The sequence below is a fragment of the Diorhabda sublineata genome, chromosome X (genome assembly GCF_026230105.1).
Source record: "Diorhabda sublineata isolate icDioSubl1.1 chromosome X, icDioSubl1.1, whole genome shotgun sequence".
Lineage (NCBI taxonomy): Eukaryota > Metazoa > Arthropoda > Insecta > Coleoptera > Chrysomelidae > Diorhabda > Diorhabda sublineata.
In genome coordinates, this window is record NC_079485.1 from 11,414,292 (window position 1) to 11,486,380 (window position 72,089).

Here is a 72,089-nt window from a genome sequence, read left to right on the forward strand (position 1 = left end):
GACTTCCCAATCAATTCATTAGACAAGAAATTTAATAGTTTGTACCCCAGTACGTATAGGTAAAGTTAAAAAATGGCTTTTCGGCAATCTCTACTCATCCGATGGTAATCGTTATGATAACGCCTTTAAGGTTTTACAGGAAAATCGAAAGCTCATAATTTCTGAAGTAAATTTGCAAACTAGTTTGTTCTAACCTAACCTAACCAAACAGTTGTAGTGCTTTGGAATAATCATGAGGCATGAGAAATAACTTAGAGAAGTTTCAAGCTAGTGTAGAAAATCAGATTGACTTCTTGGAGAGGTACATAACCTTTCAAGGATACTAGAGATGAGATCACATTTGTACGATATTTATAATGAAAATCAGATTCCACAATTCTTGGAACACAAGTAACTCTTTCAGGCTCCAAATTAATCTTTGACATAGATTTTCCCATTCTAAAACCAAAATCATTAGAATTCTATCATATATATCCCATTATCCAGAATAACAAAATAATAACTTCTTCCTCCCTTACTGATTGGATGAAGTCTAAATAATGTTTTGATCATTCTAGCTTCCCCTTGAATATTATACCACTCTTGATGCTACTTCGGATTGTTATACTTTAAATTTTTTGCTAGTTTGCTACATTTAGAGGATACTTTCAATTATCTGTATTCAAATTTGAATAAGATTCCATGGCAGACCATTTTCATGGAAAAAATAAAATCCAACTTATTACACATCACTTAATAAGATCCGGGCTTAAAAGCCATCATATTTTCCTTAAACAGTGATACTGGTGTGCCTTCATTTCGTTTCTCATTTGTCTGAGGAAATATTTTTTTCAACATTTCATAATCATTTTTAAATATGAATCTTTGTCTTAAGCATTCTTTTAATCAACGTTGAAATTCTTTACTAGCTAAAGAGGCATAGCTATTTCAAAAGAGATCTTCAAAACTAAAAAGCTGACTGGTGAAAAAAATTATTATGATTTGAAATTGATTATTTTCCAAGAAAATTGAAAGCAGTGGAGTAGGTGGAATATAATTTTTCTTATTGAATGTTTTTTTTACATTTTACATAGAATTGATTGAAGCAGCCTATAAAAATAATTGAACCACCTTCTTTGGAATTCCCATCTTATGTGCATAATTTGGAACCATCAATTTTTAGCACAAATCATTCTTATGTTTGTATTACATTTTATTCAAATTGAGTGCATGAAAAATTTATTAGGTTGGTGCCTTCAAAGATTATTCAAGCTTATAAGAATAAATTACGATAGCTATTTGAATATTGGGAGTGAAGTACAATGATTTCTTGATTTTTTATGCGCAGTAGAAATCAAGGCAGATTATATCTAACCTATAATTTTAAAAACATTAAGAAACAAAAAGGTACAAAACTGAAATGTTCGAGATACCAAGTAAACTCAAGTCGTGGCATTTGATGGTCAAATTCATTAGGGAAAGAGGGTAAAGTTTCACGTACATGTAGACCAACAATTTGCGGTGAAAAAGGCAACACCCAGTTTTTCTATAGGTATATTTAACAAGCCCTTAAACCCCTATAATTATGCAAGTCGCGGTTCAACATCACCTCACACCTGTTATATCAAGCACACAGATTCTTTGTTAACGGAGACTCGCTTTCATTATGTAACACCCAACAAAAACTTCCCCTCCCTGCTATGCATCTCATTAATACCGAATATGAGAGGAAAAAAGAGTTCTGTTAGGCGTTTTAGGCCAGGTAAGTAAATAGAGGTACTTTATTCCAACCCAATACATTAATGTACAAAATACGATTTTTCTTTTTATTAATGACACCAAGCACACCAAATTTTATTAAATGAACGTATGAAACGATAAAATTTCTTTCCAAAGAATTTTCTTACCTTCACCAATACCTCCGGTATGAGTAATAAACGTTTTGTAACAATAGGTAATCTTTTTGAAAACAAACACTACTATTACTACACCAACACACGAAATTTCACTATCTACTATTTTGATAAATGAAATTAAAAATTTAACATTTTTATTTTCTTAATTATATACAACAAATAAATTAGTTGAATCTGAAATATCTTCAATTATTCCATAAATTAGAAGTTGCATTGTCGTGCTGAGAATAAAATACCATCAAAGGTCATTCGACCACACTTAGTGTTTTCGAAAATTAGGTTTTGAGAGGGAGGTTCCTTTTTGGAGTATGGATTTTGAATGTGTAATATTCACTTCGCTGGAAAACTTGTTTTGTTAGATTTGATAAAAATTTAGTACTTTGTAAAACTATATTGAAAAAAGGCTTCGATACAGTAAATAGAGAAGATCTATGGAATAAATTAGAGAGGAATAAACCGAAACTTGTTTATTAAGTCGATTGCTAGCACTGGAAAATGGACAAAGTGTATAAATAGGCTACACTGATGACATGGTCATATTTGCAAATGACGAATAAATACTTAACCAAAATCTCGAATTGTACAACCAAACAATAAAAAAATACAATATAAACACATAAATAAAACCATGACAATGATCATTAGTACAGAAATAGACACACGACATAGGAATATACAAATAGGAAATATACAAATAGAGTATTTCGGCTCAATGATGGAAGAAGATGGAAAATTAGAGAGAGGAATAACAGATAGAGCAGCAAACGCAGGAAAATTATTTAACGATAAAAACATATTTTCTAGGGAACAATGAAATATCCAAGGAAATAAGAGTGGAAATTCATTAAAGAGTATCTATACCCATACTAATATATGGTTCCGAAATATGAACAACGACCGAAACACACAGGAAAATTATACAAACAATGGAAATGAGATTCCGTCGGAAGATTAAGTCCAAGACTAAATTAGACCTTATCAAAAACGTAACACACAGACAAATATTGAATACAAGACCTGCAAAACGATACATAGAACAAAATCAACTCAGATGGTTCGGACATAAGAAAAGGATGAGTGAGGAAATAATTACAAAAAGAATACTAGAAGCCAGAATAGTAAGAGCGAGAAACAGAGAAAGACCAAGAAAGACCTGGATGGACTAAATCAACAATCAACAACAGTGATTGAGAACAGAGAGAAGAAGCTACATGAGGTAGTACCACAAATAAAAGACCGAAAGAAAAAGAAAGAATTTTGGAAGAAAGACCCCATGAAAAAAAAATTCAACCCCACGAGTAGATAGACGTAAGCATTAAGTAAATTACAGAGGAACAGCTGACGGTGTAAAATAAAAATGAAAACATTGGGGATAATAAAAACCTGCAATTCTTCTTATATTCATTCTTGATTCTACTTGAAATAAGTATATTTATAATTGTAAATTTGTTTAATAATATTCCAAACTGATTAGTCATTTCATCAATATCGCTCATGAGAATCAATTAAAATTAATATCTGTTCACACCGAACAGAATTTAATTTTTTTAAAAATAAATTAAAATTAGAAATATTATTATCTTCCGTTTTTTTACGGAGTCATCATTTTTTGATATTATTCATGGTCAATTTCTCTAAAATTTCAATGTGATTTTTTTTATTTGTTGTTTCCAGATATCTATTATGTAGATACTAAATATAGACCCACTTAGCTTGAGAGTGTAAATTAGATGCTAGGCTAGACCAAAGAGTCAAATATATGTTTAAGTAGATAATATATTTTCCAAGTATCATGTTTGTAGATAAAAAAAGGAGTCCAAACGCATCTTTACGCTAATTTAGTTGGAGACTAATTTATTAAAATTTTATTGAGATAACTACACATTATAAATAAAGGGAATTTGTCTTCATTGCAAATGTATAAACACTCTTGAAAATATTAGCATTCGTTGTTTTTTTTTGTTGTTCCAATCTCAAGAAACGTGTGAAGATTTGTCGAATGATGTAGCCGATTTTGTTATGAGATTTATTTAAAATATTTAGTATGACTTAATTCATATTTCGTAGCGATCAATATCATTTCATTTATTATTATTTTCAGCAAAACGGATATTCGAAATTATTGTTTTCAATAACGATAGATTTTAAAAAAGAAATTGAGCTTGGTATGTATGGAATAATGAGATAACTGAATAATAACATTGAGATTATTAAAAATTCATAAGATAAAAATAATGAACACAAAAAGGGCCAGAGAAAATATTGCACAAAATGTAATTCTGATTACCACGCCTTCTGTGTATTATAGAAAATCCTCGAATTGACAGTTCACTCCACTCATAATTACCATTCATTTTACGGGTTGCATAATGCCGAGGTCCAGTCATGTGTTGTGGTTGACGTTACTGAAACGCCCACGTCAAAGTGTCTTGTGTTTTGTGACAGCATTTACCCACAGAAAAACCGTTTCAAATTATTACTTTCAATCAAAAGGGATGTGAATTTATACGGTTCTTACTTTTCAAATCAATAGCGTACTGTTTACTCAATTCTTTGTAATATATAATTAGAGGAAGCGTATCCTGTTGCTACTTATTTAAAAAAAATAGCTTGAATTAAGATAAGGCTTCACTAAATCTCTGATAGTCATGGAATAACTGTGATGAATTGCTTTGACAATAATTAAATATTTATTGTAAAGTAAATAAACATAGAGCATATGGGTTGGTAGAGACCATTCAAGAGAAGGTGAAAGCTCGATCCTGAACTATACAAAATGAGAGGGAAGCTTATTGAATACCTTGTCAACTATAAAATTGGAGTTACCGTAATTTGAAGTTATATATTTATAATTTGCACCTAATCAATAAATAAGATAGTCTAAATCATTATTAAATCATTTGTGACAAAGTTAAATAGATATACAGTTCTTCATTAGTACTACAACCCAAAATAAACGAATAGATGATTTTTTAATTTGACACATTTGAAATAAAATTAGTCTCTCAGCTACAGTGACGAGATAATTTACTCTGATTGACAGATTTAGGGTACTATTTGATATTGTACCATGATTTTTTTATGCCTTCAATCAACTTTCAATTTTTGTACATACATAAAAATGAACACCGGACATGAAGTTTCATTAATTTACATATTACTATTTCCTATGATGTTTTGAGTCAATGAGCAATATGTTCGATAATAATCTTTCAATACGATCCTCCAGCTTATGTAAAATGTGAATAAGTTTCATATCCATTTAATTTCCTTGTTTTCCTCTATTTCTATCTAGGTATAATCCTACTCCTCTCCTCTAGTCTCCAACTCATGCCTCCCTTTATTGTTCTTTTCTTTTGACTTCTATATTTTTACCTGTTGCTTCATTTGTTGTTTTTGTTTCTTTCCATTTCATATTTAAATTTGTCGTCCAGGGCCGGATTAAGCTAGGGGCTTGGAGGGGCTATAGCCCCGGGCCCCAGGTCCAAGAGGGCCCCATCATTTGGAAATCATTCTGTATTTTTTGATGTGTTGATACCACAAATCTAACGTATTGATATTATTTTGTGAATTTTTCAGGGTTTTCGAATTCCTTAAGGGGGCCCCGTCATTATTTTAGCCCCGGGCCTTATAAATCTTAATCCGGCCCTGTTGTCGTCTTATCATCCATTTATACATTTTCACTTTTTTAATTGAGATTTTTGCATCGTTCTAGAACTGACCAAATTTTAATATTCCGCCATTTCGTCAATGTTTATTGCCTATCGAAAATTTCATTTCCTCGGATGATATCAGATGGCAACAAAGTTCAAGCATTTATTATAAAATCATCTTTTTTTCCGATATCCTTCAAATCCATGAAAAGAACAATATCTGAGGCGTAACAAAAACCTCGGTAAGCCGTGGTTTCTGTTATATGCAAGCGCGGATTTGTACGGTATTAAGGGATCAACGGAAGAGGGTCTTGATTCAACGTGTTACGCGTACGATAGACACTTTGAAGTTGCGGATTCTCAAAAGATCCTTTTGTTAACTCTTATTTATTATTACGTTCATTTTAAGACTTTACGTCTATTTGGGTGACAATGAATTATCATTTGCCGCTTTTTAATTACAGAGAAACCTTTGAGCTTGGAAGTTAAGGCTTTAATCTAACCCTATACCACATTTTTCCCTTCGTGTCGAACAAAATACAATGGACATCCTTTTTATTTCTTCTCTTGTAACATACCAATTAATTTTTTTAAAATGGTTTTATTAAAATTTATGTTTAATCATCTCACGAGCCCTTGTTCTTTTACTTTGATCTTTGCCTTTTGCATGTCTTTCCGCCGATATTTTTTGTTTTTCCGTACAATATTGCATCCGAGTTACAAAAAGCTGAAAGCAAACTCCAATACTTTTATGTTTACTTGTAATATTCAAACATTTTTTTAGTTACGGAAACAAGGATTAAACAAGCTAGCTCATATTTTTATTGAATTTTTCTGTCTAAGTGCAAAAAAAAGGAATGGATTATTACTAGCGTAAAAGTACGGAATTAAAAAAGGATGGCAACCGCCTCGTGCCTGGGAAATAATTACTATAACTTTAGAGAAAAGATGATTACTTCAAAATGTTCTAGTTCTTCACTGGGTTAGAAAATAAAAAATTCATTTTTACTTTTAATCTAGTGCTAAATACTTTCACTTTAGTTGAGTATTGACTCTGTTTATGTAGTTATTAGAGAAATTATACTGACTTAATTGTTCAAACTACGAAATTACATTTTGATACTATTGAACATGATTTACAAAATGCAAATAATCACCGAAAATCCGAACAATTGAAATATTCGAATTGCTAACCTTTTTATAGAAATCTGGTTGTTTTTAGGAATTAAGTTTCTCTAGCTATCTGGCTATTTTTATATATTGTGTAAAATTTTACATAACTTTCTAATATCAAATTTTGATTCTTCATTAACGTGAGTCTGAATCAAATTGGAAAATGTCATATCTTAAAATAGAAAGACAATTTAGGTATACACGTAACGAAACAAATAGTAATCGACAAATTCCCCTTAGAGATAAATGTACTACTATTTGTTGGATTTGAATTTCCGAGTTTTTAAGATGAAACCAGTGAATAACAAATCTATTTAGACTAATTTATAAGAATTATAGACAAGGATATATTCAGTAACTTGAAAATGTAGGAGTTTGGGCAGGGATTGTTAAATATACAATATTTTTGACGGAACTTACATTTGAGTAAACCATTTGGAATTCTTGCAAGAAAAGATAGGACAGCTATTGGTTACTCTGTTATTAATTTTCTAAATAGAGATACCATCAATAAAAGCAAAGTTCACGGTAACTACTAAATAACATCTAGCCAATAATTTTACGAATGCTAACGTATTATTTGAAACTCAACCTTATAGAAGTTATTTGGGTACTTATGAAGGGTTCGCGGCGCGCTATAATGTAACATTCATAGTTATAGATGTGGACCGCTTCCTACGTACTGCAATAGATGAAATTACTCTTTCAGCATTGTGTTGATTGAAGCTGAGGGGCCTCAGATCAATGAGAACTTGATAAAACCATATCTTCAAAATCACTGGTATATTTTTAACTTACACATTCAATAGCAACTAACATTATATAAAATTGTCGGTACTGACCTCGGTGGCCGCAGTAAGTATACAACAGTATACAACTGTCTACCCGTTTATTATGATGAATATGGTATTTATACAAAATATCAGGTACCTTGGCCTTAGTTAATAGAATACTTAAAATTACAAGGTTTGTTATATTTATCGTTTCGTTCCTAATGGTACGTGTTTGTTGATCAAATCGAATTGCACTTTTTTGAATTATCGTATCCTACTATTAACGTTACTATTTTTTAACTACCTTCTGGTCCATCAACTGTCACAGCAATGAAATCGCTATAAAAAGGAGAGGTAAAATTTAATTTTATAGTGAATATGGCTATGGAAGTCGTTATTTATGCCAGGACAAAGTATAGTGGCATCAATAATAATGACCAATATTTTAAATTATAATATATATTATAAATATCTCAATTTCTTTGCTATTGGCTCGTCATTCAGAATGTATCGACTATGTAGATAAGTGATATAATTTTTGTTTGTTAAATTCTAGAATTAGTTATCAGACTATGATATTGTTAGCAAGATAGGATTATTATGGCCTCTAATCTGCTTATTGATTATTTGTTTACCATACTTGAATAATTTTGTTATAGTTAATGAAATAATTTATTATAGAGATATTATTTATAGTATCTTTCAAAAAAAAATTAGATGAAATAGTTTATGTATGTGAATATTTGATATAGCAACTAACAGAATGCCTTGTACAAATATAAACTTACGTCACAGTAGATTCAAGGTTACAAACAAAACAATCTCATTAAACAACCCCGTAATCTTGAATATCAAGCTGAAGGTGTATTGTGGATAAAAATTGTTCCTGACCTACATTACTCCCCTATCTACTTTCAATGGTGCACAAAGAATGCATACGAGAGAGAAAATTTATAGCGGAACTTAGGGTTACATACGTAGTACGAAGGGAAATGGGATCAGATTCTTTGTTAGACGTTTATACTATTTTTTCTACATAAATTTATTAGTATTTCTATTTACAAATTAATTAGACAAGATGCAAGTAGAGTTTACGAATGTCTTGCGTATCAATGAGGTTTTGAGATTTCAACAATAGCTATTGTTTGTATAGAATTATAAATAACGTTCAGTTACAATGTAGAAATTTATGATTTCAATTAACACTATAACAATGTTTTGGACTAAGCATGGACACTGAGTTCATTTAAAACTGATTTTAATTTCTAGTTCTGCTTGTGTGGAATTACGTGTTTCTTTTTCCTTGTAGAAGTTCTGTTGTTATCTGCCCCCATAAACCTACTTTTTTCTAAATTAAGACAACGGTTTTCCTTTTTACATACATCTACATACAGTTATAATTTGATGATTGCTTCTCGTTAAAAGAATTGGATACTATCCAATGTTAATTGATTTCATTCGGAGATATTTTAATGCAAGCTTTTGAGTAAACTACAAATTCAAGGGGAGATCGGTATAGGTCAGCAGTAAAATCGTTGCAATGGTTTTTATCAGAGTCGAGCACTTAATCACATCGATAACAAAAGGAATTCAAGTGTTTTGTTCATAATTAACGGAAGTGTCCTTGTTATTGCACGTCATATCTCAAAAATGTTTTGAATGAGTTTTTGATCTTAAATACACCTCTACAACTCCAGAATTCTATTCCATACCTCAAATTGTAAAGAGAATGGATCTACGTAGTTTCAATTCATTTTGCAAGGAAAATTTTGATAATCATCTAATTAACTAATACAGCTTCTCAGTGTTTAGTTGAGATTGTTATCATTCCATTTAAAATCGTGCAGTTTGTTTTTGGCCTAAATGTAGCTCTAGATATTGATTTTCGGGTTTACTATATAGGGTCAGGGATTAGTGCTGTACCTCCTTTGTCCTTTGAGGTATCAATTTTAAAATTAGACAGCCATCATTAGTTTTCACATTTAAAAATTATTTAAAACCACAGAGTGTTCCAGAATGTTGTGCCATATCAAAGTTGTATTTTGTTAGAAGGAACATCCCATTTTTAATTGCATATTTGGAATCAGCTTGACTTCCCCATTACAATAAGGTAGGGTAATGATGTGTTTTATGTTTTTAATTTAGGCTCTGTATGAAGTATTACTCTAACACCGAGTAACCCATCTATTTTGAGTATTCGCCACGATTTTTTTATTTTCTAATGAATGAAAAAAGGTATATTGAAAAAGTAATTTGAGAAATGGGCAGAAGAAGAATTAACAGGAGCAATTTGATAAAAATATGGTGGTTTTCTAAAAATTTAGTTATTGAGCTATTTACATTCATCTTTTCTACTTTCACTGCTGTGTCTCCTCACGATTTGTGATATTTGTAGGTATCCTATATTTATTATAGGTGTTCATTATTGTTGATTCTTTACTATCTATTCAAAAGTTGAAAATATTCTGAAACAATTCTGAATCGTTAAGTTTGATGTTGGTTTTGGTTGTTCTACTTACGGTAGTTGTTTTTCTGAATACGTAACTTTATTTTGCGAATTGAAAGCGGTTTTCAAGATTCGTGGGTTCAAGAATATAGCAAATCCTTACGCCTACTATACTTTCATCGACAGTTAAATTTTATTTGCAGGCATAGTTCTTATCATTTGCTTCATAGCATTAATAAAGTAAAGTTTACCAGCCATGATTTCCAGAAAGTGTATGATGATGATTCTAGTTTTTATGAGATGTTTTGAAGAAATTCCAACTATTAGTACAGGTGTGAACGCAAATGGTACATCTACAGAGAAACTTGAAGAAAGGTGAGTGTTGTATAAATACGAAATATAGTTGAAGGTTCTAGGTTCAGAGAAGTGAGGAGTATTTCCAGTTTTCCGAAGCATTGTAATTTTATAAATTTTATTCAAAATCAGTTGTTATAGATACAATTATAATCCTCAATTCCTCATTACTTATTGATATTTCTTAGGTTAGATTGGTTCTTATCATCTGATTATGTATTTTTATAAATTTAGTTATACTCAGTTGAAACTTATAACAATAATAAAGATACAGCTATCATTGATCATTTTAAAAATTTTAATTATTTTAGTATCAATTACCATCATCTAAATATTTTCTCAACTATAATTGAACATAAATCAATACTAATTTGTAAGAATAAATATGGTTTAAAAAACTGAAAAACATGCTTTTGAAGCACATCAAAGTATAAAAGTTAAAAATGATTTTTATAATAAGCTTGAAACAATAATGAATGAAAAATACTAGTATTATTGTTTTAAGCTTATTTAAACAAAATCTTTTAAACTTTTTAGTTTGATGTGCCTTAAAGGCGTGTTTTTTATACTATATTTATTTAATTGATACCACCCTTGTATGATAATTTTGCTGCATATATACCTACATCTCGTCGAAAATTGTATCGAGCCGTAAAGTTGTAGTCGGTAAGATTGTCAAGTGCTCAATTTCCAACTGGTATCGGAGGTTCGAATCGTCTGCCGAACGAAATTTCTAATAAATGTGCTCTTAGTCTTAGTAACAGTGAACACTAAATTTTTATATACAGTATGTCGTCATATTTAAAAAGAAGACACTTCAGCAAATCAGATATTGAATTCAGTCATACAATTGAAATTTAAAGTTTATACGCAGCATACTTGACAAATAGGGCACAACAAAAATATTAGGCGCCGTTATTTATGATTAAACTCGAAATATTATAATAAAATATTATATACACATAAAACTGAAAACATGATTATTGTCTAATAGTTTCTAATTGCTCTTGTTCTTTCGTCTCTTTCCTTTTGTGTTATAATGTTCGACGCCATAGTAGATATCACGTTCCACATTGTAGGAGACTGTAGCATGGTTTGGACTATGTTTTCTGGGATTATGATGGTATTTGCTTCTGTTTCAGCTCGTCTTCTTTCATTTTGCCACCTAGGGCACGCAAAAAAGGTATGATAAACATCGTCCTGTTCATTGCCACAATACTGGCAAAGTGGCGAGTCTTTTATTTTGAATCTGCAGAAGTATGCTGTAAAGCATCCATGTCCACATAATAGCTGGGACAAGGCGTACGTTATCTCCCCATGTCCTCTCTTGTGCCAAGGTTTAAGTTCCGGTTTGAGTCTTTTGGCCCAAGCGCCCAAGTGGTGTGTTGCTTCCCATTTTCTTTGCCATTTAGTTAGCGTGTTTTCTTTTTCTGTTGTTTTAACTGCTTGCTCTTTTCCATGTGTGGCGGTTCTCTCGTTCACCAATAGGTCTATGGGTATTATACCCGCCAATACTAATATTGCCTCGGTGGATACAGTACGGAACGCACTGCATATTCGGATAGCTAGTTTTCTCTGTATCTTGAGGAACATAGATCTATACTTCAGATGTTTCAGAGATTCTTGCCATACTGGTGCAGCGTATAGCATAATCGAGTGGGCTACCGCCGACAGCAGTTTGCGCTTACTTGACGATGGTCCCTCTCTTTTCGGCATCAGGCGGCTAAGAGCCATTATCGTCGCTTCAGCCTTACGGCTTGTGTTTACAATATGAGCCTTCACCTTAGCGCCCTGATCGAAAAATACCCCTAGGTATTTAGTTTGTGGTTGAGTGAAGACCGGTGTGTCTATTATATCGATAGTCACCTGTTTAACAATCTTTCTATCCACCAGCAGCGTTGCCTCTGTTTTTTCTGACGCCAATTCTAGTCCTCTGGATTTCATCCATTCCACAACCCTTTGCACTGCTAAGTTGGTCACAGCTACGATTTCGTTCTCCGATATATATATATATATATATATATATATATATATATATATATATATATATATATATATATATATATATATATACTAAAGGTAAAATCATTTAGAGCTAAGATGGCACTATTGAGATGGTTTGGACACATATGCCGGATACCCCAAAAGAATACCAAAGAAAAAACGTTTAAATTCAAAAAAGCTGGTCAAAATTAGGAGATGTAAATAATGTGGCGTTATTTATGATGAAACTCACATATCTTTTTTTTTATTATTTTGATCTTTTCACGAAATTATTCCTAGTTATTCTTTTTTGACATGATATTTCGGGTACTTTGACACATTGAGAATTTGATATTGAATATTATCTGTGATATAATATCGTGACGATTCATTCATTCATATTATCTGCTTTTCTGCTTTTTCTGCTTTCTGCGTTTCTGCTTTATCCCTGCCAATAATAGGTTGAGAAGGTAAATTGGGAAGATTCATGCATGAATTTACTTGAATAGCCGCCAACATATCATTAACCAGATGCGGATGTAATCGATAAGGATAATATTTATGATTGTTTCCAATAGCATTATTAGTTTCATTTAAAAGTGCATTTATTGCAGCTATTGCAGGTACATCGACTTTACTGCTACTGAGAGTATGGATATCCGAATATATTCATTTCACTTGTTTCTAAATATAAACCAATTACTTTACTAAAATGCATAAAACTCGGAAAATCTTAACACTTCTGTTGAAATAGCAAGAATATTAAATATGAAATTAGAGAGAAAAACTTTGTGTATAGATCAAAATAATGAACAAAATTGGAAATTCGCATTTTGTCATGAAGATCCGCATAAAAACCTTTGATAATTGTTTTCGATATTTCTAACTTTAAGTAAATATCTAGAATTCACCATGATGCAAATTTCAGTTTATCTATTTGAAAATGAGGCCAATCACCATGTATGAAAATTTAAATCTGAAGGCGTCAATATAATGAAAATATGAAGGTGTCTTAATTTCAAATGCAACCCACTGTATTTCATAGTTTGATTCCACAATGCTTGATTTGATTATGAATTTAAATTTTAAGTTTTTATGACTATAAATATATTGATGTTGTTTCCCCATTAAAAATGTGAGGTTCACTAGTTATCTTAACAATAAAAAACCTGGAAAATTCAGAATTTCAAGTTATCGTGCAATAAATAAAACGCTAAAACTACCGTAAGAACAGTGAATCCTTTACAATATCTCTAAATCAAGGATAAAGATGAATTGGTTAACCTATTTTTTAAACTGTAGTTTTGAATACTTCGTTATATATTTCATTTCTTTTAGGAATATCATTGATTCCCACAATCACAATGAAAAATATAAGGACAATGTTTATTCACAATACAATATCTTACATGGAAATTATCGATATCCAAATATGTACAACAAGTATACCTCACCTCATTCTTATCGACCAATTGGGGAGAATATGTATTTTCGTCCACCAGAAAACTCAATTTTTGACCAAAATCAAAATGTAAATATAAAGACAACTGTTTTAGATATTTTATATTCTATTGCAAGAAATGATGACCTGCATTGTGTACCAAAAATATTATGTGAAATGACTTCTGGTAATAATTATTTTATTATTTTTTTTCAGAGTGTTATTTATCTTTGCGAAAATGTTTATGGTATAGGATACATATTGACTTATTCATAAACAGACAGGATAAATAATAATTTAATATATTCATAAGCGTTGATTCCGTGATTGATAAAGGCTATGTCATACCTTCTTTATATCAACTGTTAATGATAAATTTAAATAAAACTATAATTTTTACTGTAGCTGTGCTGGAATAAACCGCTAGAGCCGATTCCAGAGAAAAAACTTTTAGTGTAAATGAAACATTTTAAATTGTTCTGATATTGGGGAAAAAATAAGAAATGACTATATACTATATGAAATTTGTTGATGCTGCATGAACAAAAGGTCATCCAATGCTTTTCTATGTTTAGGACAATGTCACATTATGTCTAATCAAATTCAAATTTAGATTCATTGGTCGTTTAGAATATTGTTCAGCTGTACAATCTATATCCACGTGAGCTCATCAGAAAAACTTTTTTGAAAAATTTTTGTCTGCTATATTTTTATCAATAAATAATGTACTAAGACCTGATTTTTGGTAGAGGACTCTAATTAAAGATTGAAGAATAATGTTTCATAAACTGTGATGTTCTGCGTTAACATGTGTGTAGAACTTTATCGAAACTCTTTGGTCTACCTGTTTGATACACATATTTTCCCTTTTCCAGCATAACCTAATTATTTGTAGTATCATCTCTTTTTAGAAGGTTGGATATTTGTTACAGTATTATAATACAGTTAGATAATATAAAAAAATTCAAGTAATAGAGGAGATTGATTGGTTGCAATTCCTATTAAGAGAATATAAGTTTCAGGTGGAATAAATGGTCGGCAACAGGGTTTTAATATACCATTAAATATAGATGCCGGAACATTGTTGGGGTAAGTATCGATCTACATGCAGTTTTCAATAATATTGAAATCTTAAAACAATATACTATAATAAGGAAACAACTTATCATATTTTTGCAAATTTTTAGTTTGTTGTATAATACCTGAAATATGCCATGATATTGTAAAATGGTCATAAACCTCATGTATTTATCAACCAGACGCTTATAACAGAATTAGCGAATGTTTATTACAATTTAATAAAATAATTTGTTGTTATTATTTCTATAATTTTCAGGTTGTTATCATCTGTAAATGGTTTGGAAGAATCTCCTCTCTTTTACTTTAGCAAAGCAGCTTTGTTGGGTTACTCTTCAAAAGGAAATACAAGATTTTGTGCAACTGCATACCCACATTGTCCAACAAACCCAGATAAATTAATTCAGTACCTTAATAATCACAACGGAGGATTTTTCAGATATTTCAGCCACATTAATTCCAACAATATGTATTCATATGAACACCCAGACTTACCTCAATATCATAATCAGCTGTATTTTGACCGTGATCATAGAACAATATCAGCTAACCGAAGGATTCAAAATAAACCAACTATTCATATCGAGAATAACCTTGAAGGGTCCATAAAATTTCCTGATAATGAATTGAAATACAAAATACCTGAGGACACATTGACATATGATTCTGATAAATTCTTCTCATTTGAAAGACCATATAAATCGTTGAAATTTCCGAGTAATATAAATGAAATTAGTAATAGCGAAATACATAGAAGCCCCAAGGCAATATCAAATTTTTACTCCAATAAAAATCTTATAAGATTTGAAAGACCTTCTTCACATCACAAAGTGTCTGAAATGTTTTTTCCAGATAGGACTGGGACAGGAGAACTAATTATAGATTCGACAGAATTTGATAAAACAAATATTGCTTATGAAGACGATGATATACGTATCAAATATAAAAGTTAAGTCGTAATTAATTAATTAATTAATTTTCATTAAAAAGTTTTTGTTGATGTGGTGCCCAAATCATCTCCATACGTAAGTATTTGTTTTTCAAAGCATTTGTCTATGAATCTTTACAAAACATAACTATTATGTCAAAGTATACTTGTGACCTGTCAAAGGTTTAGTTTCAAATAAATTGTTATTGTTATTTTCAGATCATTATATATTAATTAAAGAGTCGTAAAGACTGCGAATTATCTGTTTGTATATGTATACAGTGTTTAAAACCATACAGTAAATTATTTTCTTAAAAACAAATTGAAAAATTTATATTAAATTCGAATATACTGCATTCAACCGAACACTAAAGCCATGAATTACAACAGGTCTTTAAGGCTTATAAGACATCCTTCGGAGTAGTTTCCATCTGTCTGTTGTAGCTTTCTCTGATCATGATGTCAAAACGTTTTCTTATTTAGTGCATTTTCCATTTTCGCGAAATGGCAGAATATGGATGGTGTAAAAGGCTGTTGGCCCATTTTTTAGCCCACTATTTTATAAACGTTCCAGAACCTTACAAAAGTTAGCCAACAGTTGTACCATTTGAAAGAATGGCAGAAAACAATTATTTTTGGAGATGAAATCCGAATAGGAGAAAAAAAAACATAATCAACAAATAACCATTAAACAAAGAATATATCTCGTTCAGTCATACTTGGTTTAAAAGAATTGATTTGATGGACTTGATGCATCATGTTCTCAGTAGATAGAGGTTATTGATGCAATTACAGTAGAGTGGGACATATTATATCTTCTTTTTCAAGTTAAACTTTTCTAAGCTGCTATGGAATTGGCATGGAGATAACACCTTCAAGCAGTAAGCCATAAGGCACGAATTGCTTTATACAACTGTTGCAGAATGGTTGGAGGAACATAGGGCTTAAAACTCAAAATTATGAACTGGTTTAAAATGGTGGCCAAGAACAAAAACGAAAATTGAAGACAACTCTTGACAAGATGCAAAAGGTAACTTGCGCGACACGATCATGTCCCACGGCAGATGATTTTAGACTTGCCTCCTTTAACCTTAATAAAAAGTGAAGCAATTAAGTGGGCAGCAAAGGCATACAAGGAGGAAAATATGAAGCCGAGCGACGTAAGTGTGTTTCTCAACATTATAAAGGAATATAAAGTGCCCAGAAATATGATCATACCAATAAGGAATGGACAAATACAGAGATTGCGTTCACATGAGTTTCATTGGCATTCTACACTGATGTGTTACTCCAATGGGAGTACCTCCACGCTGGAGTGCATGGCAATAATAAAACTGATCTCCTGGTGAAGAGAGGCGTTACAAATTTTTTCATGGGACCACAACCTTATTGTATATAATTTTCCCAAAATGTCATCAAATCATGGTCATAAAAAAGTAGGGGAGCGAGGAGAAATCAGAAACATAGTGTAAGACCCAAGGTCTGAAGCAATCGAAGAGTTTTATTTCTTTTTTATTCCACCAACTGGTCCCAAACAGGCTTTTTCATCAAGGAATGATGAGCTAACGAGAGTTACTGGTATGCTATTGCCATGTGTAGAACTCCCAATAGCTCTTATCGTTTCTGCAAGGAACCAAAGGAAACCGCAGAGCCCCTCCTCTTTGATTACGAGGCTATCCATAGACAAAGTCTACGGTACTACGTCCAACTCGTCTAATCTAAAGTTGCTATTAAATTCTATTTTTGGTCTAAATTAGACCAAAAGATCTACTTTATGGAAATTTTCGCTTATTATTATTTAAGTTACCAATATATTTTTATTACTGAGTTAATGTAAACGTTACCAATATATTCATATTCATATAATTAAATTAGAGCTGCTGATAGTTGGTAATGTTTTTCGATAGAATTTTGCCAAGTGAAGCTTCGTAGAATTAGATTCTCTTACTTAGTAAACTGAGGAGAAAGTTTAAACATAGAAACATTGAAAGTTGTGTGGAACAAATATGTCAACTAGTATTTTACAAAAATAGGCAGAGATATGGCAGTAAACGAAAACTGAAACATGTAATTGCTTATTTAATCAGCATTTTTTATTAGATTTTCCGCAGAAATATTGGCAGTTTATGTGCGAAAGACTCTATTTCATTATTACGTTTACTTAGAAGAGATATTTCATTTCTTTTTATAAACAAATACTGATCATGAAGTTTTGTACTGTACCATTGGTAACCATGATTGCATTTATTATACATCAATAATAGATATTTTAATCATAATTCAATAGAGTTAATCCAAGTTTTGTTTATTGAATAAATTTATTTTGTGAAGGTTATGAAACATCTCTTGAATATGTGTTATTTTTGTAGATTTACAAAATTCATTTGTTTCAGTTTCTAAATTATTTAAAATATTTTGGGAAAATTTTTGTTCTATTTTCTGTATGGGTCACAAGTTATTAACATATCGATAGTAATATTTAAATTCAATTTCAAATTTAAGTACTAAGTAAATTATATTTGAAGTTCGATATAGTTTATTTGTATTTTACGTTGTAGTTGATGTAAAGATTATATAATATTAATTTAATTAAATTAAAGGAACATTGATATATTTTAAACGATTAATTCTTCAATATTAAATAAAATATTTATAATTATATCTGTTTTTATTCAGCTATAAGACGTCAGGAAGCTGACATAATGTAATTCCAACTTTGACAAATACTACACTCGATGAATTTTTGAATAGTACTTAGTTCATCTAATGTATTGGAATAATGCATTTAATGAAACATAACAAATGTGCTAATTGTCATGGCACAGCTAGAACTTAGTTATAATCTTTAAGAATACATTAAGAATTTTATACAAAAAAGAGTTTAGAGGCATCTATAGTGCGGTGAAAATTTTTCATGAAGTAGAAGGTGAAAACATGATGAAAAAACGAATCAAACTTTTCTGTATAGAAATAAGGACAGAAGAGTCCAACATATAAAACTAAGGAAAGACCGACAGCTGTAAGATTCGTGATGGCATAACGTGATAAGGGAAAACGCATTTAGAAGATGGAATGAATGGAAAGAATACTTCGTTTATAAAAGAAATGGAAAATGAGAAGAATGCAAAACATTAAGGCGGAGTATATCATGTATCAGGAATAGAAAACGATTACGAAGTTTCCTTAACGACTAAAAAATCACTACACGTCGACTAAATGAAATGGACAGCTGAAAAATGACGAAAAAGAAGCAGATAAAAACCTAAACTAAATAGTTAAATAGAAACTGTTACTTGTTTTGTAGTCAGGCGGCAGAGTTCTTTGATATACCATCCAAAAACCGCAGCCACGACAGGACAATTATTTCTATGTTAATGGTAACCTTGTTAAAAAGTGGAAAAATCTCATTTTATTTGTAATACAATTAACGTTGATAAATAAATTTTCTAGTACTCCATTACAAATTACTTAAGCTAATTACTTAAGATTCATATTTTCAACAAATAATATATATCAGCAAATTTAGAAATTACGGATCAATACAAACCACACATTTAAAGTGGTGACACTATTAAGAATACATTAAAATATAAGAACCATCATTACGATTCAAAAAATAATTGAAGCATTTTATGAGAACCACGAAAATAGAAATTATTTATCATATATTTCAAATTAAATTCATGCATTTAATTGCTTAACCTATCCTACATTCAATTTATATTACATTGACTCCCTTGTGACTAGTATAAAACTACCTCTTCTATGAAAACAAGTTACTTAAAAATTTGGTATATAATGAAACTATCATATTCCATCTACACATGCTCGTCCTCTTTTAATCAGCTGGTTGCAGAATTTTGGAGATTGAATGAAGTCTCCTAAGAATACGCTGAGCAAATAGAACTCCTTGTGTTTCTGCGAAGAAGCTTTGTAATTGCTGAAACAATTAAGATTATATTTCACTTTTAACTAAACATTACGTTGAATTTCAATTATCAGTTCTATTCGATAGCAAACTCGTGGCCAGCAACTTCATTGTTTTCTGTTCATATATAGAAAAGTCAATTGTTTTTGGGATACTGAAATAATGAAAACGATACTCTCAGAATTTAATTTGAATCCAAAAATTTGTTGGTTCATCTATAATCATCCGGCCGTGGACTAATGTCAACAGGAGAGCAAATAAAAACTGGGGTCGATAGTGGGAACTTTTTATTTACCTGAAAATCTCATCCCAATCAATGACCACTTCTTGTCGGCCATTAGACTTTCTTGCTTTTTCTGCGTGATGTAAACAGACTTTCGGATAAATGCAGACATTTTCACCCAATTCCGAAACTAATCTTTTCTCTGCTTCTATCATGTTAATCAATTCGTCCGATGAAATGGCACGACGTGTTCTTCTATAGGTGTCTAAAAAGTTACTTGGATAAAATGAAGGTAGATATTTCTCGAAATGATTTTTTTTATTTATATTTGAACGCCTTACTATAGGTTTTTAGAAACATACTCTAACTCTACATTACTCGATAAGTCACAGGTTGGACGTTTGGATAACGCCACATAATAAATTGTTTAAATTCCAACCTTACGAACGACATGTGCCAAAAGAGTGCTTTCTCTAAAAGTATTTTTACACTTGGAAACTATTAAAAGCAAATTATATCATACATAATTTAAAATTGTATTTCATAATAGAAAAATATTGCGACATCCCTATGCATTACTATTAAAAGAGTATGTGAAAGTAAAATTATAGTTTTCAATAGCAATTTAATGGTTATTGATATTTTCTTATCTATTTTCATGTATTAATGTGAATACAGTTAGAAGAAAGAGAAACTTTGGAATGAAAACGTTACGTTACTCACAAAAACATAGTTATTTTTGAACTTAACTATCTACCAAATTCACACATATAGTCCATAGAGTTTTTTCAAACCAATTAAAAAACAGTAATCGATTAATATATGAAATAGCAAAACACTTTTGCAATAACCTTCTTAGTCAAACAAACAATTGCTTTTGCTAAAAATCATTCCATGGGACTGGAAACATCCAGGATAATATTTACATAGCTGTTCCTCATTTATTTTCAAGAGACACAATTATTTTTTCTCCATATTTACCCGATAGCTATAACAGATTGGATATTTCTCACGGAAATTTTCAATATGTCAGAAACTTTCTTATAACGCATTACTTCCAGTTATACTTCACTAAACTATTCTAAGTGGGTGTTTAGATTTTCAATTTATTTTATCATTAATATTTTGAAAAAAATTCTGTTGAAAAAAATTGAGTAACCATTCTTGAACATTGTAAGTAGAAATTTCAATGTTAACAATGTGACAGTGCAGTTTCCACTATATATATATATATATATATATATATATATATATATATATATATATATAATGTCATATCCATTCAGTGCTTCCATTACTTCCAAACTCTTCCATTGTTGAAACATGTATTTTCTTATTGTCGAATGTATTATTGTGATAGTTCGAGCACAATTTGTCACTGATGCATACAAATGGAGGATAATTCAATTATTAAAGTGGCTTTATTAGGCGTTAACGGTTTAGCTTTCGGAGTCGCTTCGCTATTTGCGTCTACTAAACACACCTCTCCAAATTGTCGATCGCTTTCCACTTCTTGCATTTTAGCAACGTAAATTATATATTAGGTGCAGTTGGATCACTTAATTCCAGTTAGCTTGATTATATTTAACAAAATATTCATTACATAATTCTAATCCATAGCCAGCCAGCACTACAATAAAGTATGATAGGTAGTTTTTCATTATTTATTATTTGATACTTGATTTTTTGGGGGAGTCTGCTATCGAATATTTTTTCATTTAAATTTTTTAAATTGTGGCACTCCTTGGAGTTCTTTGATTATTTTATTACGGTGAATTACGGTGAATAACTCCGCATGGCTTGTTTCTTCATCTTTCTATAAATTTATGTAGTTCTTAGCTTCTCCCGTTATTTTAGTTCATTTTCTCCTATTGTTGATCTTGTGTCTAAAGTAATCTGTATTTAATTTTTCTATGTCTCCTATGACATTCTTATCTTATTATCGGTTCTCTTGACAAAACTGCCATCGGCTCCAATTTACTTTTTATCTTATACAACCCGGCTGCGATTTTCTACGTGACCATACCAATTCAACTTCTGAGATTTGTAACTATACCTGGTCCTTTCATTGTCTGTTTTAATTTCTCCTATGGCCATTCCCTTCTGTTACAGTAATATTGTTCTTAGGATTTTCCAATCGGAATTTTCTTCTGTTGCATTAACATAGTGCCCTATTCCCAGATAGTATGCGCTCTTTTATTTGTTCTGACATTTATTTCATTTACAATAATATTTAAAACTCTTCACTTTTTGAAAACTGTACTCTCCTACCTTTTTATCTTCGTTTACTTATCATGTATTTTACGAATCCCAATTTTCTTGAACAATTTTGCATGAAAAGTTAAGGTAGCAAATTGAAGCTTTTTGTCTAAGCTTCCTGATAATGTATAATAATACAGCTAAGATTTCAAAAAACTGACACATTCAAAAATACGTTTTTGCTGCTCAATTAAAAATTCTGTTGCTCCTAGGCATTTCTTCAAAATTTCAAAGATATTGTCCGAGAGTCAATGAATAATTCTTTTTGGCGGAGAGATAATCTTAAAGATTAACAAGATGAATACAATTCTTTTGGACCTTGGACGCTTACAAAAAAATTGGATCAAAAAATAAACTTGGAGTTTTCTCGTACTCAAACAATCCCACATGAAATGAAATAAGTTTGTTTATGACCCTTTTAAAACTACACTGATATAAAGTATAAGACTGATCCTTAATGTTAACATGAATATCCTGGAATATTAATGTTCATATCTTCACTTATGATGTGCAAATGTGGTTATCAAAGTGTTCACGTTTATTAGAATTAATATTATTATTAATGTATGTATGTTTGTATATATATATATATATATATATATATATATATATATATATATATATATATATATATATATATATATAATTTCTTCAAAAAGCTATAAGTGGTAGAAAAATCTAAATAATTTAAGTAAAATTTATAGCTCTATTTTGTAAATTCTAATGAATTTAATATATTTGAGATTTGGAAACAAACGAAAAATTAATTTTTCTTATTGGAACAAAGTTCTAAGTTGATTTTATCTTTATTTTGATATTCATGATGAAGGTGATGTGTGTGTGTGTGTGAATTGTAACAAAGTCTTTGCGATCTGGATTATGAGCGTTTTCTTATTGGAAACGTGGCGTATTCATCTTCTAGGAAACAGTTAATTAAGAATTGCGGCGTCTTTCAATTGTATTAATTCTTGTAAAAACTTCAGTCATTAATTCATGGGATTCGGAATTCAATATTCAAAATGACGAGTGATAGAAATATTGATTTCAATAGTATATTGATATTTCTATCACTCGTCATTTTGAATATTGATTCCCATGAATTTCAAGTTTTTACAATTTAAAGTCACCGCAAATTTTAATTAATTATTTTCCAGACGATTAATACATAAGTATTCGGAAGCTTATTCTACTTTGGTGTTTCATTAACACGTTCCCAATAAAAAAACGCTTATATATATATATATATATATATATATATATATATATATATATATAGTATTGATTTCAGGTCTCTTCTGATTTGAAACTAATTTTTTTAATAATTTTTTAAAAACATAAAAATTTGACGTTTCGACCTATTCCGTCTTTATCAAAATATAAAGAGATAAAAAGATCGCAACACGACTATTAGACATAAATCTTATTTGGATTCGTTAAAACTATGTAACTATATCAAGAATCTTATTCATCATTCACTATTTATTATATTTTTTTGGTGCTGAAATATTTTACAAAATAGGGTACACAAGAAAATATTCTCAATGAAGCCATTACTTTCTAAAAACATTATTAAACTAAACACTTTATTTTTCTAAAACCTAATTCGTTTAGGAAATTGTTCACAATTTTAAGAATACTTTGCTGTATATTGATCGAATAAATGCGTTATTTAGGGTGATACATGTATGAAAACTTACTTGGATTCAAGGAATAAGCCAATTTTTTCACAAAATTTGATAATCTAACAGCCATTATAATAACTGGAAATCCAACTAATTCAACTGGTAATTCAAACAAAGGCTCTTGGGCCGTTGAAATTGTAGGTTGGTCCAAAAAAATTACAACTTGCAACAACGTGAAAAGTAAGGATAGAACATTGAATTTATTCATTTTGATAACGGTTTATTCAAAGGTGAAACTGACTAAGTAATCTAAGAATAAGTCGAACTGGACTGTAAGTGAAAGTGGCCACCACTCCTTATGTTCATAGTCGGCGAATGTATGTTTACGTGTTGACTGTTAGCTAATTTTTGATCATTATTAGGTAATTTCGAGGGAATTTGGAACTCTTTATTATTTCATTTTCTTATTGTTCTCCTGCGATAATATGTTTGCATAAGAGATCTTCCTCATATGTTTAGCATTGGGACGATGTTATTTATTATAATTGACACTTTGAAAGTGAACTGATTTCAATGAAAAATGTACTCAAATTACAATAAGAATATGTAAACAAGGTTCCCGTTTACGTTATACTGGAATTTAATTAGATGTAGAAATAGATATCATATCCCCATCCACATCTTTACACTCGTTTGCCTGTTCTGGCCAGTTTTATTTTTTATTTCTTCTCCCCATTTTTTTCTTTCACTTTGCATTGTGTTACATCTGTTAAACACACTGTTACTTGACTAACGTCCTGGGTTGGGTTGGTTATTCAAAACTTTCAGCTACTTCGTAAACAATGAATAACATAAAATCAAATACAAAGATATGGAAATAAGCAGCACTCGAAAACTTATTGATCGTCTTTTTCTATTTTTTTTTGTAGCTATACAAGCCTGCAAGTCCCTCATTTAAGTGAAGCAATGAGTATACTAACTAATGAGCTATTTGAAACTTACAGAGCAACGTGTAAACTTGAAGTGTTTTGTTGAACTACGGAAGACTCCCACATAATTTGTAATTTTGATATGGAGTTTACGGAAGTGACGCTTACAAACAAGTGTTTGACTGGTTTTAGAGGCTTAGAGGAGGGAGTGAGTCGCCCAGAATGGCGCTCAACTTCGAAAGTAGACTAACACATTGATAAATTAATTTGAACGTATGAGAAACGAATACTCGAGTTGTGGGAGGCGAAGTCCTGGTTTCTCTATCAAGACAATGCACCAGCTCATTATGAATGCGTTTCTCGTTAAATATCACATCACCTAACTGAAACATCCATTGTCTCTCCTTTTTTGTTTCTTTTTTCTATTCCCCAAGGTCTATGCTAGGGACAAGATTTTCAAGCTCGGAAGAAATTAAAGCAAAAGCTAAGGCGGTTCTAGCCACCACCAATTAAAACGTCATTACGAAGGGGTAAAAGGATCATTAGGGTTGGGTCGGAGGCTATTGTAACTGGTGTTGAATGAAATGTTTTATGACGAAACCTCATATATATATATATATATATATATATATATATATATATATATGTATATATGTATGTACCATGTTTTATGACGAAACCTCATATATATATATATATATATATATATATATATATATATATATATATATATATTTTGTTTTGTTCAGTTCACTTTCACCAATAATTGGATATTATTAGTAATAATTAAGAATAGTTTTTGATAGACGAATAACATAGATGACTCATTCATTTAATATGAATATTTTATTCCAATTAGCAAAAGTTTAGTATATTTAAACTTCATTATTGCATTTATAACAACTTGATTTTCAGTTCAAAATTTTTATATTTCCCCACAAATTTAAGACCTTATACATCGTTGTTTTGTACTATACCATTAATCATATTATGCTGGTTACTAAAAGGGATTCGATAGAGACGTTTTAGAATCACTTAAATTTAATGGTTATGGCGCTTATTTACGACCAATTCGTTGATACCTGCAATTTTTTAAAATAATAACGACAACATAAATTCTCAAAAATACCCATTATTATTACAGCCTCCTCATTAGCTATATTGAATAGGTTATAACTCTACAATATAATAAATCATTTGAGTACTTTAGGTTCATTGAAAAAGGTATTAACTTGAAAAAAATGTCATTATTTAATATTTATTTCGTTTAAAAAAATCAATGGAGTGTAGTGTGAATCCAAAAATGAATACAATACATGAGACAAGAAAGAATAACTTGATCAAGAAAAGAATGATAAAAATAAAAAAGTTGAAATTTGGTAAATATGTTAGTTGTTTTTCAGAAATTGAAAACAAGAATGGTAGCTAAACAGTTATATATATGATCACACTAGAAAAAATAGAACATATAGATAAATAATGAATATTTTACTATTGGCAAAATTGTGAATATTTTAGGAAAATTTGAAGAAAGAGGATGATACACTGTAGAAAGATTCTCTTCGGATAGTAGTTTAATCCAAGGGTTTCCATTATAGAAAAACAGAATCGAGAATTCTTAATGTGAAAACATAACACTGTTCAATAAATTGAACATTATCTGACGATATCACTTAATCAACCATCAATACAAATGTTATTTAATAATTTAATTCATTCTTAATTATTAAAGGTTTTGAATGATAGATAGGATCATATTGTTTTATTTTATTAAATCCTAAGATATACTGATGAAGTTATTCTTTTACATTATCAATTCATTTTTCTTGAACTTTTTTTATAATGTTGACCAGCTCTTTTGAACGTTTTTCCTATGGTATTCTTTTGGGATATCCGGCATATGCATCTAAACCATCTCAATAGTGCTATCTTATCTCTAAATGGTTTTACTTTTAGTATTAATCTATATGTTTTATTTCTTATTTTATTATTTGATTTATTTCCAACTTTTTCTGAGTAATTTTATTGCCATTCTATATATTTATACGCTCTTTGATTCAATGTCCATGTCTCACAGTTGTAGAGCATAATACTTCTTTTTTCCCAAATTGTGATACTAACTCATCAACTTTTCAATTTTTTTCCATTTTAAGCTTCTGTCTGCCTTTACTTTCTATTATTACACACACATCTAAATGTTCTTGATTTTAGGTCTCTTCTGTTTCAAAATTAGTTTTTTTTGATAGTTTTTGAAAGAATGATAAATTTTAACGTTTCGACTTTAAGTCTTTATCAAAATATGATGTTGACACTGATAATTTGCTTATTTATATTGATCTATAGATCACCTTCATCATGAATATCAAAATAAGTATAAAATGAACTTAGAACTTTGTTCCAATAAGAAAAATTTATTTTTCCTTGGTTTCCATATCTCAAATATATTAAATTTATTAGAATTTACAAAATGGAGCTATAAATTTTACTTAAATTATTTAGATCTTTTTTATCATTCATAGCTTTTTCGTTCTTATGAATGTGAACTATTTCTAAAAATTCCCTTTTTTGTGTATTAGATTCCGTTTCAAGAATTTATGAATCTTTATAATTGAATTTATGTTTATTTGATATATCATGGTTCATTAATGCAGTTCTATTTTTTTTATCGTATTCATGACCTCTTAGTCTATTTTCCAAATACTGAGATGTTTACCCTATGTAGACAGCGTCACAATTAAATACTACAATCAATTGAAAAATAAAACTGAAACGAAACATCAAAACAAAACATTTTTCCTTACCATATGTACAAGGACTTTCCCACAAAGTGCCTTGTACTAATTGTGACGCTATCTTTCTTTAAAAACTATTAAAATAAAACTAATTTTAAAACAGAAGAGACCTAAAATCAAGAACATGGTCTCTTTTTGAAATTTTCTAGTAAATTTCTTCGATTCTTTATTGTTTGCTGGTGTACATCTTTATTATTTTCATATATTGCCTTTATCACTGTTATTCTCTTCTTTTCTATTTCACGGTATTTAAATATTTCAAATATATCATTTCTCCCTATTCAGCCAAAAGCTTTCTCCAAATCTATAAAGCATAAATGAGTTTCTTTATCTTTATTTAACAATTACTCATTTGAATGTCTATTTATAAATATTAAGTAGTTTGTGTTTTTTCCTGTAATAAAGCCACGTTGTGAGTTTGCTAAGGTGACACCTATCTTATTTCTTATTATTTTCTCTATTATTCGAGTAATTGTTTTTGCTAGTATTTTAATTGCTTCTACTAATTCTCTCCTTATTTGCTCAAACTTCATCACATAACTGCCTATCTTATTATTCTCAATATACGCATTTGTATCTATCTTCTTGCTTCTAAATTGATCTTCACTTATTCATTTATATTTTCCGTAATTTCTGTTATTTTTTGTATTCAAGTGTCATCTATTTTTTTCATCTTTCGTAATTCTCTTATCTCATCCGTCCACCACCTTATCCTCTTTAATTTTTGTCAGGAAATTTCAAGACTCCATATGTCTCTATGGCAGCTTCAAGGATACTGATTTTGATTTGTCCCCATTTTTCTTCTATTTCTTCTACACCCTCTTCTTTATTTAAGTCATGATTTAATATTGCGTGGTGTTGCATTTCTCTTAGTTCTTAGCATTTTGTTTTGTTACTATATAACGTATGCACAAATATCATTATATCGTAAGTAACTACAACTGTGGTATCCTTGGGTCAAAAAGTGAAACTCTGAATCCTATTGTCGGTTATTGATACTTTATGCAAAAGTACGTGAATTTTGTATCATTTACTGAGTCAGAAATTTGAAGAACACAAATGTCTTCTGTATACTGTTTAAAATTATAATTTTCAGAGAACAGTATTCATAGTAATTTAGATAAGTAATTTCAAGTGAACATATTTTTTCGTGTTATCTTTTACTTCATAAAATTTGCTTCTCAATTATCTCCATTCCTTAAATCCGACACTGTCTATAGTACAGAATTTTAATAACATACAACTTAGAGAAAATGTGAAACTGTTCAAGAGATGAGCTAGGAAGGAAGCACATAAGAACCAATTTTCAGGGCATAACATAAAATTTATGCAGGAGCAGTTTCGGTTAATATAACTTTATGCTCTTTGTTTTTATGCAGACAAGTCATAAAACTTCCTTGTGCTATCCTTAATTTATTTTCTCAAAAAACATTAAGCCCCAGTCTTTCTTGTTTTACATCTGTATATTTAGGTTAATTTAAAAAGAAAATTTATATGAAAACTACTTCATTATCATAAAGAAACTGGGAGTTGGATGGTGTAAAAGTTTTATTAGACGTTTTGGATTACGCCTGATGTGCTCGGCATTATAAAGACAACTCATTGAAACTTGAATCTACTGGACTCTTTTGTTTCCGAAACTTTTACTGTTAATTTAATGGTGCAATATATATATATCATCAATTTATAATGAGTGTGAATCATTAACGATATTTTTCAACAAGCAATGGTGAATTCGATAGGTTTAATTATATTGTAGTGAGCATGTCATTGAAACGCAGAGCAATAGTAATATAATAGTGGAAGATTCTGTAATTCTTACTTCAAATGAAATTTGACAACCTCGCACTTTATGCCGATGAAGTATTATTTGAATACTTTGTATAGATAACTGTTTATCGAACGTTATTTCAAATGATTAATGAATGAATTAATCAGTTTGGTAAAAGGTAATCATGAACAAAAAATATAAATCTTGTTCTATTTCAATTGTTCCAAAACATCAGATTCTTTGTTATTAATAATAATACTTTTTTATGTGTATTATGGCTTACTGAATATTCTTCATATTGTCAATCTGATCAAATATTGTAAATTCCGTTGATATTAGTACGTTGCATAATAGTGTAAGCCTTCAAATCCGCCCCTGCCTAATCAAAAATTGTCGGTTTAAAATTTGGCGAAGGTGCTGGTTTCTCCCAGGATCAAATCTTCTAGAAGATACTAATATAAAAGTACTCAAAGACCTATCGAGGATAGGGGTATTAAGTAGTTGTTGTGACAAACGAGATGTCAAATCGTGAGCAGTAAACATAAATTAGTGATCAGTATATTTGGAATATAAAGTAGGTAGTTGTCCATAGTTTTTAGTGAAGTGTGAAACTAGGTAGAGGTGAAAAAATAAACGGAAGCTAAATTTATCTCACTCATCAAAATGATCTCTGAATACATAAGTAGCATCAGAATATGCCCATAGCGAACGGCCATGAGCACATGTAATGTGTAATCATGCAGTAAAACAGATACATGAGTGATGTTATTGAAAATATTTTGTAAGAATGTATCGATAAAAAGTTACTTCTTAAAAAAGTTCTGTGTTAGTGTTATACTATATTAAAATTAAAGAGAAATTGAGTAAATTCAATAATTTCCAACTGAATAACCGAGTCAGGTCTAATATTTATAGTTATATTGAAATTTTGCGTAGATTCCATCCAAAAATTTAATAAAAACCATAGCATTCTTTTTAAAATAACGAAGTTTGTGTCCACTTCCGGTATAACCGGAAGTTTTAGAAATTTTTTTATATGTAATAGCATGATTTTCATGTGATGTACTCACTACCAAATTTTTGATTTTTGATTTTGATAAGATTCTTTATAAATTATCAATTCAATAATTGTTTACTTTCATAGTAATCAAATTTTTCGAAATCATACATCTTATTTTTATGTTAAGATAAAGTATGTAAGTAAGATAATTCAAATTTACATTATTTCATTATGCAAGTTAATAAGCATGCAGTGCAGAACTGTATTCATCTCACTAGGAGCATGAAGAAAGAGTTAAAGGAATTGGAAGGAACTTTGTTCGAAGGAAACGCAAATAATGGGGTAAAAATGCATTTTTCATAGATTTCAAAAAGACGTAGGAAATAATCAATAAAAATTATATTTTTATGGTATTATCAACGATCTAAATATTTGAAACAACTGATAAGTCTCACAGCGAAAGGGGACCTAAATAAAAAATCCATACTTCGTACACAGAGCCAGTAAGTATAGAACAAAGATACTGAAAACATCTAAATAGAATAACAAATTCTTTATAAAACAATGTACAAAACGATAATGAGAACAACAGAACGCTACGGAAGCGATACGTAGAAAATTAACAAGTAGAAAAAGAGAGATTAGAATTGGAAAAATAAAAAATCACCAGAAGAATACTAGGAGGAAATAGTGAGAATTATCGTATAGAAAAATGATTAAGCAATTGAGAAATTTATTTTGAGAATTGAGCAAAAAATAACATCTAGAAGTTGAAAATTGAAGATATCTAGAACCAAGTCGGTTCTGTATATAATTATATTTTCATGTTATTGTTGATTTTATATAGTGTGATGTCAAAGAAATTAATTTTGTCTGTCACCGATATGAATTTAAGTTTAAATTTTAAAACCACTTCAGGGACTTACGCCTAGCAAAAAAGCAGCTAACAATGCTAGTTGTTAAAATATATAAGTTTATTGCTGTTTTAATCTTGCTATTAAATCTCTCTGGATCAGTTTTCATAATTTGTGAACTGACAGAGTCTGTCTAGAATCAAATTCTTTAGGTAAGAATAGTGTGCATAGAAATTCGATTCGTATAACGTTCGATCGCTTTATCTCCATAATTCTGTAGCTGTTGTTTGCTATGCAACAATTTTACTGATCACTTTCTGATATTTTCACATATTGGTTGTCTTACAGTATTTATAATACGCAAGCGATTGGTTCCTGTGTCAAACACTAAGTAACTTTTTTCCATGAAGAACCATTATTCATTAATTCAAAAATTATTATCATTGTAACTAAAATAAATATATATTGTGAATTGGAGATTGTTTGGGGAGTCGTTACAACTTTTCAGCCACTCTGCACCTAAAAGACATTTTGTATAACCACAACTGTGAGATCTGCAGTTGTCGTCCTCTGTCATGCCAATCGTGTTAAGAAGATATTTGACGGGACAGTGACCCGTCAGAAGACCGACCAGCAGTTAATGTCTTTATTATGACTGAATAATGATATTACGCGGGCTGTTAAGAAATTAGGTAACGTTTCCGTCTCTCTCAGACTCTTCCTAGCTAATCACATATGGTATCTCAATCGGTACCTACTGAAATTTAAATATGCGCTGTCATTGACAAATTCGCAATTTGTGAAGGATTTTTCTGGTAAAAACCTAGAATCTATGGAAATTTATCTGCAAGTGTCTGAAGTCTAAGAAAACAAAGCAATGAATCAAAGATCCATTCGGAAATGGTTCATTATATATTGACATGATCTTTCACCTAGTATTTTCACACTAAAACAAGGAATGGACTGGTGAACATAGCGCCTTGAAGACGACGAGAAGTTACGGGTTACCGTCATTGAGTGCCTCGGAATGCAGGGAACATAATTCTATGATGGAGAAATTTCACAGCTTATCCGCCATTACAAAAAGTGTCTCAATTGTAACTGTATAGAAAAATAAATTTAGTTCTTACGTCTTTTCCTTTCTGAAGAGCCCTTGTATTGTACCATCTTATTAAGGTGGTTTTATTTATTTATTTATTTTATTTTTTATTTATTATTTTATTATTTTAATAGTCAATACTTCAAGATGTAAGCGAATTATTTATTCTGATATACAATAATATGTATTGTAACGTATAGGTTGGGCCCTATAATATCGATTTTCAATTTACTACTTTTTCTTTGCCTTTACCCCTTTATGTTGAAGTATTGAGTGGTCAAGTAGATAAAAATGCATAAATATATTCTAAATTTATTATATACAAGTCAATATATAAGTATAGGCATGTATTATCACATTTTAGTATCTATATTATCAGATTTGTTGCCAAGTTGCTTATTCCATTATATTAGTGGTAAAAAAGTGTGTAGTAAAAAATTTAAAACAAATATATATCTCAAAAATAATCAAAAAATATTCAAAAGCGTTTTTCAACAAATTACAGAGGAATCAATAAATAATACAATGATCGATGAGAATTTTCAAGTGTATATATATATATATATATATACATATATATATATATATATATATATATATATATATATATATATATACATATATATATATATATATATATATATATATATATATATATATATATATATATATTGCTTGTCCTTATTTTAAAAAACTACGGAAGCGCAAAAACATTTAGTACGTACATACTCATTTCGATAAAACTCTCTCTATATTGTACAATATTTGAGAGTTCCTAAACAATTACGTCATTTACGGGGAATTATGAATTAAACCAATAAAAATTTTGTAAACTTTCAATAATGATTCATATTTTAAATTAACTAAATCGTGATTATTAGTAAAATGTAATATTTTACTGACACATAGGTACTATCTCTAAAAGTTATCAACAAAGCAGATTAAATCGTTAAAAAGGTAATTAATCCAATATTGATGTCAAAATCATGCGAATCATAAAACTCTTGTAAGTTGCTTCCATAGAAATAAACTTTTGTGAAGGAGCTAACAGAAGTCGATCTAGAATAGAAAATGAAATTCTGCGGAAAACAAAGAAGCTTGACTGAAGAGAAACAGCTTCCGATACAATTCTATTTTTTGATGTATCAACATTGAACAGGGAGGTAAACCGAGAAAATTGTAGATATTGCTCAACGGGGAATTCTCATTGGATGCGTTGATTGTGCATTGGCCCACCTATATTTCATTTTAATATATAAGAACCTATCGAATGAAAATGCCTGGTTTCAGAAGTATAAACAAAATCCTATTTTATTTTAATGATGAGAGCTTACTTCCCCAATTAAATGTACTGGACAGAGAGGTAACATTCAGACGCCAGATAGTTAACAGTTAGATCGCCAAATCTTGCGCCGTGGTATTTTTGATGTTGACATTTCTCAAGGATAAAGTCTGGAATACAGCCAATTAGCATAAGAATATTCCACCGCAAACTATTAATCAGATGGTTTGGCTAGCAGACAATAATAACGTGAAAAACATTATTATTTTTTTTAAACGAAATGATAAAAATTTTCTATTTTAGTAGTATACAGAATATACTCTTTAGTTGAAAAGGGGAAAATATACAATGAAATACATGGAAAATAAAATTTATATTTTGATAGCACAGAATTCAAATGAAAAGTTGGCGCGTAGGATATGCATATATATATATATATATATATATATATATATATATATATATTATTGGGAACGTGGCAAGGAAACACCAAAGTGGACTAACTTCAATATATTTTCCGAGCTTCCGAATACTTATGTATTCATCATCTGGGACTGAAATTATGGTCAAATGCAATATAAGAAATATGTATAAATGTATAACAATAATAAAATTTTACTTACAATAATTATTATTGTTATACATTTATACATATTACTTATATTGTATTTGACCATAATTTCAGTCCCAGACGATGAATACATAAGTATTCGGAAGACATAAGTATGTCTAAATTAACAAATCCTCGAAAAAAACAAAAATAATCATTATAGAACTACACACTTTGTACTATGCACTTAATTTTGACAAAATTATTTTCAATTGCTTGGCAATTATTCCATTTTCATTTGATAATCTACGAATCGATAAAGTCCAATCATAACAGGAACAACATTTTTCCAAAATTGTCGATGTGATGTGACGACTTCCTTTTCTCGTAAGATCTCAACGCATTCGAACTTTTTTCATCATCTGAAGAACCTGCAATCCTGGAAAAGGGCATGTAGGATAAAAGTTATGGCAACCGTTTCCGTCCACTCCGTTTATTAGCTGACCCATATGGGCAGCGAAATGATATTTGGACGTCAACTCAGCAGTTGTGCTAATTGTTGTATCTCTAAAACAAAACAAAAAATATATAAACATTTTGAATGATTTTATGATGGATTGCAATGTAATGGTGTAGTGATTATTAAATTTTTTTTATTATACTTTACACAGGAAATCTACAATTAAATTAACTACAATATTTTAAGTAGTTGCATTTCTATGCCATTTAATATACCCTGACAGGGTATCATCATAATGTTATGTAGCTGTCTCCCCTGCAGTATATGAATTTATTATTGTCCCAAGGTCTAGAGAGCATCTTTAAAATTTATGATTATGAATATATAAATATAATACGGAAAAATAGAGCAAATTATATTGTTGTTGTTGTCGTTGGTGGGTATAATGTCTTCAGAAAAAGAGATAAGAGAAGATAAAATTTGGAGAGCAGCAAAAATATGATTTGGAGATTTGAAAGATTTGAATAGATTTTGAAAATATCAATTTGACAGAAATGATGGGAAGTGGGAATGCATACCCATTCAATTATGAGGCCCAAACAAGATAATATTATCACATAGTAGATAATTGTTGAGCTTGAATGACGATTAAGTGGAATTTACTCGGTTTTCAGCATTTGATGTGAGCTTATTGTTGTACAAGTAAGGAAGAGTAGTTTAATTAAAATAGGAGTGAGAAGTATTATTATCACATTCATTTGATCGATTAACATTGCATCAATTTTTAGAGTATCCCTATTAAATTCTGTAACTGATTCAAATTTACTGCCAAAATCAGTTTCACAAATCAATACAATAAAAAAATTATCATATAATTAGTTCGCAAATTGAAACATTTTTTTGTTTACACTCAATAAAAAACTTGGGATGAAAAAATTGTCCTTCGTGAACTACTATAAAATAATAAAAACTGAAGATCTATCATCGATCTACAATTAGGTGATTTGTAACTAGTTTAAATCTTGCTCTTTGTCCTAAGGCAAAGTACTCGTGTTATTATACATTTTTATTATAGCGTGGAATATCATATGTACATGTTTGTCTCATAACAAGAAAAAAAATCTGGCGAAACCAAAACAAACTCCTTATTAACTGACTGTAAAATCCGTCCGATTGTTTTCGTTACATAATTATGTTTACATCTCTATTATAATGATCCTCAAGTCATTCTTGTTTATTAAGAAATGAACAGAGTACATCTGACCGCTTACATCATTGAAAGAGAAAGCTGTATTTAAATAAATGCACGTTTGATCCACTATCGCTTTTTTAGTTAACCCAATTAACCGTGTTGGTACGTACTTTAGAATTATATTAACTGATATTAACCTACTAAAATTGTTACAGATTACATCAATTATATAATTTTATGCTGTATTACAAATTCCCTGTACACGAAATATTTGTTTCTGTAGTTACTAATTATTCATTCGCCGTATTTTATTGCGTTAGAAATTATAACACACCAATAAATCAAAGTGCAGAAATAGAAAGTTGGAAATTATTCTTCGACACACTTTAATATAAGCTAAGACCGCTAGTGTTATATACTGTCTATTCTTAATAATACTATAATGAAGATAGTTTCCCAACAGATAAAATAATGCAATTAAGTTGGGATTATAAGTTTTATAAGTAAGTTATAAGTGTTACTGACATTTATTGATATCAACTTCATTATTACTAAAGGCCGCTTGACATGATGCCATACAATATGCAATGGAAGTGCAAGAAACAATATTTCCTGATCAAAAGCATGCGCAGATGAAATTCATCTGATTGTTTCATGCAAGATCTTGACATTATCGGATTTTAGCCATTTTTATTGCGTGCAAGTTGCAATCTAGTTACTTTTAATTTAACAGATCAGCTGACTTTCGTAAAACTTAGCTTTGTTATTTTCAAGGTACAAAATATTAGGTAAAATTTAAGGTTGGAAATTTGTTAACTTTTACTGTTTACAGAGACTTGCATGTACGTTATATTGCATTATGTTAAGCGGTCTTAAGGATGCACACAATATTTTTGTTAGTGTATTGTAACTTCTCAGGCAGTACTTCCAAATAAAATATCGATTTAGTGATCTACTATCATTCGTTTGAAGACACTGTACATTTTTCAGCCATTTGACATTCATTGAATGTGCACAATATCGTTAATATTTAAATGATTTAACATTGAGAATGACAATAGCTGTTCATCATACATTTGCTTGTTAAAATTTTGCGTTTTTCTTAAGTGTTTTTTTTAGGTTTTAAATCCTCTTGATGGAGTACCTACCAATTTCTTCATAGGTCGAATAATATGATTGCACTTCTAAATCTAACATTTATCTAATACCTTTTCTTTATGTATCACGTTTTCCGATGAAAATCATTATTTAGTCATTTTGACATTTGTAGAAAGGAAGTTTATTGATTCATATAAAATGAACGTGAAATTACCGTAACAATAACATAATAATAAATTATTTACTGAGGTTAAAAATAAAACTAAGCGCAGCATTGAAAAAAGCAGAGAAGAAATGTTTTGAAGCGCGAAGTTAACACGCTCTGTGCTGCTATTTGGTTTATGCTTTCGCTTGATCTAATCACTTGAATAATAAGTTATTTATAAATGAGATCGTTGCTATATTTTATACTTTCATCTTTCTTCACACATTTCTTCTTGCTTTGAAATAGTTTCAAGTGCGAAAGTTGCGTGCGTAGACAATTATTCTTTAAATTTTTTGTGGTGATTGCCTTTCATTTCAGTTTTTTGACATATGGAAATAACTTATCTTCCATTTTTTCAATTATTCAACTAACTTTTATTGAATCCAGATCTTTTTTAAATAAGTTGGAAACAATGAAAAATATAAAATAGATTAATATGAAAAACTAGTTTCCCATCTTATAACCAGATATTTCTGTTACATAAAAGCAGACTTACATATTACAATACCTGAACAAATCATAATTCGAAATTGAAAAAGAAACTATCAAAAAATTGTACAACTCATAAGATTGTTACTAGTATATTAACGAATGTATTCGAGGAAATCTGTACATGAAGGTTTGAATCAATGTAAAACGGAAACGCCATTAGGTAACATAAGCTAAGAAAGGTATGATATATGAAAAATCCTCCAAGTGATCGATTTGAAATATTGTACAAATTTTTTTATGAGAAGTTGGAAGTGGAAGTTTTAATGCATCCACCATAAAACCAGATATTTCACCGTTTGATCATTACTTATTGCCGTTGCCATTGCCATTATATTGCTACTCAAAGTTTTACTTGGATAGATAGAATTATTAAACTACTCGAAAAAGAGGTCAAAAATAACAATGACACAAAATGAATAATTTTATTTAAATATTAAATAATTTTATTAAAGTGAGAACAGTTTTTGAGGAGAGCTTGATAAGGTGAAAAATACATTTATATCTATCGCATATAATATCTTCATCTAACGATTCTACCTAGTTTGTCAACAGACAACGTACAATTATATTGGAGTAAGTCAATCATGTGGACTTTTTTGATTCTATTAAATAAACATACTTGTGTGGAGAATATTAATATATTGTTACGTAGATAAAAAGGTGAGTATATGGAACTTACCTTAGTAGACTTAAAAGTGCCTTTTCAGAATCGGTCAATTTATCTTTGTGGGTGGATGCTGTCAGCTCACAAATTAATTTTGGTAAACAAGCTTTTTTAATTGTCTTCAATATTTTTGACTTCGTTGTCTGACTTCCTGTATCAATTAAAATATGAATAAGTATTAACTTTTATATTCAACTATTAATAATACAAATACTGATTTAAATAAAATACATAGACTCCGCGAAAAGAGTATCATCGTATAACCCATTAAAATGGTAACTTTGTTTACAAAAGTAGCGTTAGTGGAATTTTATTATTGCTACAATACTAGAAACGAACAAGAATACAAAAAAGTGCCAAAAAACATATCATTAAGTTGAATTTGCAGTCAAAAATTTAAAAGTAATGTTAATTAGATTTTGCTTTGGTCGGCACAAGTTGAGAGTAACAGTTTGTGTTTTATTGGGTCTTTTTAAATTAATATTGACTATGGAGGCGCGTGTGAACAGAAATTTATATTTAACCAAGGAGCAAATTGTTAGAATAATGCTCTTATTGAAGACCGGCACAGTCAGAGGTACGTTACCAATTTACTAGAAATTAATTATTCAACTGTGAGCCGGATAGATATGATAGATGGCCGTCGCAACTACATCAGCTTGACAAAGAAGATATTTGTTTTAAGAAATCTAGGAATTAAGGTCAGAACAGGTGACACTGTTCTTCAAATGACCAGCGAACACTGCGCAGCTAAATTAAATTCGCACAAGAGAATGCGAATTGAAATGTTCAAGACTGGAGTACAGATTTTGTGTATGTAATTCAGATCAGAGAGTAACTATTTATGGAAGAGATGGTGAGAGGTATTTTCCTTGTAACGTAAAACCTTTAACAGATTTTGGAAGAGGATTTACATATTGTGGGATGGAATATTTTTAAGGGTTCACACAAAATTGGTACAATTAGATAGAGGATCATTAACTGCTTAGAGGAATATTATAGGGATTTGAGATCACATGTTGTTCTTTATGCCCATTTTATAAGAAATGACTTTGTGTTAATGCATTATAACACAAGCCTCAAGAGGTGAATATTTTAATTTTAGACTAGCCTACACGCAGTCCGGACTTGAAACATATTGAGCATGTGTTGGTCCATATTTATAGAAAACTGATCAGAAGTATGCCACGGCATTGTCATGATGTGATGAAGGCTAGAGGAGGCAACACGCGTGTATAAATTTAATTTATTTAGTCTTTGAAGAGTTATTTTGAACTATTACTTTTATGTCACTTTGTGTAAGTAATCAATTTAAATATAGAAAACACTTAGGACTATCTGAAAACATTCAAACAAATAATAATACCTAGTTATAATATCTCATTGCAATGATGAGCAATCATAATGATACGATACTTTTTTGGCGGAGTGTATATTTATTTCTATATGCTCAATTTCAATTTATCATAATTACCAAACTAATTGGGTAATGACACTTAATGTTAGTTATTTAAAATTAAGTAAAATTAAAAGTAAAGTTATTTAAAATCTCAATATACATGAAGTATTAAAATGCACAATCCTTTCTTAATCGATTACAAAATGAGTTGGTAATAAAAAAATCATCTTCCTTTGAGTCTAATTCAATGCCAATTGAAAAATTCACAAAGCATAATATTCATATCAAACTAAATCCAAAAGACAGTGATGGTTACATTGTAGTTTTTTTTTGTATAACTATTTTAAATGTTTTTCCTAAGGTTCTTGTGACGCTAAATGAAATAATGGAACTTTTAACGGTAAACTTTTTTGAATTTTTACTTTTCGTAACTGTCAGTAACAACCGAACACATAACAAATTGAATATAAAACAAAGTCATATACATGAAAGAATAGTCATATTTCATGTTTTTAATAAAGCTGTGATTGTTTACTCTTTTCTTGTCATATGTTTGAAAAATATGTTGCAATTATAATTTAAAATAATAGAGAGATTCCAGATAGTTGTCAAAATCATTCTTTTGTTGTCGCATTCACTATGTAAGCTCGATATAATTTGTAATAACATGAATAAAACAATCACCATATTGTGTGATAATAGTGATTTAGTAAAATGGTAATTTTTATTGTTGTCTAATACAAATATTGATTTTTACTGGAAGCCTTCCGTAGCCTTGCAAATATGTTCATTAAGCATTTGAATTTGTGATTCACTTCATAATATCAAACAATTTCATTAAATATTGGGAAATTATGATATATTAACCTTCCGAAGGTGATGATTCAAAACATGAAACTAAGTTAAATAATTATATTATTCGTTTAACACAAAGTAAAGATATTACTGAAGAAGATTTGTAGTAAATGTTGAATAAGTACCAAAAACACAGATAAACGAAAAATATAAAACTGGATTGAAGCTAATACCTGCAATAAAGCTGCATAAAGTGCACCCTTTGGTATTGTTAATAATTGAATTCGTCTGTTGTTTTGTTAATTTGTTGCAATCTTGATTAAAATGTCCAAAATATTAATAAACATATCATATAATTTATGAGGAATCAATAAAAACGTTTAGTTCCTTCAAACGAAATACTAAACTTATTTCACGCACTAGTGCGTAGAAAAAATTACCATTAAATATTGTATGCGATTCGAATAATCGCCTTTTTTCAATATTCCTCGAAAAAAGGATACTTTACATAATTGTTACATAAATAGCTATTGTATTTTGAACATCTGGGCTACAATTCACGAGATAAGTATTAGCAAGGTTATAATGAATTTAGAAGAATAAAAACTGTACTATAAAAATTACACGTTTCATTCTGATGAAATCTAATGGCTGTAAACATTTTTTAAGTTTTGGCTTATAATTTTCATTTGCAAAATCTTCAATTGATCATACACATACATTTAAATCGTTGTAGTAATAAAAATATATTTAGACCGAGATATTTATGGGTAAATCGACTTATGGAAATATGAGTATTTCTTTCATTTTATACTGGTTCAAAAACTATAATAGGAAAATTATTCAACAACAGTGTCTTTCTTTTCTGTCTAGTTACACAGACACAAGTATTAATAAATTGACAAACTTTATGTTTCTTTCTCAACAAAGTAAAACTTTTCTCAAGTTTATTACGTTCGACAAAAAAAATGATATTTCCTGTCATTAAAAACTACTAAGCGCTGAAAACTTTACTAGGTGCTTATATTGGTAAAATATTATGCAGCGTAATATATTCTTTTTCTGGCATTTCATCTCATGTTGCATCAATTTTTAAGTGATTAGTGATAACAATAAAAGGCCGAATATCACACAAATGAGCATGAAATCTTATGGATGAAAATAATATTATTCAAATTAGAAACTTTAAGGAGCACAAATTTTTATTGAAATTATGGAGCAATAGTAATGAAGCGTGAACCTTAAAATGTAGAAGGTAAATAAATTCTAGCATAAACACTCTAGGAGGAACATTTCGTTTAATTCTTAATAACATAATTGTTTTTGTGAATCACATATTTATAAATAATTTTGTTATTAGAAATTCTATTCGATAGATGGGCTTAAGAAAGACAAGGTGTGATAAAGAATACAGTAGATGACCAGCATCCTGTATGTATTTCGATTAATATATCTGATATTCCTATATGTTTAGGAAATGAGAAGTTTGAACCCGTTCAAGTCTGCTACTATAGTGAGATTGTGTTTGTAACATCTGTCTTGAAACGCTTATATTGATTAACGCTATTAAAATTTCTATGCGACTATGTCGTAACTAACTGTTTACAAGTATCAGATGTTGCTTTAGATTCGTGAGTTTTTGGTTACTAAAAGTCTTCCAATATCCACCAGATATAGCACATAGCACAACAAAATTTGAAATTTGCTGAAAAGGAAACGTTTTGGCACCGTTCCGACATTAAGAAAACTACGACGGAGCAGATAAAAGCAATTCCTACAGAATCCTTTCATGGGTACAGTTGGGATAAGTATATTGCTAGCCAAAAATAGTACTTTGGAGGATATTATTTCAAATTTTATGTATCCATTCACACAAAATCAAATAATAAATTATCATAATATCGGTACTTGCAAATTTTGTATGTATAGATATTGAGTATATTGTTGAAAATGCCACAAAATCACAAATGTGTGTTGTTCCCGGAACAGCTCTTGTCTAATACAATACTTAATCATCAAATTTGGGAAATACGTGACGAATCTTGTGAAATCCAATTAACATGTAGGTAAAATAATTCACTATATAAATATGAGACGACCAGAGGGTCAGTTAAGTTTAGAAGATTATCTAAACAAGCAATAATTGGAATCGAGAGTAGGGTATTTAAATTAATGGTTATTGAATATTGCATATACAATATAGATGTATAGAAGAGAAGTATCTAAAGTAATTACGAGTATGTATGTATGTATTCAAATGTATTCCATCAGAATAAACAGTTTGAATTTATTCTTTCCACATAGCTATATAATTTAATGGCAAATTTGAAGAGTCTGACCGTTTGATGAATACCGACCATTTTAGTTTATTCAGAATTGGAATGTTTCACTAATTATAATCAAGCCATTCAAATAATAGGAAGAAGTAATGAGTTTTCACCTAAAGTTAACGAATACATTATTTCATGAGACAATAACCGTAACAACAATCATTTTATGGAAATGACAAGCAACCAGTAGAGACAAAATACAAGAAATGGAATTACTGACAAGAATTAAGAACTGTTTCATAATAGTTGGACAAGAAATGGATATCAGAATCAAGACAAATAGATTTGAATTTATTTAAAAAGTAGCAAAGTAAACAATGGTGAGAACAATAAATAATTCATTTAAATCCCTTTACTAAAATATTCTACTATGTCTTTCATTTAATATTCTATCAAAACTCCACATCAAGTGCTATAAAAAAATTTAATACTTGCTTATGGAGATTATTTAAGCAAATGTAAATAGGCTTAATTCCATATTCTTCATTAAAATGTACTGATTTCAATTTATTCTAATAGCCTTCAATTAATTATTCGCCTATGAAGAAATAGATTATTATTCCATTAAAATGGAATATTTTTCAAATCGAATTATGAATAAATAAATAAGCTATACACTATATGGTAAACAATGCTAAAAACCTGCCTGATATATATTAAATAATGTAAGACCTTCAAGTTTCTACCTTCACTTTTATAAAAATTACCTTGAGTATCCTTAAATATAGCAAAAAAACCTGACGACAACCACATTCCAGCTGGTCATATCGTCAATCATTGAGCTAATTGAAAATGAGAATTATTATACTTATTCTTTTTAAGCGGGAACTGAAAATTGTGATATTTTAAGCCAAATCGCCAATTATTTAAATTTTAGCAACAATAAAAATGATATCAATAGCCTAATATACTTGTAGTTGTTTTACGACCAGAATTCACTTGAGAGGAATAGATAACCTGGCAAAATGAAAGATAACATAGGAACTCTTGACTAAGTACACATTTTTTTTATAAATGAAATTTTTCATCAGTTAATTGTATTTTAGAATATAGTTGTTTTGAAAAATGGTATTAAAACTATTGATCCACTCTTATTATTATATATAACAAAACCCTCCTGAATTCTTATGGTTACTAATATGGAATTGCAGATAAAACTTTTTATAGTACGGATAGATAACGCTTTAAGGCACAAAGGATTTTTAGAGTTTGGATTTTCTGCTTTTTTAAATCTATCTGGTAATTTTTATAGCTTTGCGGATGTTAGTATAATTTATTTGGATAATTGGATTCCAATTGGATGGCAAAATATTGTCATTGGATTATCCCATCACATTATTTTTTGCTGTTTATTTGTTATCCATACTTAATAATTTGTTTTCACTCATTTTATTTATTAATTATATTCATAGTTATTTATAAACTGCTATATATTATCATTATCAATTCAAATTTATCGTCATAGAAAATTCCAAAATATTTACTGTATTCATATTTAAAAATTCACTAAGTGGGTATACGACTTAATAATTTTCAAAAGGTCGAAATCAGGAAGTCTTTTAGTTCGTTAGCGAATAATTACTAGTATAAATTTTAAAGGTGGGACTCACAATTATACAACGTATTATTCAATTTCGGAGAAACCCATATTTACATTGAATTCAATATTTTTTAAATTCATATAATAATTGTTGATCGCAAAGTATAGCCAAATTATATATAAATTAACCACCATTAAAAAATAATTCAATATATATTATAATAATTTATAAACCATTAATTATTTGTTATTTCACCATAAAATGTAATAAAAATAACAATTATGGACATAAACATGAAAATTCCATTGTTAGTTAGAAGGAATATTTTATTTAAAGTAAAAATAGTATTTGATATTTAGATGGGTGAAACTGAATAATTTATAGTCGGAACTTGTAGAAAATTATATTATCAATAGTCTGTTCCAACCAAAATTGAGGGTTAACATGTAGATAGAAGTGATCTATCACTTAATATAATTTCCCCACAGGTACTGTTGAAGTTCATACGTATAAAAATCAAAGATTTTTGCATCCAGAAATGATGAGTTTGTTTTCCTAAATTTGTAACAGTAATTTTTATTTCATTATATATTTGTGACTCTGTAGCATTTTCATTTATTTGGGTGTGTTTCGAATGTGAAAAGTTAACACTCTATGGCAGCTCAATAAATGACCCTGTTCACCTTGTTGAGAGTTCGTTAGTGATGCACACTTCTGTTCACTAAAAAAGCGTACACTTATATTTTATCTGCATAAATCAGGGCATCCACCTACTGTCACTGTCATGATCAGTGACAGATAAAATAGGAATTAATTTGAATTCAGTTGAATTAAAAGTATACTTTATGCCTCTTCAGTTAACTGAAATTCAGAAAGCTGCCGTTATTGTCAAATTGGATGATGACTTATCCATCAAAAGATTGACAACTCATCTAGGTTTTAATGCGAGTCACGTAGCCAAAGTGAAGAAGCAATGGGAACAAGACGGAGCCTTGCGCCGTAAGGTTGGGTCTGGAGAAAAGAAAATTTCAAATGATGCACATAGCCAACAACATAGCCGTCTTACGGCATGTTGACGAATTGAGGCTTCGGATTTGAAAAACTGTGCAAGTGCTAGGAAAGCATTGCTTTCAAATGAATGCAAGCAATCCAGATTTGTTTTTTCACTGGATTATGTGTATCATGACCTGGACTTTGGAAACGAATTGTTTTCACAAATAAAAAACATTCGTGCAATGACGGTCGTATTCGCGTTAACTAAAAAATTCAAGTAATATGACCGGCAAATGTTCAGTAAATGTTTAGGCTTAGATGAGTATCAATGGGCCTAGCGTTTGTTGGAGAATTGGTGTCAGATTGAACTCAAGTTTACCTAGACAATATTATGTTGCCATCGGTAAATCAAACTTATGATGGTAACGACTTTATTTAGAAACATTGTAATTGTCCTGTCCACACCGCCCGCACAATTTGGCAATGATTCTGACAAAACAATATTGAGACTTTACCAGGGTCGGCAAATACTCAGGATACAAATCACATAGATAATTTTTGAGGGTGGTTGGTAAACAATAAGCCCCAGAAACAAGAAGAGCTATGGGAAACCATTGAAACCCCTTGGGAAGACCTTATTTTAATTGGAAATATTAGTTGGAATTTAATTCACTCTATAACAAGAAGATTAGAAAAATAGTGGGACTCTATTTAATTACTAATAAATTGGTTCTCCTATTCAGATATTTATTGTCAAATATTCCAAACATTTGTTTTGTTATCTAGGGTTTTTATGTATGAACCAATACAATTTGTTTCAATGTTTTCATTCTATAGATCTGTTTGGTAATAATATCGGAAGATCTTATCATTTTAGCTTCTTTGTTTTAGTGTAGATCACTACGAGCTTTCTTCTTAGTGCTCAAGGAACAAAGTTTTTGACTAGATGTCCATATCAACTCAAGCTCTTCTAGGTTTATTCAGAGATTGAGTAAAAAGAGTATTGTTGGTTGTTGTTATAGATACAACAGCAAAAAAATGTTTTCTAGTATCAGTGATAAGTGATGTATGTATATTCTATCCTTCAGTTCTATTCACGTATTCCACCTAGTATAAAAGAAAAAACAAAAAATTGTGACTCCTCAATATTTTTTCAAATTGAGGTAAAAAAATTAACACAGCACATTTTCCAAATTTCAGTACAGTTACATATGTTTTATGTGATTAATTTACTGAGATTCATATAAATAAATTAATCATATGAAAATTATATCTATTTATATTGCGTACTCCTTTAGTATTCAAGTATTTGTTCTTTATTCTCTTATCCACAAATCCATAGTTAGAAGAAATAATATGGATATTTTTGTAAATTAAATGAAAAAAATATAAATGGTGTAATATAATTTGAAATTTAAAATCTCACCTAAATGTTTGACAGATTCTTCTTCAATATCAGCATCAATATCTATATCGGTCTTAGAATCACCGTATCCAGGATTGGTTGGTCTCGGTGAAACATGATGATCCTCTGACTTATTCCCACCAATTAATTTTTGTAAAATTCCTGAGTAATCGGTCACTACAAGTAATATCAAACAAATCGCGAAAATTATCCTAATAATTATTCTCCCCCACACCATGTTTTGTAGACCACTGTTATAGTCAAGGCATTTTAGAACTGATTGTGTTTCACTTCAACGACTAACAAAATAATCCTTGGGCCCGCTCACCTTGCATATTGCAAATCCGATCCCCCGCTCTACAATACATTTATAGTATCGAAAGTAAACATTCAAAAACAGTCGACCAGTACAGTATCTCCCGCAAGCGATACATCAAAATATTGCTATGATTATTTATATGGTAGGATTGAACCGTTTGATCGCAGACTAGTATGGTGAGGATTTTTCATAATATAATGAAGAATAGTGAAAGTAAACACCTAACTAGTAATGTAACAATCATAACGTAATAGTAGACGTTGAGAGCAGAATCTCCACTGACAATTTATATTATGGTAATGGGAAACTAAAATTATATGGAAAGAAACAAAATACATTCCTAGCCATAGATAAATATCATTAACATGATTTATTCACAATAACCGTATATATTAATAAAATATTAGAGATAACGTAGAAAATTGTTATGCCACACTTTTTTGCTAATTCTATTCTTTCACAAGATAAGAAAGGAATAATTATTTTTTCAAATGTGTACTCTCTCTCCGGTCAATATTTAACAGTGTCAATATAACACTTATCTTAAATAATGCACATAATCAAAGACCACGGCACAAGGAAACGAATGCATTTGGGAAGGTTATTATTATTTTTTTTATTTGGGAAAGGGACCAGAAAATTCTTATTGCTTCTTTCAGTCCAAAACTCTTATATATAACATCAACTGAGACCAAGGTACACTTTTAGGTCAGTCTTGCATTCATATATTTTCTACTTCAATTATATATCTATATAACCGAGAGATTTCAAAAAGAAGCCAATATAAAGAGAGGAGAAAGCCTTGGTGAAGAGCTTCCGATAGAAGAATGTTACAAAGCATCAAAAATAGAAAAGTATTATAAAAAGCATCCAAATATGGTACCAAAAAAAAAAACGAAATTTAAAAACTAACTGCTTCTGTTCTTTTTCATGAATACATTTTTACATGTAAGTAGTTTTCCATTTGTCTCTCACTTTTTCCTTTCTTTCTGCAGTGTTATTATTATATCTCATTCCATTGTCTCGTTGGCATTCTTTTGTATGTTTTCTGGTTAGTATTGTTCTTATTATGTATTTCTCAACTCTTTTTTATCTATTTTTTATATCGGTTCGATTTACATCCTCTTCTCTCATGTCTGTGTTTATAATTACATATTTTTATTTATCTTTATGACGATTATATGAAAAGTTTCCAACCCAACAAACAAACAAGACATTTTTTTCCTTAATCATTTTTAGTTTTTAATATCCTCGTCTGATGAAAATCTGTCTCCTGCACATGAAACTTTGAGGCTAGAAAATAGGAAAATGTCCAGATCTGGTAAATACGGTGGATGGTCAACCAATTCAAAGTGCCATTCGTGAATTTTACACGTGGCGATCACGGGAGTGTGCTGTCTTGATAAAAAAATTTTTTTTGTCTCCAAACCTGGTCGGTTCTTTGCAATTTTTTCCTTTACCTTATCAAAACTATCCCAAAAAATGATCTCTATCCTGCCGATGAAACCATCTTTGCCTATCTCAGGTTCGCCCTTTACAATCCACTTCCTTGATTTTATTTTCGTTTCGGCAATGTTTCCTTCGAATGCAGTTTTGGTCCAAACTGAACAAACGGGGCACCCAACGCGCAGATAGCTTACGCGTACATGTTATTCTTCAGTCAGGATATGACCAATGCGTTCTTTTGATATACCGATAGCATCTTCTATTCCTCTAATCTGAAAGTCATCCAGTAATATTTGGTTAATTTTTCAGATGATATTGCTGGTTGTCGCAGTTCTAACCATCCCGTACACGTATGAATTCAGATGCATAAAAATCTACCACTTGTAAAAGACGATGCAATTTCTCTTTACAGAGTGTCTAACTCCTCTTTTTACTTGCGTAGCTATATTGCTTTTGAAAAACAAATATTTAATGTAATTTCGATGCTCAGTTTCTCCCATTTCAGAAAAATTTTCATAACGACCCATTTATACGATTGCCAAATAGAAACTGAAAGTTCAAAATAGTAGAAATTCTGGAGAATTTCTCAAAGCGTGTGCATTTCCGAACTTATATTGATAAGTGCTGACATTTTCAGGTTGAAGTTGTACGTTTCCATAACAACCCTATTAGATACCATACAGTAGACCCTGCTAAGTAAGCTTTGATAATATATCTCAGTATTCGAGAGAACAAACAGAATTTCTGTTAATTTCATTGGACCTTTCTATTTCCAATAATAAATATTTTTTTATAGAAGTTGCCTAGTCATTTTATGTTATCTTCCTGGAATTTTACGTCACAGTGAAACCACATTGTGTTATAATTTATGCATAACTTGTATATTTTGAGTGGGCACCATTATCGATGTTCCACTATTGCACGTTCAAGTGACGTGACATACTTCCGATTCCTCGTTCTACATTAATGGTTACGAAAGTGAAAATTTAAATACATTCGTTATGCCACTATTACGTGAACCAAGCTTTCTTATACAACATTTAAAAGAGAAAGGCAATGTCCCTTGCAAAAAATAAACTTGTGATGAAGGTAGTATATGTACTACAATTTATTATTAAGATGATATGATTTAGGAAACATAAAAAAATTACAAAATTTTAGTTTAAAAAGTTGAAATCATTAATAATCAGAGCTGTGATGAATAAAATTAGAAAATAGAAAAATGTGGAAAAATCGTAAGAAAATGAGCCTCTCAATTACCAAATACCTTCCCCAGAGATATTACTAAAGAAATATTTTCCTATTCTAATAGAGTAGGTAATAAGTATTGCGTGGCTACACACTATGACTGATTTTTCAGAGCATACTCAAATAGATTCAAATCAATTCCTAGTGCATATGGTACACCATACTCTTACATAATAACACTTCCAAACATTTTGATTTATTATTTTGATGAAATATTTTTTCATGGATCTACCATACTGTTACCATCGTTGTAATTCTATAGAATCATTTTCTTTTGGTAATAGATAGTCCAATTTGCATGTATGTTATGTGAACAACGAAAGGCAGCGGTTCAAGGCAGAAATATACACTGTAATTTTTTTTGTAAAATTACAATTGTTTTGCTACAAACTAGAACTAGATTCTAATTAGCGTGTATGAATCCAAATTATAATACAATTTGAGTAATTTTCGTTGACAATTGAGAATATTTACTAAAATGAGATGCAATTTTAGGATCTTTGAGTATAAATTTTAAATAGTAATTATACTGTTTATTATTTTTCAACAACAATCTTTGAAGATTTTCAAAAATTTTTAGTATTTTGATTTATGTTTTATTGTAAAATCATAAGAAAAAATTTGTGATTTGAGTTACTACGGCAACATTGGATAGATGGCGATAGCACCGCCGTTTACTGTAAGTAAATTTGTAATTTAGATGGGAGGAGAGATTGTAAAAGAAAATAAAACACAACAATGTCATTCTTCATAAAACATAATAGTCTGTCAGAGAAAGGTTGTTTGTTGTAAAATAAATTAAAAACATATATTTTGTAAGTTAAAGTTAATATAGTGGTGGAATTACAACATTGCATAGTAAATTTATTATGTGTCTTTATGATAAATAATAAAATGAAATTATATATTTAAATGACTAAGAAAATTTTTTAAAATGTTTCTTTTTTCTTTTCTCAAATGGAATTGAATTATTTTGTTTATATAACAGTAATTATTGCACAAACCTATTTTTGACTAATTTGATAATTCAAGAAATAACGAAATATACAGAAACGGAAGGTAAGTAATTATAGTGAACTGGAATTTCCAAAATAAGAGAATTAGATGAAAAAGAGAGATACTTGAAATATTAACCACATATAAATGTCTGGAAAGTATGCGAACAGTAAAAATAGAAGTAGTAGTAACTATTTGGCTTTTATGGCTGTTATGGCTTTGTTCTTTTGAAGAATCGGTGTATTGCTGTACCTTTTCTGACGAAGTGGTAGTGAAGTAAGAAACTTAAAGCTTTCGAAGCACATTTATTTACTAATCACCACTAAAAGAACGTAATATAAAAAGTTTATAAAATAATCTTATTCAATGAGGAATATAAAACTATTCGTGAAAAATTGAAATGTGTAATTATAAGTAATATACAAATAAAGATCTTATAAGTTTGTTTTAAACAAGTTCTCGCAACAGACTCTTTTAAACTACCAAATTGACACCCACATCCCGCCCTTAACGTCAAATTGCAGTGGAATGTATTATAAAAGCACGTGTTAGTAATGGAGGATTCAAGCACTTGGAAGGAAAACCCACATTAAATGTCCCAAATATGTAATACGTTTATAATCAGAGTGAACTAAAAATAACTAGAAATCGAATTGCTTTGGTATTAAATTAATTAAGGGTGATGAAATTCGGTAAATAATATGAACAAAGTATACATTAATTAATTAATTTGAATTAATAATGAAGAAAGAAAAAAATTAATTAAAACAGTTAGATCATTCATATACATAAGAACACGAACAAAACAAAGTGCGACGGACATAAAATGAAGGATGATGATGAATCAATAATAAGAATAATAAGATGTGAACAGAATGGACATTAGACGCGGAAAGTATGGACGAAAGAAGAAGAGAGAAGATAAAAAAGGGAATTAAGCGTAGTCACGGAAAAGAGAGGAAACAAAAACAATATATTTGTAATTTTTTTCACACTTTATAAGGTGAAAATATGAAAAAATATAAAAAAGTCGTTAATTATTGATGGTGTAATCTATAAATTACTATTTTTATAACATAATTTAGTTTTTTAATTGTATAAGCTGTTTCATCAGTATATTCCATTAAATCATTCGTTTATTTATTTTTAGTACTTATTTTAGTCGGTTACGGCATAAGAAAATTAATTAATATCATGGCAATCATTCTTGTTGTCATATGTACCCTACATTGCATATCAAGGTGAGCACCTTAATTTGATGAAATTGATAATTTCATTTTTTATTCATGCATTTCCCCGTAATGATAATTTTACAGTGGTGATCAAATACGTCGATTACTATTTGGTGAGAACTCACAAGTGGATTCATGAATGTCCTGCGTTTATGATATGTCCTGATACAATAAATTGTGTGTTTGTATCATTATAAGCATATCATAAATTTGGTGATCAGCGATTTACCGATATCAAACAATTTCCAACGTGACGGATTTAGTTTCCAACGGAAAATTTCCCAGTGGAATCATCCCCCGATGGAATTACATTCCATTTGGCGTAGACTGAATTTATCAAACAAATAGTGTGATCGAGCGCTGGTATGAGTTTAGAAACCATTTCAGTGGCGTATAAAAATTAAAATTCAATTATAATAATTGAATATAAAAAAAATTCAAATATATAAAGTAAATTTGTATAAAAGTTTGAACAATATAAACATAGTTAACAGATCAACTCTTACAACTGAACATCACATTAAGAGTCGATCTCAACGTAAGAAATCGGTTGGCAAACATGAATTTATACAGATCGTGTGATCAGAAAAGCAAATAGATAAGCTTAATTTCAATGCAAAATACAATTGAGACAATTTGGTGTGAAAAATTTCAAGCTAGGCGATTTTGTGAAGATTTTAGTGTCGACCACTTCAAAGTTAATTACGTTAATTAAAAAGTATCAAACTAATGTGAACTTATGTTATGATATATCGTATATCGTATTCCAATGTTTGAATAACATTTTTTTAATCAATTGGGAGGCACTTCAGCGCGGAAGGTCCATTGTGCGAATTTAGAAGATCACTTCATTAGGTTTTTTCCCTCCTCGTTATTCGCTAAATTGACTATGGAACACTGGAGAAAACAGGTCATTCTAATAGTGCTGAGTTTACCTCGTCCTGGGCTTTTTCGCATTCTTCATCTTATTTTGGCCTCCGCCACATTTTGCCTCATTAATTTATAATTTATTTGCATAATATTTTGATTGACTTTATATCTTTTTTAGTGACCATCGAGTGTGGTTAGTACTGATTTTGTGGATAGTACAGACAGTCAACATTATATACCTTGTAATGGGTAGAAATATTAATTTTTTTACATTTATTTAGTGACCATTATGGCTTAAATTATTGGCTAATGTTCTTTGAATTATACATAACGTAACATTAAAATGTTTTTGGAATCAACAAACTGGCAAAGTTGTAGGTAAATGCAGAATAATTTTTAAAGATGTGGATTTGCAATTTGACTGTTATTAATAGTATCTAGTTGCTTTCTGCTGTATTTAATATTTCATGAATACTTACATAATCTTCATAATTGATGCATTCACGGTCCATACTTATTCGAGAAATATTAAGGCGAACAAAAATTTAAAATACGAGCCCTTTCCCATTATTTACAGTTTGAAAAGATGAATACTGCATCGACTTTCCACTTTTTATTTGTTCAACGATGTGTTTAATATCTCTAATAATAATAAAATCTCAATTTACCACACATTGTCCTGGCATAGTCATGTGGCCGAATTAGCTAAGGTTGCTTCACAAAAACTTGGATTCCTCTTTAAGACCAAAAAACTTAATACCCCGCTACAGCTTTTAATTCTCTATATAGCCCAGATTAGTCAATCTTTGAGGTATTGCTCGCACATTAAGAGTACGGCTTCAAAACAAACTTTTAAAATGCTCGACTCAATACAAAAGAGAGCCATTCGACTTTAGGCGATCCAAAAACTTGGACAGCTTACAGCATAGAAGAAAGGTCACCCTCTCTCGCTTGCATTTTATATAAAAAAAATTGTACTTTGTATCAATTCATTGTATTAATTAAGTCATGGAGAATTCTAAATGATTTTTATATATCTTGAATTTTCAGTTTAGATATTATTCTTGTTTTCCAAGTACCATTTTCATCTTATTTAACAATTTTTATGTTTGTTAAAATTCCTGTTGAAATAAAGAAAAATATTTCCAATATTAATCATAATTACATAATAAGTAAAAAAGATTCTATTCGTATACAATATCTTCGATAGAATGCAGTTGCCCTTCTGATGATATGCTGCTTCACACTATCTAGATGAAACGCCTCTTGTTTTTGCAAATGATTCGACTCTCCCCTCTTGTTTCTTTTTAATCTATAGCGGTATCGTCCCATTTGTGATTGCTATAGCATTAACGCTACGTGTGTTAATAAATATAAGAATAAAGTTGATGTACTCTACGTCTAGTTATAATATTTTCTAGTTGTTGTTATAATAATGCTTATACCAATAGATAGGCCGACTGAATGAGGAAGGTCTCGTATACTACTCCACTGATCGATTTATCTCTTTCATTCGCCACTTTATTAGCACACTCATTTCAGATATTTATTAGTTCCATTCAACAGATCACATGAAAAAAATGCATTTTATGCAACCGCAAATGGCGCTGCCGAATATGAAATAAATATTCTTTGTTTCCATGTTAAGCTATGAGATATGGTGCAGTTATTAACAAACAAAAACACTTGTGAATGAAATTTCGCAACAGCTATAAATTTTTTTTAAAATATGGTGTAATTATATTTATTGAGTTTGTCCTAATGCTATTTGTGTGATTTTTTGGAAAAAACGTTTAAATGGACCGTAAACTGATTTTTTTCTTACAATTAAAACAAAACCTTTGAAATAGATTGATATAAATATCCCGAACATGGAATTTCAGTGGTTAACCAGAGGACAATTACCAGAACCTGTTGCAAGGATTCGAGCAGAAAGCCTGTTGAAATTATGAAGGTTTAGTGTGTTTATTATATAAATTATGATCGAGCTATCAATGCCGAGGTATATAGTGGACAGCTGATGTAAATATATGAGGTTTTATTGGAGATATATCCAGGTTTAGTTAACCAAAAGATGATTATCTTTCAATAAAGCAATGCTAAGCCACATACTGCGGAAGTTACGAGGAACATGATCGAAGAACCTGGTGGTTTTGAACTCATACCATATTCAGCATTTAGTCCCGACTTTGACAGTCAGAATACTATTTTTTCAGATCCATCGCGAAATTTTGCCAAGGTCTCAAAGAGTTCCTGAATGTTAGGTTGAAACCATAGAATACGATGAGCTAGGATTCCTTTTTTTAATAAACAACTCGAACATTGGAAATCTACATTATTTATGAGGCCACTCTATAATATCAACTTATTTCAAATGTACTCCAATTTATATAGCGATGGTAATATTTCACCACCATTTTGGATCACCTGATCTGCGTAGAGATAGTGAGGGCTAATGTATGTAGGCAAGCTGCTTAAATAACTTCAGTTTACATCATCATGTCTATACACACAATATCTACATATACTTAGCAGCAATAGATGTCTTACACCCAGAAAGAATGTTATCTTGAATTTGATCATTTGGAACATAATGACCATGTTTAGCGCAGACTGTTGTAATAATATGAATATTTTCAGCCATATTCACAAAAACAGATTTTTTGCTGAAGATGCTATATGATGACAACTCACTCTGCGTAAAACTGCTCACCAAAGTTTTGAAGATTTACTACTATACGTAAACTATTTCACTACATTATCCTTTGGTCACTATTATTAATTGTTATGACTGTAGACCACTGATAAAAAATTTCTTCTGAGTGTAACAATTTTATAATATATAATAATACATAATAACATCAAATAGAAAAATAAATAGGCAAGATACTGGACAATACAATTTTATATTGGTGATCAAGAAGATTAGATAATACTGGAAAAGATCTTACCGTCTCGTATTGAGTTATGAGGATATTCGCTTATAAGCGTTAGCCCTCCAGTTTTATTATTCTGGTGATATACAAAGCTCTCATCGGAATCTTATATGTTTTCTAACATTTTTTCGATTTTTGTAGCATTTTTGTTACAATGGATGAAAGGACACAAATTATTTTTCCATGATTAGAGTGATATATAATTATCTACAATGAAAGAAGTATTATTCCCAATCTTTCACTCCATATTGCAGAATACTCGCATGAAACCGCTAAAAGGTCAAAATGTTGCATCCATTATTGTCGCATGCATTACAATGCATTTTTTGAATAACTGGGTGTAGTATTGTCACTGGTTTTTGCTACATATGGCTCCAGGGAAAATGACTGTTTAAAACTATACAATTTGGATGCTAGTAAAATTAAGTTTGAGATTTTCTTTTGTTGATCAAATTGTATATCTTTAATGATAGGGTCTTCCTAGAAAATAATCAGAATTAATTAAAGCTATTGATTATTTATAGATTAGGCTGAATTTTATTGTTTCACGTTAATATTATAACGAATATAATGATCTTGCTGCAACGAACCGATTTATTTATTTTGGTTTTCTTCATTTTGAAACTATGAATGAAAAGGGATAATTAGGAATATACAGAAAAAACAGGTGGGCGAAGCCAATTGAATTTAACAGTTCGAACTATATTCGTAACGTACAAGTTTTTGTCGTTAACCCAACAAACTTCAGTTAACAATAGAGAACCACATTCACATTCAATCAATTAGAACGGGCAAACGTTCCATATTCCTCTAAATAAATCAAATTGACAAGTGTTTGGTTCGCCCTTTCGTATCGGGTCCTTTTAGGCCGCCATTAATATTCTACAGGTTGGCCTTTCATAGACGTGTCTATTTGAGCATTAACACATTAGAGAACATGTTTTGTTCTCTCCAAATAGTAATCTGTTGCCCATAATAGGAGTACATACATTCCAGTTTCCAAATTCAATTGTTTGTCATTGTTCCAACTGTTGCGGCGTATTCACACATCTCTACAATCAGGACCGGAATAAATATTTTGAACTACGCATATTTATTTAATATGCGTAATCTAAAGTGTTTCATCATGAACCATTCTCCATGAAATATCCATTTCATTTATTGAAATTGTTTGTATTTTATAAATAAAAAGTTTATCTAGTATTAATTAGTCTATATAAGTATCCAAATAACTCCTAAATGTTTATGATCGAATACAAAGTTATTCTTGTTTGTTATTAGATAGGTTTGTGACTTTTGAATATTAGATTTATTATAATTTGTTGTATATGATAAAGTAACCCCATTAAACTTTAAATTGTTTACGATAAATTTATTTAGATTTCTTTAATTTCTTATTTTTAGACCATTTGATATATTAATGCTTCTAAATGCTTTTGATTTTAGGCCTCTTCTGTTTTAAAATTAGTTTTTTTAATAATATGATAAAAAACTGAATTTTCGATTTTGCTCCCTTTTACCCTATTTCTATAAGTTTGTACTCATAAGTTTGTGAGATATTCCGAGACGCTATAGGACTTTTCTGACACCATGATCGGTTTAACGCGATAATTATCTGAATGTTTGGAAACTAACTCGGATCACATTTATTGTTGTTCGACAACTGATCGAATTCATCAGGTCGTAGTCGTCCGAAATTATTCATTAAATTGCTGTCTATAATTAATACTCATGAGCAGCGTCATTGATAGGTTACTGAGATTTGCGGTTTTTCCTGTTCCTAGATCATGGTTCCCGAAAAGCCCTTATAAGACGTGAAGTGACGAAAGACCGAAGAAGAAAACCTTGTACATTTAAATTTCATTATACTTCATCACAATTATATAATGCGCAATAAAATTGTGTTAAATTTCTTGTTATATAGGCAGCTATTATAGATTCCAATAATTCAAATTGACGGTAAATTTACAAGATTAATTATCACTAATGTTATTCGCAGTAAATTTAATTCTATCTATTTTGTGGTGAAAAACGGAGGTTAGTATCCAACCCTGTCCATTTCCACATCTACTCACCCTTTCAATATTCTGATCACCTTCGTTGGCAGGTGGACAGTCGAAATATTTACGAGAATTCTAGGCGGAATGGAGTCGCCGATCTGAAAAGTAAAATAAATGGCTCTTTAATAGGGTAGACCCGATGGACCCTAAATTCGCTTGGAGAAAAATGAGAATTGGAACACACTTTCACAATATCGAAAAATAAATAGGTTTTACTGTGAATGTCAAATGGTATACTGTCGAAATCACCAGAAAGCATCGGTTATCGTCGCGTATTGGTATGGCAATAAAATGGCAAGATGTGCATTTTTTATATAAGTCGATAAAAAAGTAAATGATCATTATTTATGAATATTGATCAAGATATTACAATAATTAGGTGCATTAAACTATCTACATCTTTATTTAAAATGTATAAATATAATAATAATACTAATTTAATCAATTTATGCAACACACATCACATTATTAAATTTGCATTTGCTAACGTCATGAATATTTGACAGAAATGTCAACAGTTAATAATTAAATTCAAAAGTGAGCACTTTCTAAATAAAAGGGCTGATTATAAATAGGTCGATATGTGATGAGAATGAAATTTGCACTCTGTTCGAAATTACAGTGAAAGAAGATATTAATTCAAATAAATTATTATCCCTGAAATAAAAAAAGGAATGTGAATTGCTAATTTAGTGTCAAGGCTTAATATTTGATCAATTTTGATTAGGCGTCTAATATCTAAGATGTTATTTTGGTTAGGCTAGATTGGAATTTCTGCTGACCCCCATTTCATGTTTCAAATTCCCAGTAGTTACGAAGATGTTAAATAAAGGTATGGATATTCTGGATAACTTAGGATAACAATGTTAAAACACAACCTGACAATAAACTAATGTAACATTTTTTACTTTTTATGATGTTTGTGCATTATTTTCTCGTTGTTTTTAATTGTATCCATTATACTTTCACAATCATAATAAATATTTTATTGACATAAGGTTTTGGCAATATCTGACCATATATAGAGCAGAATAACATAAAAACGTAGTTCACTTATGTCAAGTTCAAATTTCCTGCAAACGTTTGTTTTCATACCGGGCCCGTAATAGTGCGTTTCTTGACGAAATATTGACGTTAATTATTGAGCTGATACTTAGGTGTGCATGAGGGTATAGAAACTTGTCAAGTTGTCGTAGGGAGCAATATGATAATGGGTTTGTTGTTGAGATATGTGCAGAGGACTGCTTATGGAAATATTTAATATGGTAATCGATTACCACTTATGTCTATTCAAGCTAGTATGATAACTGGGTATTATGATGGTGATACCTTACAAACAACTCGTTTTCCTTATTCAGGTTGATGCCTACAAGTCGTAACACATGTCCACGTATTGCACGTCTTGTTATAGAATTGAAATTTTCCGTAACCATCTCAGTCACCAAGGACTTGTGGACATCCATTTAGATAAAACAGATAAGTGTTGTGGAGGACACCACCATCGAAATGCCCAGCACTCATACTGCTTCGAATAAACGTAAATGGAGGTCAACTACCATAAAAAATAGCCTATCAAACAGTTTTCTGCACCTAGCTCAACAGCAAATCCATTATTACATCGCTTCCTACGCCGGTATGGAAATAAACCAAAGTTCGACGCGGCGATCATAACAAGTCTACTCTCCAAACCATTTGTTAACAATTAGAATCTGACGCAAGTACACGAAATACATTGAAATTGTCATTCTGCTCTTAATATAGTCAAATAGCCAAAAAATTGAGGTCAAAAAATACTGATTGTAATTTTAATACTTTTCATTGATTCACATATTCATGAATGTGAATGAATGCAATGTAAGTGTTATCATTTATTGCTCAGTAATTAGGATACAAAAACCTGCAAAAATCAAGAGCAATATCTTCAAATGTTTTATACTTTATATCCTTCAGTGAATTTAATTTTAGCAGATTTTAGTGAAAGGATAACGGATACATTTAGAAGAAAACAAAACCTAAAACAAACATCAAAAAAAGTTTGAAGTTTGTCATTGGTTTCTTGACGCTTTAACATTGTGATTTACAGCTTCACGCAGAATATGCTATTCTACAGATATTAAAATAGAAATTCCAGTAATTACACAAATTACAGGATATTATAACGAACATAATTTTTTTATATTAAGTATTTAGTTGTTAGTAGCATAATATATTTACCCCTACAAAATTAATAACTCTTTCAAATAATAAGGCTGGCAACAAATTAATAATGACATTTTTCATTCAAAGTTATTATTAGTTAACTTTCTGTTGACTTCAGGGGTAATAATTCATTTGTAGTCCCAGCTTCTTTCAATGTAATTTCCAATTTGAGTCAGTTTCATTAATTGTTGATAACGCACTATAATTGCAGTGTGAGAGTTCTTGTGATGTTCACACAAGAACGTAATGTTATTCGGTTCGCGGTTTTATTGCAAGTGAAGAGGCACCTTCAAACAAGCTACTTCAGAACATTGTAAAATATGTTCTAAAGAAAGCCTTCATAGTTATTCTAATTATTCTGATTGAAAAATTAGTGTTTTTTGTTTTTACCAAATTACAAATTTTCAAAATTAATCCACCAATACGTAACATATTATAAATTCATTGTAGCTTTTTTATTCCAGAAAAATACCTCTAAGCGTATATTGATTATCAATTACTTTCATCAAAGCGAAAAAACGGTTCTTATGTAATTCATCAATTTTTGAGGTCTTCATAATTTCAGTTATCGTAAATTTGCATCCAATCCTACTTTGAATATGTTTATACCAAATGAACCAAACTGTTTTCATATTGTTTCATTGAAGTCTCTTTGTAAACCGGAAAATATGCTAACAACAAAAGAACTTTAATAGCTTGAATGAAAAACTTTACACCAGAGAAATTAAGTTATTTAACCTTTTAAAATTATTTTTATTTCAAAAGATACCAAGGAAAAAATTCAAACTTCACTTTGAAAATTATTTCGTCTTTGTATTTTTGCTATACAAATCGAAGTCTAATGAAAATATTTTTTCTAACGTTCATTTAATAACAATCACAATTCACAATTCTCTAGGTTATTTTGTTAACTTGAATATTACAATATATAAAAAATTCACATATGTCCTAATGAGATTTCTTCAGTGAGAAAACTCGTTTTAGGACTGATAGTCAGCATCTTTTTAGTCTTCGTTCGTCTCTTCCTTGCATCAATGGTAGGAGTAAGGAACTAACATGTCATTCCATCCTCTGGTAATGCATTTGTCATCTCTGTTGTATTGTGCCTTGTACTGTTGCAATTAGAAGGTATTCGTGTATGATTTGGTTTGAAATATACCAGGGAGCATCAACAATTGTTCGCAGAATCTTAGATTGTGCTCTTTGTATAAGGTTTATACTCGATTTGCTAGCATAGCCCCACATCTCTATGCTATATGTTCAGATAGGAATGATGACAATCTCGTACAATATGATTTTATTTTCTAACGACATTTTTTATTATCTGCCTAGCAACCAATACGATTCTCTCATTTTAAGGTCTATTTGGATGTGTTACTCTTTAATATGTTTTCTCCAGCTTAATTTGGAACTTCTACCTTGTTAATGTATATTGAAGGACATTTTTCTTTTCTTAGTGTAAAAGTTAGGTGTTGCGATTTACTATCGTTAAAGTTTATTTTCCACCTGTCGAGCCATTTTTCTACTTCGAATATATATTACTGAGGATTTGCAGATGTTATTATAGGATCTTAGTGGTTCGAGAGAATAACAGTGTTGTCCGCAAATGTGCCTGGTGTAATTAGAGACTGGGAAGTCGGCGATGAATATTACGTACAGTATTGATCCTAGGATGGTGCCTTGTGGAACTCCGATTCAATGGGTTTCAATTGGGACGTTTTTTTTTTTATTTTCTTCTAAAGAGTCTATCTTATAAATATGAGTATGTAAGTTGAAAAATGGAGTCGAAAGAGTTTTATTTCAAATAGCAAGCTGTCGTGCAATATCTTATCAAATGCTTGGCTTATGTCTAAAAATACTCCTGAAGTTGTCAAACTTACAATAATATGGGAATTGGAAACACTTCTGTTACCTTAAGACCTCTTAGGTACTTTATAAATTATTGATTTATATATTCAGATAGTAAATACATATTGTCGAATAGCTTTGTGTTAGCTTAGCAATAATACTTCCATTCCTATGACCATTAATGATATTTATTTTCTATACTACACCAAAACCAATAAACGAATAAAGAATTAATTACAACTCTACTCAGACCAGGTTAGATCTATATCAAAGCTTTAATTACAATCACACTAATGCTTTAATTTGTACCTTTCACCGTTCTATATAATTTCTGTTTGTAGTATTTAGATTGATGGTGGTCATTAGAAGATATATTTCATTACTTTTGTACATCTCATTTATTTGCTTTAGTTTTATCAATAACTGGAAATTATGTATTTATATGGATCATCACGCTACTTTCTGTGAGCCAATACGATTTTCGAATTAGTGATTGACGATTACTACCTATAATGATTTCGGCTGGAAATGAAAACAACTAAATATATAACAACTTTGAGCATTTCATTAATGTAGATAGCATATGAGTTTTTACTTTTTCGTCGCAGCTGGACATAAGTAATCCAATATATTATAATAATAATAAGTGATTCAAATGTGATTGGTCTGTTGCATTATTTAGTGGCCTTGGTCAAATTTTCTCCATAGCTTGACATACTTATATTATCATGAACGATATAAATTTATGATAATGGAATCGCCTTCTTTGTGATTGCTGCTTTTTTCACAGATGATCTGATCTCATTAGTACTGTAGAAAAATGTGTGATGAAGCAGAAATAAGTTGATGTTAATCCTAAAAATGTGTGATTAGAAATTTCATATTTCCAGAAAAATTCATCCTGAACACTACGTAAAAAATAATGAGGATAGTGGAAAACTTTGACTAAGAAAATAATCTGAATTTATATCATTTAAAATATGTTCAATACCAGAAATCATTTTATTTTCTATTGCTCTGTATCTGTATTTTGGAAGCATATAAATGAAATAAAGTCTTCGTTTGTCCCCACGACAATATGGCCGACGTCTCAAATAACGTTACTCGAAATGACTTAGATGGTTTAAGACAATATTATTTGCTTTAACCAAATTAAAATCGACTGAGGGTCTGAACCTAAACTACTAATCATCCTTGAAAAAATTTAAATTTCATTCAATTCAATTTTAGACCGAATTTTAATCAATTTATTTACGTGAACTTCATAATAAATCCTTTGCAGTTAATTTAGTATTGTTAATAGCTATCAGCCGATTTATTTAAACGTTCTAAGTGTTTTTGAGGCTTTGGGAGCAAATGCATAACATTGATAGATTCGCAATATACATAATTTATTGAAAGTTATTTTATATTCTTAAAATCGACTAACACTATAATCAGAATAAAAAAAAAACGTGAGTACATCACAAGGATAATGAATCATCAGAAGAAACTGTAAATAAAAAGCATACTAATATTAAATTGTTCAGGTTTGTGTCAAATTCGACAACTTATGCTGATAGATCCATCTAAGGTTTTGAACTATAATTATAAAATTGATTCCAATTTCAACATACATTCAATTATAAAAGTTCTTCAATGAAATAGAGTCAAATATGAGAAAAAGAGAATTCTTGGAAATTATTCATATACATAGAAACGTGAAGTTTTTTAACAAATGTCTGATGTTTGTGAAATATATTAGGTTGACGAAAAAGTATTTTTTTTCATGATTAACAAACTTAATCCATTTATATAAATTTAAAACACAAATTCATGATATATGTGTCATTCTGATTGATGATATTTTGCACGTTTTTGGGGCAAAGTGTGCTTTTACTAGTGTTTTTTCCGTGTCCCCGTCTATCTGTAGCAGCGATATCTCTTCAGAGGAAACATGTAGCAATCTGTGGTTTTTCTATATAATTCTTCTCTAGCTGTAGATTTGCCGAAATGAAATAAATTTTAGGCATTATTATGAAACAATTAATTAAACGAACCAAAGTGTCATCTCATTGATCCTATTGGCCTAATGACCTCAAATGACATGAATTAACGTGAATCGAGATCGCACCGAGAGTGCGACGAATTTTTTAATTGTTTAGGAAAGCTTCAATTCTGCCACTGTATAACTTCTGAGGTTTCAGGTCCAAAAGGGGAATCAAGTGATTTTCACTTCTCTCCAAGATAGTATTACACTGTTGAAATTATTTTGCAGAGATTAAACAAATGCTAATCCAGCGGTCCAAGTCGAAAATCTTTAGAATAATTGAATTGAATAATCCCAACTCAACTCAACCAAAAGTACCCTGTGCTGATATGAGATAAAGTGAATAGTGACATTAAATTGATTATCCGACTGTCTTATAATCACTCCCAAAATACCTTTATAACAACTTTTTTTTTCAACTTAAATCAGCACTAGAAACTAATGTACATAGTCACGTAGAAGACTTTGTATATTTGGAATTTATTAATTTTTGAATTTTATTTTGCCAGCGCTGTATCTTATATGTTATCAAAAGATACGATATCATTTTTATTGAGATGACTAAACTTATATGTCTGTTCGCCATAAAACTTTGTCAACTATCTTCCTATCCTGAACATGTGTAGTTATCTTTCCTTTGACAACATGTAATCATTCGTATAGTGAAATACGATCCTATATAAATGTGTGTTGTCAAAAAAGAATAATAACATGTTATAGTATGTTCAACCTAGAATTTCAAAGTATCAGAGTTCGAAAAATCCGCTAAAGCAATAATAAATCGTTTATGTGGTTTCCTAGACGTTGCTATGAACGAATTTTCCAATTGAATGCACCGCTGATGCATCACATTTTTTTCTTTACATTTCAGTTTAACGAAATACTTGCAGTCATCAATTTTCTAGAGTAGCGAAGCTTTTATTGTTTTTAAGGGAGGGTGTATCAATTTGTGCATCCTAATAATCGAACTAAAGTTAAAATGATAAAATTAGAGACTACATGTGTATATTAGACGTGACGTTGTGCTTATATCATCAAATGCGTTCCAAATAATATAACATTTGTTATTTTTTATTTGGGAAAGATACTTACGCAATAATATTTATAAAATGTTAATTGTCTGGTCCAGTCCTAACTTACAGGATAGATGAACTGTGCGATTGTGACCAGAATGATGGATTACCCTTCAACGCTAGCACACGTAGCAAATTGTGTCGAGCCTATATATGTAGAATCGAGACCATAGACTACTGATTTAATGTTTTTGATAGGATGAATCTCATTCAGTTATTAATCTTCTTGAACATTCCTTTGTATCAGTCGATGAAATATTATAACAGCTACAAATAATATTTCAACGACGTTATGAATAAAAAGGAATAAACTAGTATGAACATCTTTTTGAATATATCTAAAACGCGTAGTGCCTATTCATTTTCACGAGGCCTAGAATAAATTATTGCTGAGAAAAATCAATTTAACTAGTACATAAAATTTGCATTGTTTATTTTTCCTCTTTACATTTCTCTGCTTTTTAAATTCATATTCAAACTCTTAATCCACCTTATTAATTTATTGATAGACAGTTTGAAATAAAATAGAATTTTTTGAAATATCCATTTATTTTCGAAAATAGAAATTGTAGTGAGGCATAGCTTATATACATATCTGAATTGAAATCTACTGCAAATATTATACAATTATAATGTACTTGTTTTGTTCTTTTAGAGTGATCTATGCCGATAAGCACTATAACGATAAAGCAAAAATATCATCATCCAATGTCATTAACTTTTAGGACTACACTCGAGGAAAAAGGTCAAATTCGTATAGTTTATGTATACAACAAACGAGTACACTCTTTACCAAAATACCAATTTTAAAAATACAGACGTGAATCTGGAAGTCTTTAAAGATAATCGACCATACGGCACAGAGAATAACACCATATAAAAATGAATTGTTAAACATTAAATAAATTAAACTCTATTTCTACATTATTAGAAAATTCATTGATGATTCTGTATTATTAAACAGAAAATTCTGGAAATTACTGTTCAAGGAATTAATCTCCTATCTAAACTAATTCCAGGTCAAAGCATCTCTTGCAAAATATTTTTTAGTACGTAGAAAAAAAATTAGAGGAATACAAAGGTATCTAAAAAAGTTGATTCTAAATATAAATAATTATAGCATCATGCTATTCAAAATTAATAAAAATATATAAAATTATGTAGGCGAAATTAAGATGGGTCTTTCCTATAACAAAATTTCCACACCACTTTATAAGATACCACCCTTAAAAGGTGATGACTAAAATTGAGTTTTCATTTTTTTTTTAAATTTTAGTGAAGCTAGAAGCTTAAAATTCTGTAATTTTCGTGCACTCGTTAAGGACTAGCTATGGGTATTTTTTCAATACTCCAATTACATTAAATGGAGGTGAAATTAGCAACCCTTATTTTATTTCATATTAAACCTTTTTTTTTAGATGAAATGTTATGAAATAAAATTATAACTTAAAATCCGTGTTTAATTTAAAATTTTTTTTCCACAACCAGCTGCAGAGAAAAAAATAATTTTTTTATATATCATTATATCTATTATTATTATAAATTTTAGAAAAAAATAAAAACTCAATTTTAGCTCTTTTGTCGATTTCAATGCTGGTGTGGTTTTGAATGTAAATAGTGATGTCTTTCTTTGTTAAAAAGTCGAAGGCAATAAGAATTCTTCGCTTAGGTAGAAATTAGACGGAATAGAATAAGAAATGAGCACATAGTCCTAATAAAAGTTTCATCCTTTGCTAAATTCGTTTATTGGTTCAAAGGAATCCTCACATCAGTAAACGAATGAATTCATTGTCCTGACAATACTAATGCTTTATATTTTTAAATATTTTCGTAAGGACGTCGTATGATGTACTGGTTTTTACTGATAATTAAAAATCCGTTGAATGATTCAATTAATCCTTGATAATAATTTTTATAAGGTATATGCAGAAGAAAAATCATCTTTATTGAAAATGAATGAGAAAAACTAAACCTTCATAGATATTTTCAAAATTTTATATATTAAAATTCAACAAATGAACATCGAATAAGCATCAGTCCAAATTAACATAATATGTTAAATCATCGACCAGCTTAAAAAATACCTGTCATACATATTATGATCGTTTTGTTTTGTTTTGAAGGGGTGGTGTTTCATATCCTTGTTATCGATTAAAGAGGATTGAAAATGAGTTTGGAAACGTTTCGGAAATAGCACAAAAGAAAAAAGTGTTTTATTCAAGGAAAATCAGTAAAAAGTATCTCAAGAGTCTCAAATTCTCGGAGAATTCTCATAAATTAAGTGAAATGCGTTAAATGGAAATAGCATTGCCCTTTATTGTGTCAAAAACATCCTACCATTAGAAGGGAAATTTTGAATAAATTCAAACATACCGCTGCTGAGCGTATGTAAAAGCTTTTGGTTTCGAGATATAAATCTCGGAACATTTTAGATTGTGTATAACATCGGGGTATAAGCGTAGGAATAGAGCATAATAATTCTTACGAAAGGTTAATAAAATAGAGTGAACGTAAAAATTGCATTAAAACATGGCTTTGCATGAAGTCATAAATTTGGAATTCAACGGCTTTAAAAAAGTTGATCTATGCCATTAGTGTTTAAACTATCATAAATTGTCTATTGGTGTTCGATCCGTCCGCGTCCACAGGGTCCGCAAGGGAATCAACAGCTTTCAAAGTAAGTGCTAAACACGATTTTACCCTACGTGGTTACGACGTATACTATACATTTTGTATGAAACCAAAGAGATTAATCATATTACTCGTATACGTTATCAATGAAGGATAGTTTAATTAAGTTATTTGCAGTGCGTGTACATATAAAGTTAACATTGCAGGTATAGGTTCCACTTGGTTCGAATTTTTTGTTCCTAATTTATTCTTAACTCTCCATTTGGTGTCTTTAGTTTCCCATCGACTGTTTAACCTTATGGGTTTAAATCATTTTCCTCCAATTATACTTAATATTATTTTTTGGTATGCGTTCTTTTATTACATATCTCCTGTTCATTGAAAATTATGTTAGCTTAGATCGTTACAAATATTAAAAATATCACACTTTGGTATATTATTGATACAATCTTATAACTAAAGCGTTCACAAACTAGTTGGCAAGAATTCGTTCCAATTTATATATACTTGACACGATCGAATTATACATTAATAGGAAGCAATAGACAGCACGGAATACAGAATAGACATTTGAATTTAAATTGATTTTTCAATATCAACATGAGAATCGAGACAGTTGTTTTAGGAAAATTGGAAGGTAAAAGATACATACACGAACCAAATATCAATTTGATAAGAGCGCGCAATAGCATATAATATTAACGAAATTGGTGTGAAAAAGCGAAAATCATAATATCTGAATTTTAAAAATATATATATTTTTGTCTCGACTGCTTACATTCTCATTTCTATAGGATAAAAAGTTTTTGTGGGATTGACCAGATGGAATGCACCTTCAACCCGACTGTTAATTTTGCTCTATATATTCCTGTCTTCAGTTTTTTATGTACATCTAACACTTTACTTCTTGAGTCCTACTTTATTTCTTTAAGATACTAAGATCTGGGTCTTTCGTGCTTTCTCCTACGCCCTGGTTCCCACTGCAGGATGGCCGTTGCATTTATTCTTTGTGTTTTTATATTTATCACTATATTTATATCACTTCATAGATAGTGAATTTTGGAGCGCCTTTAATTTGATTATATTTACGTTCTTACATGTCTACTTTCAGCTATCAATATCAAACATGTACTACAACACTGTCACCCAAAGAAATTATTTGAAGGCAAAACTAATGGATACAATCCTTTCCGTGAATCTAGAAATGTAATAAAATTTTAATAACTATTAATGTATTGCCACACCTTTCTAGACAGAAAATATTGAACTCTTAGTATATATGTTGGCAGGTACGGTTCAGTGCATAATAACATCATGAAATAACTAAGTTCATGAATTTTATTTTAATCTTAGAATTGCATCACGTACATAAAATGAGTCGCAACCAATTCATACTTTATAGACCCCGGTGTTCAATAACATTTTTAAGTTCGTTCAAGTATAAAGTTTATTTGTCGTTTTGATACCGAGAGCGTATCGAGCGCCGGAAAGTATAGCACTGTGGGCGTGCGAGAGCGACAGTTTTATTTTAAAAAGGGGACTGCGCCCTACTGGGTCTCTTCAAGATCACCCGATCGTAATTATCAGTTATCAGTCAACCATGAAAGCACACGAGCTTTTTAGCACGCTTTCTTTAAACATATTTATGTCAAAGCTTTTCAATTTCTAGATGTCAATTCGCATCTCGTGCAGCTATACACTTCAGTACACTCAATTTGACTTTACTCCAAAATTTATCAACTTATTTGTCAGAGGTTTGCAAAATAAGACCGATCATGTCCGCGATGCCTTCGATGAATGAGTTCATCATAATTTTCTTAAAATCATGTCTGATGAATAATTGACGTGTGTTTGTCATAAGATTCATGAATGGGATAACCAATTTAATGTAATTGGCATCCAATTAAGGCTGACTATCAACAGAAATTTGCTTTTAATTGTAGTTAACATGAAAACTGTGTAGTTTCACGAATTTCATATGAAACTTTCCGCAGCGTTACACCAATGATGCGTGTATATATGTAAACTTTTATTACATTCTTTTGATATTGAATTTTGATTAGAATTTTGAGGTACTTACATACCACAAATCCTATCCAAACTTGAAACAATTGCTTAAAATGGATATATTTTTTGTTTTTAATATCCTAGATCCTCAATATGGATTAAAAAAACTCATTTCCACTACAATAATCAATTAAAATGAGCACTATAGCTTCCACGTTTTTACAGAAATTAGTTATTTATGAAACAAGTGAGTAAAGTAATCCTTTTTTTTCACGAGTAGGATGGCAATTCCTACGAGTGAAAAAAGTTACTTTACTCGCGAGATTCATACAATATTTTTTCTACGACCGTAGACTTAAAAACATTCGACAAAACTTTTATCAATTTTTATTTTGTAATAGTAATATTAAAAGTACAACTGTGAGCATTATTACTTTGAACTGGAGAAGAAGTTACGTTACTATTGGTACTTGAATTGGCAGCATTTAACAAGTTGAAAGAAATAACATCGTATATAGTTGTATTTGTACTTATTGGATTGTTGGTAGGATCGTGAACATTTACAATGGTGCTTGAAGTCGACTTAGTTGTTCCCGTTAAAATTTTCACTACAAAATCCATATTGTTTTTTATTGAGTTGTCTACGTAGCCCTCCGCAACTGTGTTGGATTTCTATCCGCCGTGCTTCTTTAGTTGAATTATATCACTACCGGAATCCACTAATAGAGACGCCGAAAAGTGTCGAAATGTATGCTTAGTCTAGTTTTTCGTATTAGGTAAATTCAAATATGTTTGAGGGAATTTTTGAAAAGATATTGATTTTCAATTTCCATACTGCAAAAAGAAATCTGTTTTGATATTTGTGGGTCGTTGGTTTTTTTTTATAAATGTTCATCAAGTATGATCTATTGTCAGATATTTCACCAATAACAGCAAATCTACGTTGAACATGATTTTTTGTATCAGGTACTATGGTAATTAAAACATTTCCGGTATTATTAATATCGTTACACTTCATTTTATATAGGTAACTCCTCCCTCCGCAGAGCTCCTGCGATTCCGAATATTAAAGCAACCTGAAAGATGTTTCAAATAATATCTAAGCTTACATTTAAATTTTTTGCTGTCATACCTTTTGCCTGAGATGATGATTGTCTGGAACTTGCAACAGAAACTTATTAATTTCTTCACGGGCAAATGTTTTAGATTTTTTGGGTCTATATACATTTGATTTATTTTTTAAATATGCAATGAGTTTCGAGTATTTACTGATTTCTACGTCGTTATTTACCTTATTTAGGGTGCCTTTCAGTTTTGAATAAGTCGACTAAAGTGTTGAGACTTCCACATTTTGGATTTAGTTTAAAAGTAACACCCTTTCTGTGAAGTTATTTATGCCTTTTTAGTACGCCACTCCATAAAAGAATTATATTCCTTTAAATACTGTTCCCTGGATTTCTCAGGGAGAAGATTTCTCTCCATCACTAATAACAATACTACACAGAAATAAAAGTGTGACAATTTATCGGAGAAATGAGTTGACATGAGGAAGGAAGCGTCACAACCCACTATTTTGATAAAATAATTTTATAATTGCGTTAAAAAATTTCACGTTACAGCACTTTATTAATGCAAAAACGTCAAAAAATGAGCCGCTACCATATTTTTTTTCACGCTTTATGACCGATTCAGAAGTTAAATTCTTCATGAATGCAAATGAATGAAAAAAAAACGTGAATATTATAACGGACGTAGAAAAACATAGTTTTGATGCTATATATGAAACCGTAGAGTAATGAAACTATATATTCATAATATACATTGAAAAATAATGTTTCCTTTGTAAATGACTGAATTTGGATTCTTAGTTAATATTTTAGGTTTATTAATATGTGTTGTTAATATTTTTGTGATTTTTCTGGAAAATAAATTATCAATTACCAATATTATCGAGGTGAATCGATTATTTACATATGAGTAATGAAAATCGACGAGAGCTTAGCTCAAGTATTTTTTCGAGGATTAACATCGAGTGAAAAATAATCGATTATTTTCGATTGCTCGAGCGGTATTTGTTGCGATTGTGTACTGATTGGAACTATAATAATGAATCATTTATTTTGTCTTAATATTGAATGTATAATTACTGAAAGTAATATGTGAAACATTGTTATCTGCCGATGAGCTTGAATTGGCTACATTTGTAGCAGCACCGTTTTTCCCTTATTTTCTCGTTTATATACTGACTGTTTGAAAACCACAAAAAGGGGTTACTATCGCAATATAATGCTAGAACCACCAATAAACCGAAGCGTACAATCGCTTATCTGCACGTCTTAATTATTATCGATTTATATTTTCAATTGGCTAATTTTATCATGTCCAGAATCAAACCGAAACTGACTTTTCATTGAAAACATGGGAAAACTAAAAATTTTTGTATATTAAACTTGAGTATTCATGAAACGCTGCTGCAGAGGTACTTTCAGCTTTTAATAGCGTTGTGTTTATGGCCCGCTGCGGTTTTTGTTACACACAGAGGGCTGTTTTAAGCGATCATGGATTATATAAATAATGATTTATTTTGAA

General features: G+C 30.0%; 2 protein-coding genes across 2 annotated transcripts; both read right to left on the reverse strand.

The window, feature by feature from the left end:
- Window positions 1-19,530: 19,530 nt before the first annotated feature.
- On the reverse strand, window positions 19,531-24,023 carry LOC130451866 (uncharacterized). The gene is made up of 3 exons (XM_056791224.1): window positions 23,831-24,023; window positions 19,947-20,139; window positions 19,531-19,663 (listed from the first exon to the last, which is right to left on the reverse strand). The coding sequence occupies exons 1-3, from the start codon at window positions 24,021-24,023 to the stop codon at window positions 19,531-19,533; spliced, it is 519 nt and encodes a 172-aa protein (XP_056647202.1).
- Window positions 24,024-32,877: 8,854 nt separating this feature from the next.
- On the reverse strand, window positions 32,878-46,921 carry LOC130450916 (uncharacterized). Its single transcript, XM_056789635.1, has 3 exons — window positions 46,628-46,921; window positions 38,159-38,294; window positions 32,878-34,599 (listed from the first exon to the last, which is right to left on the reverse strand). The coding sequence occupies exons 1-3, from the start codon at window positions 46,842-46,844 to the stop codon at window positions 34,428-34,430; spliced, it is 525 nt and encodes a 174-aa protein (XP_056645613.1). The 5' UTR covers window positions 46,845-46,921; the 3' UTR covers window positions 32,878-34,427.
- Between the last annotated feature and the right edge of the window lie 25,168 nt (window positions 46,922-72,089).

Coding starts and splice junctions, on each gene's coding strand:
- LOC130451866 (XM_056791224.1), bottom strand. CDS start 24,023: ATGAATAAATTCAATGTTCTATCCTTACTTTTCACGTTGTTGCAAGTT. Junction 20,140..23,830: donor GGCTTATTCCTTGAATCCAA/GTAAGTTTTCAT, acceptor GTAACTTTTTAG/ACACCTATAGAAGAACACGT. Junction 19,664..19,946: donor GATTGGGATGAGATTTTCAG/GTAAATAAAAAG, acceptor TAATTGTTTCAG/CAATTACAAAGCTTCTTCGC.
- LOC130450916 (XM_056789635.1), bottom strand. CDS start 46,844: ATGGTGTGGGGGAGAATAATTATTAGGATAATTTTCGCGATTTGTTTG. Junction 38,295..46,627: donor AGAATCTGTCAAACATTTAG/GTGAGATTTTAA, acceptor TAATTGATACAG/GAAGTCAGACAACGAAGTCA. Junction 34,600..38,158: donor GCACTTTTAAGTCTACTAAG/GTAAGTTCCATA, acceptor GTTTTGTTTTAG/AGATACAACAATTAGCACAA.